Source organism: Linepithema humile, chromosome 6 (assembly GCF_040581485.1).
Source record: "Linepithema humile isolate Giens D197 chromosome 6, Lhum_UNIL_v1.0, whole genome shotgun sequence".
Taxonomy (NCBI): Eukaryota; Metazoa; Arthropoda; class Insecta; order Hymenoptera; family Formicidae; genus Linepithema; species Linepithema humile.
Window position 1 is genome coordinate 29,176,202 of NC_090133.1, and position 56,914 is coordinate 29,233,115.

Below are 56,914 nucleotides of genomic sequence, written 5' to 3' on the forward strand. Positions count from 1 at the left end.
TCGAATGAGATAATTGTTAATAATTATTTCTTGTAACATCTCATGTCTGCGCGGAATATTCTTAATTTTCTTTCAAATATTGAGAATTCTGAATGAAAAAGAAGAATCCTAAAAGTCAAAGAGATTTGCTTAAATAAAGGTAAATATTACGATATAATAGTAGCTATAGAATTTTTCATGAAAGAGCAATGGATATTCATAAGTTTCTTATTTTTTTCAATTTATTCAATCTGCAAAGCATATAATATAACGCAACGATCAACACAGACGATAGCGATGAGTTTCTGCATATTTTCCGACAGTCGCGTATTTCTTTTTTCGTTTCTCGCACGATATAAACTAGAGTTCGCGCTTTTCAGCGAAGGAAAAGAGGAATCTAGCCGATTACACGTACGAAAAAGGCCGGAAACCGCCCAACGAATCGCACGCTCACAGGATTGCACGGGATGCGCGGTGTGCCATGAGTTTTCTGCACGCGCAACGTCGGTTGGCAAGAGGGCCTGCGAGAGGGCAGTTTCATGCAGTTTGGCAGTTCAGTGAAGATGGCGGACTCGGTTGGCGTGCGAGGGGCGCTAGCTGAACAGCGGCGAGAACGCGGAAAAACGGCGATTCTGTGTTAAAGGGATACTGCCAGCATACGGGTGTGTACGGCGCGGATACCACGAGACGGCGGGAAGCCCATGCACGCAGCACAAGTGAGTACGACACGGATTTGCCATGCGGAACGACGAGATGCGGAAAGCCGCACGCTCGGCCGCCGACAAGCAGCCGTTCGCCGCGCCGCTGGCCGCGCCGCTGGCCGCGCCTACCTATCCGCTTGATTTACCTGTCTGTCGCTTCCTCGGCATCTTCCTCGAGGTCGTTTCCGCGTTACGAGGCAAAACTGCCGCGGCTGTTCTTTCCTCGCCGGTTCTCGCATTTGCGGACCCGTGGCGAACGCTTCGATCGCAACCCTTTTCCAATCGAGCCAGTCGGCCTGGCCAAGCAGCCTGTGCAGGCGACCGACAGTGCGTTTAGTACAGCGGGGTGGTCCGCTTTAAAGATCGACCGACGAAGCTGTGCGAGAGACGTCAGTCTGTTTCTTTCCCTCCCTCTCACTCGTACGAGATACGTTGCGGCGCGGCTAAGCTAACGAGCTTCCGATCATTTATCCGCCTGATTCGTTATATGCGCGGAAATGAGAGAGCGAAATGATAAATCTGTGCCGCCGACCGCGCCTGAGCCGGGCGGAGCAGCCTCCTCGTCGCGCGCGCCCGGTACCGCATCGCGGATTCGCCTCGCCCACGATGTCATTTTCCACGTTTTGCCGATCGTTCTTTCACACGAGTCGTCATCAATTATCCGATACGTCTCCCTCAATGTTCACTCGTGTAATAAATACGAATCTATGAAATTGCTCGTCATCATTACTTGCCGTCATTTTTTAAATTTCACACTTTTATCTCAAGTTAATTACTTATGCACAGAATTCTCCCTCTATCTTGTCATTTTATTTCGAGTGCAACGTGACTGGACACCGTACGAAGCACATCACTTCGATCCTTACGAGATGTCTCGTCGCTATATTAAGAAATATTAGAAAGATTAATTCAGCATTAATATCTTGGACAATAGTCTCTCTTGGCTGAAAAAAGCCACTATAGTTTTTACGCGATCCTGATGTGCCGCGAGCGTGAAGGATAATAAAAGTTCACAGAAGCGCGACACACACACTGTACGGCTTATTTATTTTCCCGAGCTGCAACCCCGGTGGTTTATCGCGCTCGATCGTCCGCACGATTTTGCGGCTAAAGAGTAGAGTCTTTTTTATCTCGCGCGCCGGCAGGTTCATGGAAAAACCTGATCGATACATTAGCGCGTCGTTTCTATGCCATCCTTGACCAGTCGATATTTTGATATTTAATCTAAATTACCATTTGTTTTGTATTTATATTAATGCATTTTTTCCCCCAAATTTATGGTAAGAACTTTTCCTGTTTGCCTTAACGTCGTATACGTCAATGGATTCGATACGAGGCGTCTCAAAGGATTTTTCTCAAAGGAGATAAAGCTTCTTGAGTTTATGTGATGATATTGAACATAATCTCGGTGCTAATGTAATTGGCACTTGGGTGCGAAGACGATATTACATAGAAAATGGATATTCTAGCCTATTTCGATATGTAGAATTCTATTCCTACGATAGTCCGTGTATTTTGCGTAATCATGTTTATCATTAACTACGTCGTGTTAGTTTTTCTTCTATACACTGATCTAAGAATCTAAGACTAGTTCGTCAGTATATAATATTTTGTCAAAGTCTTCAAGCTCTTAACTTTTCAAGTTTTCAAACTTTAAAAATTCAATGAGCAAACAATCAAACGGAAAGTATTCAACTTGTTTTTTCATCTTTTTTTTCAACGTCAATAGTATACGTCTTGTTCCACTTAAATGCCATTATTGAATATTTTGACAATATCAAACCAAATAATAAAATTAACATAAAATATTCTGGAGATTACGTCAGTGTATACGTATACGTTCCCATGATGTTTTGCAATCTAAACTTCAGTCGTAAATTTCGTCAAAACAAATAACTTCAACTTCCTTCGTGTGAAAAAACGCGAATGATAAGAACATAAAAATAATTAATGATTATTTAATGTCTCTTGTGCTAATTTTCTTTACGTAAATAAATGTTCTTGAAATAGAATTGCGTATTTTATAGACGCCTGTTCACGATGTTTTAGATAAAGCTTACAGTGTATTGTACGTTTTTGCGTAATAAATTGCATGCGAGCTAGAAAATTATTAGAAATGCCGCGTTCTACGTGGTGCATTTCTAATGATTTATTGGCTGGCCTGAAATTCAGCACGAAAGACTGCACCATAAGCCTACAATTTACTAGGGATAAACCATAAGTGCGCGATGCTTAATTAAAATAATAACATGTAATTATTTCAATCTATTTATAAAGTTTGTTTTTTATATATTTCACACTGCTAGATTTTTTTGAATCTTATGTCAAATTAAATTTTTTACGTCATTATTTATATTCGATGAATATTTGATGACTATTTAATCGAAGGCATATATTACAATTTATGAATTGGCAAATGGCATCATTGACTATTTATTTCCGCTGTAAACTAAAATTTTATGAAATATATTGATGCAGGTCAAAAGGAATTTTTTGTTATATTTTATTAATTTTTTTACCATTTAATGGCCCACAAAAAAATCAATTTTTTGAAATATAAATATAAACAAAAAGTAACGAATTGATAATTTATTAAAACTTTTATTAAGTGCTATATACTTCTAAAATTTGTTTTTATCGATACCTTGTATAATTTAAGACAAAGATATGATTTCACGCTTTTGGCATTATAATTCAATGCGATTGTCTGATTTGATGCTTTAATATTCTCGGTATAATGTATTCACGGGCGAAAGAACACAATACTTTTTCGTGACATTCGTCACAATGAATATTCATCATATATTTGCAGTTTACGCAGTGTCAGTGAATAACAGCGAACATGCAAAGTGCGAGCCGAAGTTAATTAATAATTAACGGCTATTTCGAAGCGGTGTTTTTCCTCGATCTTTCTTTTTTGCGATTAAATATGGTATAGTAAATAAACTTTTGACATTTTTCACTTTATTTAATTTTAAAAAATGTTCAAGTTTCAAGGAGAATAACTTGCAGGGTATAATTAGTGTCGGATTGTTGAAATTCCGACTCGGTTATGATAATGATGCATAAAAAAGAATAAATTACTATACTACATTACTGATAATCAAAAAATGAATACATTTTAAATCCGTGTAAAAGATGGAACGTTTAAAATATCTAAAGTTTTATACACATCTTATCTGCGTCTTAAAAAAATAAAAAAGATTGCAAAGCCTCTTTGTCTCTACATCTTCCTGCCAAATTACGTTTACTTTTGACGTAAATATAATATGTAAATGCCAAAATACCGGATTGTAAAAGGAAAATAATTTCTCGTAAATATCGTAGCTTACGAGATATTTAATTAAACAATTAAAAATCCACACGAAATGACAATAGTGCGAATGCAATCTTTCGAAGCGTCGGAGTAATATGCAAATTCGAAAGTTATTGTCAGCTGAATCGCGGCATGGTTCGAACAGTGATAGCGAATCAAATTATTTATTCCGTGGTCACGGTCCTTTGTTTTTTTCGTTTGTTTTTTTTCGGGACACTTTTTTTCGTTTTTTAATTAAAATGTTAAGATAGGAAATGAATATCTACCTGCCACGTGTGTGTAGGGGTAGGGTTGGGTGACACGCGGCAGGAGATGAGGAGGCGAGGAAGTGAGGCGGCGAGGCATGCCGGGGCGCGTGGTGGGAGGTTTCTATCAGGTGCAGCAAGGTATAAGGAACTTGAGTTTCAGATGTGCTCAGTGCATGTTTCGTTAACCGGCTCGCGGTGAGGAAAGCCGATCTATCATTTCGACTCACGCCCAAACAGCGAAAGAAGGAGACAGCGGTCTTTCCTCCGATATTGATATCGCTTTTTCGGCAAATCTCGAAGGAACGGCGATGCGGTCATCGGGTAAGCGAAAATTATCTCTTTTCTCCTTCTTACTCTTTCTCGCACGATAAACGGTAACAAGCGTGACGATACTTGGTCACGCGTGGCGCGAGGAAAATTCGGAATGCATCTCGAATTTTGGTTACTCGATTTCGATTTCGTAGCGCGTGTCGCACGAGTGAGAAGTTTAGATAAGATCGGCCCGAGTAGATAAGACATATCGGAACTCTGTGCACATTTGGCCGCCTATCATCGGTGCCACGGATGCATTGGCGATTCCCTCTTTCGCATCGCTTGATATATCGATTAATCGAGTAATTGATATTCCGCGGAAAGGAAATTTGATAATTTTCGGCATGCATCCTGCATGCCTTGTCGAGTGTGTACATGTATACACGTGTCGTGTACATGTCGGCGTTGAAAGATCGTCACGATATCATGTGCCTCGCAGCTTGAAATTAACTCTGATCTCTTACGGTGTAATTTGTCGTTCTAACCATTTATGTCGCACGTAGTGAAGAAACAGTACATTTGCTACTTTGTCGTACGTTTGTTATAAACTGCTATTCATTTTGAAAGTCAAAACTGAAAATACCGTAATGATACAATTAATAACTTGTTAAGCTATTTATCCTATCATTTATTCTCGTGTGTAAAATTTGAAGAAACGATTCGTTTGAAATTCATCGCAAATTAATGTATCCCGTTTTTGTGACGTTTTTATTAAAATATAAATTTGTCTCCGATCCGCAAGCGTAGATTACACAGCAGCACAAATTTGTCAGCAGAGTCCTCAAAGTGTTAAGTTACGCATAATTCTTTTCTAAAATTAATTTCTTTATTTATGCACCAAAGATTATGGTTGAATAACACGAAACGCGATTGAATTAGAAATTATTTTCATCCGTGCGTATGTATGTATAATTTCTAATTTTACGAAAACTAATTTAGATGATCGCATAATACATTCCTCTGTCTTGATAGCAAGTTTGATATATTAATAGTAATTGGTGTTAATGAAAAAAAAATATTAATATTTGCTTAATATCATTTGCAGCGATGAATGAGCTATATTTATAAAAAATATACATAATATTGAATTTTCTTAGCAAGTATAATTTACATTGCAAATACCTTTTACGACGAACGTACTATGATGCGGAAAGTAAACTTTTTTTATGTTTATAGTTTTAATGATGCGTAAGACACTTTTATATTAATAATTTATACACTGATGAAGGCTTTATATAGCCGGCAGAAACGTTTGTGATTACAAGCTTAAATTTCAAAATATATGTACGGACAACCAACATTGGCTCATTTGCTCTTTATTTCTTTATGTTATATTTATCGCAAGAGCCTTGATATTATAATTTTGTTTTAAACAAAAAAATATTTTAAGTAATTAAATTGAAATAATTTTACACAAATTATTTGCATTTGCGTCATAGTTATTTGAATAGAAATATACAATATGAAATGTATACAATGTCGTGAAATTATGCGTATAAAAAGAATTTATGATTAATATTTATTAATTAATACAGATTATCGGGTCTAATATGCACTTAATTGACTATGTTATGAGAGACGATTGAAAAATTTTATTTTGTTGATGCAGAAAACAAAAAAACGAAACTATTTGCATTCGTTTCGTTTGATCACGTAATTGTGAGATTGTCATCGTCGAATAGATAAAGGCAGACCGTCTCTTCCTACGACCGCGTCTTCGGCCACGCTTGGGCGCGTGGAATGTGTTTGGGAAGTCAATGTCCTCCTAACACACTTCTCGCGATGCACAACCGGATACAAGGCGTGCTATTGGCCGTTATTAAATACGAGCTGTCGCGTGCAACCACGTTGCACTATCGCGCGGTACGGATGCGTCTCGTGAAAAATAGCACACGCAATAAGGAATGCAACTCCGTGTTTAATCGTTCGACTATGAGTAGCAATATATCGCTCTTCGGCTTCTCAGTAATCAAAATAAGTTTTCCTGTTAGTTTTCCCGTTTCAATTTTTCAGTTTATAAATGAGCACAGTCGACGTCTAATTTTAGTCTTTAGCCTTTGTCTTTTTCTCTTTTTACATCTCTGATATCATCTTTTTGTGCGTGAAGGAAAATGTAACTGATTAATTAGTGCGATTAATTCGTGTAGAAAATCGTAACTGATTAATGGATTCGATATTTGTAAAATTCCACCCTACGATTAATCACGATAAATCGAATAATAATTGATGACTAATATTTAAACAGGTAATGACAGGTTTCTTATGGCACAGTTAAATTATTTTTATTTATTTTAATTAAAAACTTGATTTCTGCCTATATTAGGCCTACCTCAATGTCCTTACAAGTAAAATTCACAATAATAAACGGTATCACAAGTGTCGAAGCGTTTAGCAAACAAATAACGCCCTTTTCTCTCAAGATTATTTGTTAATCTATTAGCCTCGCCTTAATATTATTATTAATTTTTGTTATTTTGGATTTTTATAATTTTATCAATATATAAATTTAAGTCGCGGAGAATTTAACTCTATTTTATAGAAGGCCAATTAATATATTATGCGAAATTGCACAACTTGCTAAAGTTGCAATGCAAATGTTCTCTAGAATTGATAACGGTAGTAAATCCGTGATCAAGACGAGCGTAAGGTAAGCGAGTGAAGTAAATGTCAACGCGATAACTTTTTGAACGCTTCGTTAGTATGCCGGGACAATTTTTCGTCTCTTCAATCGACACGCACGAGACGCTGGCGAGGAATCTATAATGCATTTTCTCCGACGTCCGCGGAAGCCATAGTTTCTCGCCGCATTGTAACTGTCAATGATAATATCATGTCTCGATGTTAGAAAGTCTCGTTTACGCGTCGTCCCGCTTTGGCGTTTCGCAAACGTTCGTAAATTTCATAATCGGGGTCCGAGAAATTGTGCGTAACGCGATCGACGATAATTCGTCGCTATCAGAGCTATCAGGGCTGTCAGGGGAAGGACAAGAGAGAGAGAAAGAGAGTGATGGCCGAAAAAAAGGGAAATGAGGGGCGAGACAGACGGTCGATTGATTTCGCGGTCGCGGCTGTAATCGTGACCGTGGTCGTGATCGCACTTGCGCTCGTCGTACTTGCGCTCGTCGTACTTGCGCTCGTCGTACTTGCGCGCGTGTATACGCATAACGGGTTTTAATGTAACGGACAGTCCACCGATCTCTTTCTCTCCCGGTCGCTTCGCTTTGGCGTTAGGACAGTGACCTAGAATTCCGTCGCTCGTTCGCTTCCATCCTACGCGAGTACATCATCTCAGACGTACCGAGGGGATGGAATTAAAATGCTCTCCGAATAATCGTCACAACGTGCGTTTAAATATTTCATAAGAGATTCGGGAATGTGCAGAAATGATTGTTTATGCACTTGTTGCTCACGCTGTTTTTTTTTTTAATTATTAATATATTACTCTCAATTTGCACGCAGTTTGTCTTCAATCTCTTGTTTGTCTCTACTCTCTTTTGCTCAACGCGCTGTCGAAATTTATTGAAAATTGTAATAACGAATGTTCAATCCATGAAAAGATAAGATATCGAAACTTATTAGTTGGGCAATCCCCGGTATAAATTCTACCAAGCGTAATATCATAATTTAACTTGCGAAAACACTCTTCGGGTCTACAGCATCTAAGCGTCGAAACTTTACTATAAACATATTTGAATATTTTGAAAGTAAATCGAATAGATTTTTGCGTTTATGTCTGCTTTGAACTGTCTATAACTCACTTTCAGAGTCATCTAAGACATGTCTTTTTAAAAAATAATTCTGCAGAAACGAAAATGTCAAATCATAGATCGTAAACTAAAATTAATTGTTCGCTCTTATGCAATTTATATTCCTAAAGCAAGATTTTAATTTGCAAGGAATGCATTTTGCTGAATATTTATAACTGTAGATTTATTACATATACAGTTGTTCTTGTTGTTTTTTTATTATTTACATATCACTCTCAATTTGCATACGCGTTTATCCTTAATTTCTTGGTGTTCTTTGTATTCTTTTGCGCAACGCGCTGTCGAAATTTAAAATTGAAATGGCGAATGTGCAATCGAAGAAAAGATAAGAAAAAGTGAAATATGTACAATTTTTAGCGTGAAACTGAAATTGCACTAATTAACCGGATATTGCTCTAAAATTTTATGATTAGTGCACTTATCGTTGCAGCTAATAAAATTGATAGGACCACATATCGGAGTGTTATTAGTCAAGGCAGTTCACGCGACGGATGATTTTTTTCTTAACATAAGCAATTATGTCCACACGACACAGCAAAAAAGATTTTTTTTATTAGCTTTGGTTACATAAGAATCTTGTTTAATAATACAGATCGTTTTAATAATAGCATAACGATGTCAATGTACGTAATTCATCTTTCGGAATTGAATTCCGGACTGGTGATGGCATAAAATGCCGTTACAGAGAGAAACGTCGGGATTTCACTTTCTCGTCAAATTGACAGTCTGAAATCAAATTAATACAAAAAATTTACTTGGTAATAGTACACTTTTTTCATATGTGAGATGTTTTAAATTTAGCGAGCTACCTTTCACTTGTGAATTTTTTGACTATGAATAATTCGAAATCGATTTCTGTACGGTTGTAAAAATGTTACGTGATATCATCATTTAACAAGTACTTAGTCATATTTCTTCATATTCAAATATTTTTCTATCATAAGATGACTTGAGCATAAGCTCAAGTCATAGAGTTGTCAAAGAAGGTGTATTTGAAATTAAACAGTGAATAAGATTTTGCAACTCGATTTTGCATTTTTAAACTCAAATTCTGAAAAATCTTTCTATTTCAATCGTTCGTAATTTAGAGTCCTTCGAGACTAAATTAAAGAATTCACAGATAAAAAATAGTTCCAAGCAATAAAGCTGGACGACCTTTGAATATTTTTATTACAAACAAAACTCTATATTGAAAGATCCACAAAAAAGTAGTTCTAGATAACAGGAATATAAAGTTGATAAACAAAGTGCATCATAAATGTAAAAAATAATACGTTACGAAACACTCTTCTTCTTTAAAGAAAAAGTAAAAAAAAATTATAAATTTATAAATAATATGGATTATATTTTAAATAGTTCGAATCACACTGTTCGTTAAATATTACTCTTTTTATAAGCAATAAAAACACAAAATAAACACTGAAATTAAGAAATTAAATTTAAAAAAAATTTATTCATTTTAATTCACTTAATGAATAATTCAATCGAGGATAATGTGTAGTTTTGCACGTGCATTAGTCATGTAAATGTATGGATTCATTAATAAAATCAGTTTTGTTAGTGAAACTTTTTTTTAGATCTCTTTCTTGAAATCACGGTTACCTTTACGGTGTTACAACAGCATTTGAACTCCTACGGTTACGTAAATGTCGCATTGTGAACCCGCACACCGGTAACACGCTAGCAAATCGCCGGTAATTATCCGCACGTAGCAACGACGTCGACTGCGAAGAAAATCAAGGATTAAAAGTGCATCATTTTTTTTTCCATTATAATCCTTCGGAATTGTTCCACCGTGATCGTTAATGCGGCGACTGTTTCTGCAGTTTTCGCGAAAATCCCAAAACGAATTTTACACCCTTCTCTCTTTCTCTCTTGACATGTTATGCGTGTCACGCGGAAAGGAGAGACAACACGGTTGGATACGATATCAACCGATACGCTTAGCAACGCTACACCATAAGATAAGATCGCGTTACCTCAACATTACGCGCGGGACGAGATAATGAATATCGTAGCAATGAATCTTTCGTCACGAGCGACAAATACACGTCGTCCCGTCGGAGCTTCTCTCAAAGTCGATCCGCGATCCCGTCCACGTGAGCCTCCTTCCGTTCCTGTACTTCGACCAACAAAGCCGAATACCCTCGTAACTCCCTTACGATACGCTAGACCGCACCGCTCCCGTAAATCGGTCGGCAAGGCGCGCTTACGCCCTTTCGTGACGAACGATATCGATCTCCTATCTGTTCTCTCTCCTGTTACAACCGCTTGTACAGCCGACTGTATCCAGACAGACAAAAATTTACGTTCGTATAATTCAAGTTACTTTCTTTCGTGATTTATCATATAAACAGCGTCGGATTTTGATGTTTAACCGATTCTCTTTGCGCATTGTGCAAACAATGGAAGACGCAGTCCAGTCGGATGGAAATCTTGCAAATCTAGCGCGGCAGCAAATGTGTCGATTGACGAAATTTTAATGAAATCTTTCGTGTATTTGTCTTGCAGAGATAAGTCTATAAAGGACGCGAAATGAATGACGGAGCGACGGATGTTGGACGCAAGCCGCACGAAAGATCACAATACGACGTAAACACATGTCAAAAGAGAATATCGTGCCGTTCGCAGATGCCGTATTCTCGCCTTTGAAAAAATCCACCACTCCGCTATCTCCCGTTGAAGCCGGATATTGGAGTAACCAACGAAAGAAAACTGGGCGCAGGACAAGTAGAACAGGTAATGATGCAATGTTTGCTTAACGAGCGTAGATTAAAAATTTGTTGGTATTTAAGATACGCGTCGTACATGCGTCGGTATATTTCATAATTTTGGGTATGCAATGCAGGAACGGAAACAGAAACGCAAAAGATTCCGATCCTGAAATTTATCGAGGAACTTGGCAAAATAATATAGGTAAGATACTCGCCTGAATGATCAATAAGCAGACAGAGAAAACACGATGTAACATCTAATAATAACATCTAGTAATTAATACCTTTTGTAGGACGTGTCCATAAATAGATCGTTGATATGGCCACGATGGCTGGTGGTGAGTACACATCCGTGAGGGATTTCTACAAAGACAGATCGATTTTTATAACCGGAGGCACGGGTTTCATGGGTAAAGTGCTCGTTGAGAAGCTGCTGAGATCGTGTCCGGATATCAAGAATATCTACCTCTTGATGAGACCTAAAAAGAGCCAGGATGTGCAACAAAGGTTGCAGGAACTGTTGAACGCGCCGGTAATGATCTCTCCTTCTCTTTGCATCGCTTAAAAATTGCACTAGAAATTAAATATTGTAAAGAAATTGCGAAACTTTCGAAAAAGGAAAGTGAAATTCTATCACTTTTGACAGCTGTTCGAGAAGTTGCGGCGAGATTCTCCTGCCGAGCTCTCCAAGATCATACCGGTGGCTGGCGACATCACGGAACCGGAACTGGGCATCTCGGCGGCCGACCAAGATATGTTAATACGATCCGTGTCGGTCGTGTTCCATTCGGCAGCGACGGTAAAATTCGACGAAGCCCTGAAGCTGTCGGTCACCATAAATATGTTGGGCACCAAGAGATTGATTCAATTGTGCCACCGTATGCGCAACGTAGAGGTAAGGAAGAAACATTTCGCTCTTCCGCGCTTCAATCGAGCTTATTACTTAATCGCCGTGCCGAGCGGTAGATCGGTGGTTTGCCGAGATCGCTGCAAATCGAAATTCACTAATTACAGACATGCGTTGTCCGTATGATTTTTTACGTATATACTCTACTTACGAAAGATTACAGCGTCTTTTTTCCACGAAAGGTTACAACCCTACTCCGTTGAAAAACACGCCGTCCAGGCGTAAATTCTTTCGAACTTCGCTTCGTTTAATTATTCAACAGCTAAGTCTGTTCAACTTTCTGCTTAATAGAGAAAATACATTTCGATTCGTGTCTACAAATTTCAAAAGGTAAATAAAGCCGACTTATGTATCCGAATGTGTTTGTACTTTGCACTTTTTTTTATTACATCGCGCGATACCGCTACTCACCAAGTGTCTGTTCGACAATCCTATTTTTTTTTTTTTTTTACACACTATTAACTTTTATAAATAAATCACAGATTAGTGCGAATGAAAAACGATTAACACGTAATACACGACGCAACTTCAAAAACGTACTTCAAAAACAAGGCAAATAACCATTTTATTCTTAATTTAGTGTATTTAATGTATACATATGTTAAAATAAAGCTGAAAAATTTGCGTCTAACTTTGTAAATCTTGGTCTTTAAATTTTTTTTTATTTTTTATTTTTTTTTATTTTATGTAGTGAATAAAATCTATTGAACTTAACATTGACAGCGTTGCACGTCGTTGATCATCAGGAAATGATATTAATTTGATAAATTCCGTCAGTCAGTTTTGTACACACAATTGAACGTAATATATTTATATAAAATATTTTCTCCTTTTTCTATTCAACTTAAAGAATTATATTTATGAATTATAAATACACTAAAAAGTAAACTTTATTTTGAAATGTGTATTCGTTAAATAAGAACAAAATTGTAATTTCTCATCTCGTGTCTACACGCATCTTTACACATAATTGTTGTTAAAAGCACATATTGGATGGACACACGGAGATGAAACTCGGACATTTGCAACAGCAATTCGTACTTTTTGCAATTTTAGTAAATGCAAGTTTTCGATCGCAGGCACTCATCCACGTCTCTACTGCGTACTGCAATTGTGATCGGAACGACGTGGCCGAGGAGATCTATCCAGTAAGCAAGGAACCCGAGCAGGTGATCGCTTTGACAAAATGGATGGACGACAAGATGGTCGAGGAATTAACGCCAAGTTTTATCGCCGGTCGACCAAATACATACACGTTTACCAAAGCATTGGCCGAACGAATGCTCCAGCGAGAGAGAGGCGCTTTACCGGTGGCGATTGTCAGGCCATCAATCGTATTGTCATCGTACAGAGAACCGGTGGCCGGTTGGCTAGATAATTGCAACGGGCCTACCGGAATTATTGCCGCCGCCGGGAAAGGCTTCTTCAGGTACGATAATGTTATAATTATAACACCCCCCGCGCGTGTTTAGAATTTCGAAATATGTGAATTCGATTATTAAAATGTCAATTTTAAAATTAATTCAATTACAAATCTAAAAATTTTTGGTATCTACTAAATATCCGTATAGAGTTGTCGCAATGATCGAAGTAGAATTAAAAAGAAATCCGGTCCGGTTATTGCATATTTTTAGTCATAATCTCTCTGCGTGTATAAATCGGCGTCTAAAAGTTGCCGCAATCTTTGCATGCAGGACTATGTTGTGTCACGAGAATAAGGTGGCGGACTTGGTTCCCGTCGACATAGTTATCAATCTAATGATTTGCGCGGCATGGAAGACCGCCACGCAGCGCACCGACACCATTTCGATTTACAACTGTTGCACCGGCCAGCAGAATCCCATCACCTGGAAGCAGTTCGTCGAGTTGTCATTCAAATACTCTCGGGTACATCCGGCGAACGACACGCTCTGGTATCCGGACGGGAATATACACAGCTCCGTCATGCTGAACAATTTGTGCGTGATGTTGCAGCATACGCTACCCGCGTATATTCTGGACATCATCGCTCGGCTCAAGGGCTCGCGGCCTATAATGGTCCGCGTGCAGGCCAAACTCTCCAAAGCTAGCAAGTGCTTGGAATATTTCAGCACGAAACAGTGGAATTTCAGAGACGACAACGTACGACGACTGGGTGAGCAACTCAGTCCGGAGGATCGGGAAACATTTATGTTCGATGTTAGGCAAATCGACTGGCCGTCATACTTGGAGCATTACATTCTGGGAATACGACAGTTCATCTTGAAGGAGAGTCCGGATACACTGCCAGCTGCTCGTTCACACATTACAAAGTAAGACGCATCCCTTCTTATTTCAGCAATGCTTCGATTGTGGCGCAATGTGTTTGTAGAATTCTCTTTCTCTCTCTTACAGTGTGTACCTGAAATTTGAATAAATGTTAGAAAAAGGTTTTTCAATTGCAAACAATTATTTTAAACGATTGTGTTAACTTACCTTTAAATTACTTTGCTATAAATGCATTTGCTTTGTAGAAACTTAAAATATAAGTTAAAATTAAAAATGATAAAGCTCGACGAATAATAAAATTATATAAGGATAGGAGCAGAGCCAACCGCGAGAGTTTAGTGCGAATGAACTTTTGTATTCTGTTATAAAAACATTCATATAAATAGATCTGTCATCAGGCTATCTTCAGTGTCGAATAAATAAAATACATGTGAGAACGCACGCTGATAAATTAAAATATCGTTTCATGCTAATTTATAAATGTTTTTATAATAGAAATAGCTCTTTCTGTGTGTGTGCTTCTATCCTTATATAATTTTAAAATATCTATTCATCAGTCTACATCTTTTAGAAAAAAAAATTATATTATTTTTCAGAATCTAATTTAGTTTTATTTCCTTGTTTTTACAGATTATATTGGCTTCACAAGGCCGTGCAATTCGGAATGCTGATAATAATATTACGAGTCCTGCTGTTACGCAATCCCGCAATGCGAGGAGCCTTTTTCTCGCTGTTGTCTACCGTACTTCGTATATGCCGCTTGATTGTTTGACGGCTCAGAACAGGCCCGGTCGATGATCGCGATCAGCGTAACACGAAGCGGCCGCTATCCACGGAGCGTTATTTAAAGGTGCGATTTGTTCTGCGACCTCGTTGCTCAGCCTCCTCGACGATAAAGCGCTACTTTAACACCCATCGATTGGCCTTTTCGATGTTGCTAATTGTTGACGAGTAATAGCGCCGTTTACAAATGTCTGAAAAGAGTGTTGGTTGTCGATTCGGTATTGGACAAGAATCCCGCAAAGGTACGCTCTAAACTTTGCATATATTACAATGATGACTATTATTGCATTATTGATGTTATCCCTTGTTGTCCCGTGTGTGAACCGTGTTGACCGCCGTGATAACGATCGCCGTCGAGTCAGAGTTCTATGGTGATGTGGTCGTCATTTTGTTGCGTGTTCCATTATGCTAGAATAAAAAGTAAACGCCACGATTATTTCGTTAGGCATCAAGGTGCTTTCCGACAAAGAACACAAGTCAACACAAATGGAATTCTGGGACGGTTTGCGCAGATCTTATTAAAATTTATTAAGGTGCTGAATCAATTCTTAATCGTGCAATTAGCAGTTTTTTAAATCTGATAATTATAAATATACATACCGCTTTAGAATCGATAAAGTTATTGAAGATCATTTCAAATACAAGATCGGACTATGAAAACCATTTCGGAAGTCGACTTGAATTTTTTGCTGAAAAGCAATCATTGTACATCGATACTTTGCATACTGATCGTTGTTGAAGCAAGCTCGGTCATCATCGTTCATTAGTCAGCATGGCAAAAACACTTGCCTAAGCAGCTACTATTCTCGCGATATGATGCATCGAGAATCCGTCGTGCCCTTATATTGTCGGTATCTGACATTCTTTTTCCTTTTACTCTGTGATGTAAGATACCTAGATAGATATTTTGCTATAAAACCGCACGAATATTCGTCAGATTGTGCGTACAGAGGTGAAAAAATTCGATTTAGAAACAACGCGTGCAAGAAACTCGATCATGTAGAAACCGTGATAGGAGACGTTCACTAGAACAAGTGTGACACACAAGAACATGGCGTTTTTCTCGAGAACTGCCACTGATACGCCAAAATCTGAGCGATAAACGTGTCTTGTCCGGAACAACGAGAGCTCAACACGTGCAAACTCGTTTTGAAAAGAAGCTGCGCTACATTAGTCTTAATAAAATATCTCTATGTATCTTACATGTATTATCGTCACAGAATCGATGTGCGATGAATTTTGAAGGCATTGGCAACTTATTACGCTATCTTATCCGATCGATCGGAGATAAGAATGCAAAAATCAAAATCCAAATTAGAATTATTACAAAAATTTCCTATACAAATATATATAAACATATAAATCTATTGTAATTGATCGAAATATATTTTAATTCACTCATGTCAGTTTCACGCGCGTTTTATCCCAACATATCTTAAAAGTTGTACATTATATATTTCGAAAGCGCGCTTTTATTATATCTCTGCTGGTAAATCACTAACAAGCGAGTACACGCTCATGCTTGATAATTGCACTTTTCAGCTAATGTTCCATTCGTTATCGTTGCCTGTGCCTTTGAGATGATGATGACGCATTACGCTTCGTACAATTCTATATTATTTATTCGACTTTTTCATATTTTTTCGCGTGAAAATAATTTATTGTTCAAATCGGAGCGGTCTTCCCCTTTACGTAAAATCGTAACGAAATATTGTCAGGCTTTGGGAATGAGAGATAACATTCGAAATAGATAAGCGTAAATGTAAACACAGAAATAGTTGCGTTAACTAACAGCATAAGGAAACGACAAATAATTCTAATTTTGCGCTAAGAATAAAAAAAAGAGGGGTAGTGCTACGAAGGTCACCATCTGCTAGTCTCGTCTGTATTGTTGCTCGGTTCGCAGTGCATACAAAAAAAAAAACAATATTTAATATATAATTAATTTAATTAATATTATACTATGCTATTATACAGATTACATTAAAAATGATGAATAATTACAAACGATCGTCTCACTACTTTCCTCCTGTGATGTCCTACCTACATTTCCAGACGAAGTTTTATCGATATTGGCACACAGACGGATTCTTGTTTCGAGCCATCATGTTTTGTCAATGCGCATCGAAGTCGACGTAAAAAGGGCTGGTAAAATCGATAGAATTTATTTGCGCCACTATTTATTGAAGACCATGAGCGATGCGTTGTGGAGGAGTCTCTTTTTATTCCAAAAATAAATCGCATAACACGTTGATTTGCAGCAACTTGTGTCTGAACACGGGTCGACTTTTGAGACGGTTTTTTTTATAAATTCGGTCTCTTCCGAAGATTATTCTCAGCATTGCTACGCACATTTATAATTGCCGAATGAAAGAAAATCTCTGCTCTTTGATTCGCGGCTGCGAATTTATGCGGCATGTTAAAAGAATTTTGAATATATAAGATCGGAGAGTGGAAAAACCGCCCCAGAAGTCGACTCGTGTTCCGTTGGAAGGCACCCTCGATCGATCGGAATTGGCGCGTGTCCGCGGCGACGGTGGTCGCCGAGTCGATATCGTCAGGTCGGTTAGTAATCTCATGGTTCTCGGACACAACGAGCGCAAAAGGGGAAGGAGAAAACAGCTGGACGCACGCGCGCGATAGCGACGCGACGCGATGCGACGCAACGACGGCCGTCGGCCGTCGCACGGACGACGGATAATAGATGCGTCGACGACCGGCGACGCCGTCGCACATGCGCGCCCTGACGCGCCCCTTCGTTCGTTCACCGATTTCGATTTTAGTCACTCCCGGGTTCGGCTTCGGAGAAAATCGTCCCGGTCCCATCGCGTAACGCGCGTACAGCCCGGCGCACGGGCCACCACCCAGATCTTGTCGTTCAATGAAACGACGGCGTTCATTAACGATCTCGGCTTAGCGACTCGCGATTCCGTCATTCTGGAGAATTAAGAGAGAGAGATAGGAGAAGGGTGGCCTCTCGGCGACGATCCTCGGTCTTGTGATTGTCACCCAGATATAACGTACGAGAGAGAAACACGCCGTGAGAAGAGGGAGAGGGTAGAGGCGCGTCCGCGAGAAGAGATACGTATCGGAACGATATCGCGAGCTTCCCATCCGCCGTCGCCGTGGAATCGCGGGAAACCGAACCGATCGTGCGTCGTGCGTCACGATTATCTCGGCGAGTAAACGGGAGATATTCGAGAGGTAAGAGACACGCGCCGCGCGACGTGACGCCGTTTTTCCTGCGACGGGAGTAAGAGCGAGAGAGAGAGAGAGAGAGACAGAGAAAGAAAGAGAGGAAATCGATTGGCGGCAAGTAGTGCGCCGTGTAACCCGATATCGAGGATCGCTTCCGTCCGCGATTTCGAAAGGTCGGTAAAACGCGTCGCGCTTCTCACAGGAATCGCGACAATTCGCGTGTCTGTGAATCGGATAGAACCGCTTCCGCAGCTGGCGTCGCTCAGTGTGTCGCGCGCGTCCGTCACCACCGCCGTTTTATAGCTTCGAAGGCGGCCGTCGTTGCATCCTCTTGTTGCGAACGGCAAAACACCGTGGGTGACGCAGGGATGGAGGAACCGGTGCGCGGAGAGGCGCGCGCGGAGAGAGGGAATCGGCGAACGGGTGAAGGGCAAGGACGAGGAACGAGGCGAGGGTCCGCACGGGGCAGAAATTGCCAACGTAATTCATGAGCAACGTGCGAATGAGAAATCGTATCCGGCGCACCTGCCAAATCGTCCACCACGCAAACACGGGAATAAGAAAGAGATAGATTGCGTTGCGGAGAGAGAGCGAGCGAGAGAGATTGCGCGTGCGATCGAGTAAACCAGTGATGTAGCACGCGAACCTTGTACAGTTTATTTTTTTACAATTTAAAATTTTCTTATTTTTATGTAATTTGCTATTTTAATTCTCAAGTCACTGTCTTGGCGTTTCGTCGTTGAAAAGAATATGATTCTTTATTTTATGTTTGACGAATTTAGATAAATATTGCAGATTTACAGATATTATGCCTCCTCCCGGAGAGGAGAGTTCTTTACATATATTCACGCTTCTAAAAGTAGCAGAGCAATATCGCTTCAATTTTCGGGCACATGCAATTTTTAAAGAAATTTCATTAGCGATGAAAATAATATATAATGGCTCGCTTAGCGCTACGCGAAGCAGAAAAGCGCGTTCCTATAAAAAGCGCGGCGACAATAATCGCTGTTCAAGCGATAAAGTATAGGTTGCAAAGTAGTAATCACGTAACGGCTGATAAAAATGCGACGTTTTCCAGCTGCGAAAGCGCAAAAAGTATACAAGAAATATTCAGCAATCCGCTTAATTGCTAAAAACAAATCAATAATGAATACAGCGATTAATGAAATGTGATTTTGGATCACGCATTTTAGAGCGACATTCTCTTTCCGCAGAAAGGCGAGACACGCATCCAGCTATACCGATCATCGGCTCGCGTCGCGGGGAAAGGCGAGGTAAAATCGTGACGACGGCGACGACCTCCACGGACGGCATTAGGAGAGAAAACCTCGCGATGAAGCAGGAGCCGGAAGACGAGGAAGATTGCTATCTCGACGAGTCGGGCACGGCGTCGTCGTCGCCGCCGCTGCCATCGCTGCTGCCATCGTCCTTACCGTCGGCTTCATCATCGTCGTCCGGCCGGCACTCTAATGTCACGCACCGGGTGCGCTCGCACGCGCGCAGCCTGCGCGCCATGGCAAACCCGAGCGCGGTCTGGGCGCACTTCGACCTGTGCGTTAACGATCCGCTTCGCGCTCAGTGCCGTATTTGCGGCGCGGTCGTTGTCAGGGGTGGTGCAAACCCGCGCCAATGCGGCACGACAAACTTGCATCGGCATCTCCGAGTGCATCACGGCGGCCGGCTGGTCGGCAGACGATATCACGGTAAAAATCCCGACTGCGAATTTACTAATTCCTTCGGCATTTCTAAGATTATTTATAACACTTGTTTTTTTTTCCGTTAGTTTTACAGTCGACATCTCAAAATAACGCAAGTGCAAAAACTATAAGAATAGCCACGCAGTCCTTAGTGAGGCCGCACATTCGTAACATTGCATCGGCGCCCTTGTCTCAACAACAGCAGCAGCAACAACAGCAGCAACCACGACAGCCAAAAACTCTCGTGTTAAAGACCATTCCGTTGAAGGTGAAGCAAGTTGCGCCTACAACTATCAAAATGCCGCCGCGACAAGCTAATCAGGGAGTACCGCGCAATGTAGCGCAACAGCAACCTACAGAAGTACGTAAATTGCGCGCAAATTTTGTTCCTCTGAAGAAAAAGAAATGCAGTGTATACTTTTATCCTTTCAGGTTTGCCTGAGGTGGAACAGTTACCATAGTAATATGCAAAATAGCTTCCCGTCGTTGCTGGACACGGAACAGTTCGTCGATGTGACTCTGGCATGCGAGGGACGATCGCTCAAGTGTCACAAGATGATCCTGTCTTCCTGCAGCGACTACTTGGCGGATCTGTTACGGGAGAATCCGTGTCAGCATCCCATCATCCTAATGAAGGATCTCAAATTCTGGGAAGTGGAGGCGTTGGTGAAATTCATGTACCGCGGAGAAGTCAATGTCGCCCATGACAAACTGCCGCAACTGCTGAACGCCGCCGAGGCGTTGCAAGTGAAGGGACTGGCGGGTCCAAGTCCCTCGTCCCAGGTAAGCCCCCTGCGACCCCTGCAAAGCAAGATTTCTTATTAAAAATGTTGAATATTTTCAAAAACAAGCTCTCCAAATTGACACTTTGCCGACAGAACGCGAGGCCGACGCCACTGCTTATACCTCAGTCCAAGTCATTAGCATCTCAACTAGTAGTTCCTAGAAGTCTTCTGGAATCCAAAGAGAACAATGCATCATCCGCGAGAATGTCGACACCTTCTAGTCCTAAACGCGCCCAAAAGCGACAGCAGTCCGAACCCATAGAACCGAGGCCCTTCACCAAGATACGTCTACAACGACCCGCCACACCAACGTCGCCGTGCGCAACTGTGAAGATGGAACCCCTAGATATACCTCTTAGCCCGACGGAAATATTCTCGGAGAATAACGAAGACGTTACGCCTACCTCGGATTTCGAGAAGCTGATGAATCTACACGAGGAGGACGACCCGGGCGGCGAGGAAGTCAACGACGCCGACGAGAGACTACATTTTTGCGAACTGCCAGCCCCGCCGGATTTAAATGATAACGAAGACCAAATGGAATTTGTACCTACCGACTTTTTAGAGCAGCAACAGGAGATCGTCGAGGAACCGGAATCAAGTTGTAATAAAGATAGCACTAAGAAAGAATCTCCCGACTACACTTCCGTCGACGTCGGGGAAGACGACGAGTCGGGAGCCGCGCAAAGCGAAATACAGTCCTCGAAGGAGAAGAAGGCGACATAGTAATAAGATGTAAGAATATCTTTACGTAACGAATTGGCTCACGTTATAAAGTTTTCGATGGAAACTAGTGTAAGGATATCCGCGATTTTCATTTCTCTCGAGCAAAGAGGCGCGTTCTTGTGGCGACAAAAAGAGAAAACGGGTGTACTAGAATATAACATACCGAGAAAAACATTTAATTGTCGAAACATAAGAGATTGTTATTTTTGGAATCTATCTATTAAGAATACTTGGGAAGGCTTGCTCTTTTATTTAGTCCCGTCGCCCCGATCAAATTTTTAATGAAAGATCAATGTTTCAGCATTTAAAGAAAGAAACTTTCGCAGGAAGGCACAATACGTAAAGGATATTTCCGCTAGTCCAGTATATATTTTTATGTTACAGCATATATATATATTTATTTAAATATGTTTTATATATTTTAACTTCTTCTCTAGACGAGACCGTCTCCGACGTCTAAACACGAAGCATTTAAGAGTTAATGATACTGTTTGGTGTTATATTTCGAAGTGCGTATTCAGTTGTCATGTGAGTGGATGTGAAGAATCTTACGTTATACAAAAATTTCGAATTTTAGATTTAGAGTTGTGCTGTAACTTATTTCGTTTAGAAAAAAAAAATCGAGCGCGTCGTACCGTTTTATTGCAGATTATGCATTAAGTGATAATTATTTATATATTAAACATGTATCACGAACGAGTCGCCGGACGGTAAATCTCGTTGTAAAACCATACGTGATTGGATTATAGGTGTAAATTGTAATGTGTGAAGATACGTCTCGCAAATAAACAATTATTACAACCAACAATTGTGAAATGTACGAAAAGATCCATCGCGTGTCGACGATGTAGCTTTACGCCTCTTCACGAAATACGATTGTCTGCGAGTCTCTTACACGAGTTAAAATCTAAGTTCAAGCATAAGCTTTCGCTATTTATTAATGCATTGATAAGTGTGAATGTGATGTCTTTGATAATCGAGCTGTAAAATAAAATAATGAAGAGAATACAGCGTCGAATCTTGAATTTGACGACTAAATTGTTTCATTATTGTTATACATTCTTCTCAGCATCTTCGAGCATCTCGTAGACAGACAGGAGTGTTGAAAAAGGATTCAAGACTCGAGGAAAAAAACTTTTCTTTCTTGCTAAATTGTGATTACGAGGTCAAGATGTAAAAAAGCATTGAGAGAAATTCTTTCATACTAACAGGATTTGAGAAATGCAGGTCATTTTAAAAAGGATTTATGATTTTCTCTCGTACATACCTCTTTTATAACGTAAAAGTACGTGGTTCAGCTACGAGGAACAGCGGTGAATTCGGTTCACAGATGACACGTTAGACGGCGCCACCCGGGCGCCCCTCTCCTCGTTGAGCTGTCAAATCGACGAGCGTTGTTTGTATACTGAAACTCATCTCCGGGGGGGAGGGTTTAGCGTCGCTCGCCCGTACCCAAGAAACCCGATCGACAGGCAGCCTTTAGTGTTCAGGTTCGTAAGAACGTAAGGTCGTTTTCGCCGTGCGATTCTCCCGCTTGCGGGAGTCGACAACCGGTGTTGTGTGGCCTCCGCGTCGCCGATGATCGTCGTTCTGTTGATTCACGGGGGTCAGTGCAACTCTCACGGTCCTCGGATTTGTCCGGTGCTGCAGGGGCCGGGTGCGCGACTCTTAGCCGCATCCCAGATCGTGTTCGCTCACTTCTTTTCTCCAGACTTTTTCCCTTCTTTGTCTCGGGAAGACGTCACACACGACCTCGCGCAAGGGCCGCGAACTTAGAGACCTGCTGCCCTCTTGTTTCCCTTAACCTATATACCGAAGGATCAATGACTGAACGTTGTCGTCGTGTGTACGTACGCGTAGAGAACGTCTCTCGAGCTGTTACGACGAGACGCGCGTGCTTCTGAGTCTTCGGAGTGTCTCGTGACGATAGTCGTGCTCGCGCGATCGGTCTTATGAAAACACTGAGCGCGGCATCGGCGACTCGGAGGGGCTTCTCGATTCTCGCTGAATTTCCTAGCGTTTCCGAGGATTAACCAGGTTCGACGCGTTGCAGGATGAGTCGTACGAGGGATGAGAAGGAGGAATTGGTGAAGAAGGCCTTATTTAGTTTCGTTAGGAAGCAGGTGCCCACTGCTCAATTGAGGTATCTCCCAAGAACTTTTGGATTATTTAGATTTTTATTTGGGAAAAATTAACAAATTAATAGAGATGCTTTTGATGATTTTTCATATCCAGACGATCTTGTTTCAGCTTAATAGACGACATTGTGCTCAGTTATGTAGTGAGTATGGTGGAAGAGAGTGCATTGGAGGAGGACTTGGACGTGGATGGACTGTGCGAGATGGTATCTGCCTGCCTTCCCGAGTTCTCCACCATCGAGAAAGAAGCTGTGTCGAAATGGCTACTGGACGTGGAGAGTAAATTGAAGCAGGAAAGTAAAGAAAATGAGAATTGCCAGGCGCACAGTGATCCGTTGAACCAAATCAGCTTGACCGCTCTGCTGCCAGCTGGTGCACAGAGAATGCGGGTTCATCATCTCTCGGAAACGAGCGATGCCGGCAGCGATTCCAGCGGGGAATACTTTTCGGAAGTAAGAGATGCAGGCACAAGGCACTTGGAGTGCTTTCGGATATCTACAATTCTTTTTCCTCGTGTCATTCCAGGAATCCTCCTGGCATCAGGTGGCTCTGTTGCAAGAAATGTTCCCGGCGGCGAGCCCCGCTGAAGCTAGGCACTGCTTAGCAGTAGCTGGGGGTGACATAGGGAAAGCCGCGCAACTCGCGTTACATCGCCAAGAAGCAGGTCAGAGTATCGTGAGCAACCTCACGTTCCTAACGGTAAGAAGTTTCACAGTTCATTTCTCATCTGACTTTGTTCTTAATACAATAGCATTCAATTATTCCTGCAACGTAAAAATGAAATAGTATTAGCAAAGAAAAGTTCTTTCTCGGAAGAAGTACTGTAAAAGTAGCTTTTTTCACTCGAATGCTCAGCAATAATGCTTGACGATTTTTTACCTCATTGGTGTATCGAGTATCAGTACGGTTACGCTGTCCTGATCGTTTCCAGCCCAACGGTCGTACCAAAGCAAGGCTGAACGACGAAGAGTTGAAGTCTCGTATCATAGCGCGATACAGTTACGTCGACAGGGACGACGATTGCCGCGAGCATCGTCCAGTCGCGCCGAAGACTGAGCCGAAGAAGCTGGTACGTTATCTCGACAATAAGATCGTGAGTGTGAAGGGTGAACGATATACGGAGGTGCGAAGGGGCGGCGAGGACGAGGACGGTAACGAAGGTGGTAGAAAGAGAGGCCATTGCCGTCCGTAACCAGCCCCTTTGCCTCCACCCCCCGATCCACCCCCTGGAGGCATCTGATTTTCGATTGAATCTTTAACTTAGATCTTTTCCATCTTACTTGTATAGGAATATAGACAAAATATCGAATTTAAACAGGCGTTGCATCTTTCGGCGTTTAATTTCCATCTAATGCAGCCTGCACAACTTTTCGAATCTCTTTCACGTACTTTTAATTTCCCATTATTCATTCATTACGCGACTACAGCAAGTTTTATGTTATTTGTTCAAGTTGATTCACGACTGATCCTTTAACGAAATACCCAGTTATTTTCGAGTTATATACTTTTCCGATCGAGCGTGCAATGGCCGTTAAGTAGAGAAAAGTATTTGTAGCTGAAATATACGAAATCGCAAACGCATTAGTGCTGACGGTATCGAGAAACGTTAGAATCAAAGATTTGCGATGGGCAACTTATGATCTAGTTTATAATATTATAATTAGTCATTAATATTTGCGATCTTAAAGCACTTCTGGGCTTTCGCGGTTGAATATATTTTTTTTTAGGTATTTATCCGATTCGCGTTATTTTAATTTTACATCGTTAAGAACGATTATAAAACAGACACATACTTGATTTAGATGACGATAATTTTTGAATATTGTTGTGTAAAAAGTGTTTGACTTCTATATGTTTTATTATTTAACTAAGCCGGCTATTGTAAACTCGGCATTTGACTTAATAGCCATTCCTTTTACTCTGATAATAATCATGTTATTATATTTTCAAGTTTATTTATTTTATATACTTGTAAGAATAGTCTTCATGATACGGGATGATCCACTGCAAACACATCTAAATGTTTCTAGATTTGTGAATATACAGAAAAAGGAACAAACCATTTTTAAAGCAATTTTTTTTTTCAACTGAAACAATATTTTTCTCTTTTATTTTTTTCACTGGTATTCTATTATATGTAAAGTTACTTTGTAATAAAAAAGGTTTTGATAAAAATCTTTTACATTGTATTCTATAAAAAAAAATCTTTAACGCTTTAGTATTATTTAAAATGTGCTCTACTAGTTTCTGCCGTCTGCAAATTTAGAAAACTTATTCAGGTGTTCTGTTTTTAGTAGATCACTCTGTACATATAGTGCTGAATAGAGTTATTTAATTGCATTATTACTTTGTAAAAATATGTGTGAGAAAAGTGCTTTCAATCTCTCGCTTGTATACTTTCCATTGCTTTGTATTCTGTGAATTTTGCGAAGACCATTTGTCCCTTGTTTTTATGCCTGCGTCAATAGGGAGTGATTAGTGAGTGGAAAGTGATTTCTGAAAATATACCTGAAATGTATTTAGTCACAAATAGCAGCATTGTCCTGTAGTAAACGAATCCTTTTTCAATTGCACTATATATAGTAAAATGTACTATATATATATTAGATGATATATATATATAAAAAAAATAAGGAATTTTTATCCGCACATTTATTCAGGAATCCAGAAATAATTATTCTACAATTAGTAAGTCAATATATTATTCTAGTAATGTAAGGAGAATCATTGCCGCGAACAAAAGTGTACGAATAGTAATCGTTTATCGAATATAATCAAAAAAAAAAAAATCGGAAAGGTATAAAAAATTGTAAAAATTATCCAACACGTGCAACTATAGCACCATTACATCTCGAATACATGTCAAAGTGCATCGATATATTGCAAGATACAATTATGAAAAATTGTAGATTTCGAATATAATATATTGTAGTATACGTACTTAGAAAATGCGAAAATATTCATTAGAAGATATTCACTCTTTAGGCGGGATAAAGTCTGCTTAAAAGTGCGCCATAACAATTCACCAGTATTATTACTCTTACTGACGCTGTTGCAGACTCCAAAGTATAAACGCAATCATTGAAACATTAGAAGGTCCTGTATAGAATGATGTAAACCCGACTCTTATTTCGGAATCCATATCCCGATGATATTTGCCTAGAAAAATAAAATTGTGATTATTGAATTATCACTTCCGAGTGCTATTTACACGTCTGGTGAAGTGCGGATTAAAATGTTTGTTCGTTTTACATGAAATTTTTGCTTTAAGATTTATAAATAATAAATTGCGCTTTACAAAATGCGATTTATAAACCTTTATTGTTTAACAATTATTCTCAAATAAGTATACAATAAGGACGGAAAAGTAATTTGCTTTACGCGACTATTATTCTGAACTTTTAATTATTTAAAAAAATTTTGAGATTGCTATTGACCCCTTATCGCGATAAGTTGAATTCACTTGGTAAATGAACGTAACACGATACATTGTATGTCTCTTGGTAGGCCAATCCTTGCCATAGTTGATTATAGATTACATACGAATCATGCTATTATTGATAATTGTGTACTCGTCGTGAATGTATATTTGCTGAAAACTAAATGTATTCCATTGCTAATTAATCTGAGTTACGCCAATACATAGATTTTAACTCGATAAAATTGTTAAAAAGATATAGCGAGAAAAAAAAGATAAACGAGAGAAAAACAAGACAAGGTGGATTACTTTAGTTTTAAGCGAATTTTCCGCATGCCCTTCTGCATAGCAATATAAATAAGCATTTTTGGCTATTAATTTTTAACTCGTTAAATGTGAACTCTCGAAGTCGTGTAAAAGTAAGATGTAACGGTTGTAATTATAATTGTACTTGCCTTTTAATATACTTCAATCATCATGCCTAGATGACAATTAACAACATTGACAACATGGATTCTTTCTCTCCGCTAATCGATTATCAGCGATTATGATGCAACGTATTGGAAAATCACGTAAAACTTTCGGCAGTGTGTTTTCGTTCTTTGTGGCTTTTTGGATCGAACGAAAGGTGGAGCAAATTGTGAAGAATTATATAAAGCGTGTAATTAGGATGTTATATCCTGCGGCGGTGTAGAACTTTGAGGCCTTAAGGACGGTTCAAAAAAAAAAGTCGATATCATAATGCTTCATTTTTAATGTGTACATTTCCATAATGTACGTCATATTTTTCGACCTGTATTTGCATTGTGTGAAAGAGAGAGAAATTTTATATCTAGTCAGTTCTTCGTATTTGATCCATTATTTTTCCGCATAACGAAAACGAAGATATAAATGTTTCAGTCCAAACTTTACACTCTCATCGTTTTCTTTTTATTTATCAATAAATAAAAATGAATTTTTTTTGTAGTACACATTCGTCGCAATACATTCGTGCATTTACAGTCAAGTGTGTCGGAGCATCATGCTTATTGCTGAGCTTTTGTATAATAAGTACGATATATTCTCAACAGCTGACCGATATTTTATGTATATAACTCAAACCTAGAGATATTGTATTTCCTTCCGAGCAGTTGTGAACGAGTGAACTGAAAAATTGAAATGATTAATAAATATCTCGTGAGAAGTATCAGTGGCACGTGGCAATCGGAATGAAATATCCCTTTCATCCGTAAGATTCATTTATTGTGTTGAAAGTTTCAAACTCTCTGTATCTTTCCGCAAAACATATTCTTGTCTGTCTTGTGTGTATACGCGCGTACGTATGTAAAACTTAGATATAAAATTGCTTAAATGTATACTCATATCTCTTTCGAAGTGCTATTCGACGTGTTATGAATTCAGGAGCTGCAATTTTTAAGGGTAGTAGAAATAGAAGTTTTTTTTTCATTATTGAAAATAAATTACTAAAAATTTTAATGTGATTATATATTAGAAAAATCTCAAAGTTTTATATGCACTTCGCAACCAATGTTAAACAATTCTGGATAAATTACTCCATAATTCGAAATGATTTAGCACATATGGACCACATAAAATTTCGTTATACATAGTTATATCAAGTTCATGAGAAATTAATAAGAATCATACGAATCAATATCCTAATTCGCCCAATTGTATATATGCTTAGAGGAAAATGTATACTATTTACTTCTACAGATTTGTGTTTCGACAGCTTGTGTAGGAATGCGGAAACACTTGAGCGCTGCCACAAAAGCGTCCATTTCATCACCCATTTTGTTTTACAATATCGTGCTTTGCACCTATTATTTGTACCTTGATTCGACACGTTAGTGGGCAAATTAAGGCATCGATAAAGAGCGTTACGATATTATAAAAATAAACTTTTATTACCTATTATGAAAATAAACGAGCGATGAAATGGAAATGTTGTGATCTGTGGCAGCGCTAATGTATTTCCAAGATTGCGCACAAGCTATCGGAACAGCCGAAATAGTAGGGTCATGGGGGGTATGTATGCAAAATCGCTGTGAAAAACGAGTGAATTTATAAATGTAAAAACCGCACTGCGAATAATTGTGATCCGTACCTCAGTCCTGTATATCGCGATGAAAAGTCTGCGAGACAAGTTCCAACAGTTCGGAGCTCGCTAAATACACGTTTACTTCTTCTTTTTCCGCGGTTTGTCTTGAGGCGCCGGCAGATTCTCCTGCTTCCGTTTTGAGGCCGGTTTCGTTCCTATACTGCCCTTCTTCCTCCTCTCCTGTCTCTCGCGTTCCTCCAGCTCCTGGTTCTCGCGTTCGATCAGGGTGATGAGGGTGTTGCAGCGACGCTGCAGCTCGAGCGCGGTGCGCGATTTGACGAACCAATCGAAGCGGAACTGCGGCGCCGATCTCACGGTGGCCCGCAGCTCCTCGTACACGTTCTCCTTGTCGAATCCGAGCTTGTGGAGCATGCAAACGAGAAATCGGTCCTCCTCCTCGGTGTAGTTCTTACCTTTGTTCGTGCCATACGCTATCCTGAGCTGGTGGAAGGGCGCGCGGTATCTCGCCATCTTTGCATCCAGTGCCTTCTTGATGCCGGCGCGCCTCTGTATTTTAGCCTCGCCGCGCTCTATCTGCGCCATCACGCGATCGATGTCTTGCAGCTCGTGGCAACGTTCCCAGAATACAGCCGAATACTCCACGACCTCTTCCGGCGTTTTACCTTCCACCTCCTTCGCGATATTCTCGATGTCATCGCGACCGTACTTCTCGTTCGCCTTGATAAACTGATTAAAGTCCCGTTTGGTCCAGTTGGTGAAGCCCTGCAGCAGCAGTCGCTCCTTCTCGACGACCTCCTCGTCGGTGAGCGGCTGTGCGTCGTCGATCTTGCGTTGCTCCTCTTTCTGAATTCGCGCCGCGTCCGAACCGAGCTCGGGATTCTTCGGCACCTTGTAGCCGACGGTCTGTCGGAAGTAGTAAATTTCTTGATCCAGCAGCTCGAACAACCGCGGCGGAAAGAATTGAAAGTCTTGCACTATCGGCTGTTTCGGTGGTCTCGGTGCTTTCGGGGCTTTCGGCTCGGATACTCTCAACGCTTCTCGGAAGTACGCGTCCACTGCGTAATTGGCCTTACGCTCGCGCTTCGGCGGCTCTATCCAATTGCCGATCCCAAGGATCTTTTGCTTCTCGCGGTAATCCTCACCCTCGAACTGATATACCGAGTCCGTCGGCGCGTCGACGGTGAAATTGCGCAACGACGACTCCCCCAGGCTCTCGAGTTTCTGTTTCATCTCCTCCGTTTTCGCCTCGCCCTTTTCCAATATGGTGTCTATGTCTTCGTCGGTGATCGCGCTGTCCTTGGACGCGAATACCTCGTTCGCGCCGTGCCTGATCATATTGAGCATCTCGTCTTTGTTCAACGCCGTCTGCTTGGCGTCGACCAGCCGTCCCTGTTGAATGACGAGCTTGTCCAGCCGCAACTTCACTTCCGCTCGCTCGACGATCTTCTCCTCCACCGTGTTCTCCGTGATAAACCTGAAGACCCGCACTTGTTTCTGCTGGCCTATACGATGCGCGCGGTCCATCGCCTGCAGATCCATTTGTGGATTCCAATCGGAATCGTAAATGATGACCACGTCGGCGGTCGCCAGATTGATACCGAGACCGCCCGCGCGGGTTGACAGCATGAAGATGAACTTCTCGCTGCCGGGCGCGTTATATTCGTTGATCTGCCGTTGCCGATCCTCGTGCGCTGTGTTACCGTCCAGCCGGCAATACTGGAAGCACCGCCAGTGACAGTAATCTTCCAAGATGTCTAGCATTCTTGTCATCTGACTGAAGATCAGCACACGGGACTCCTGCTGCTGCAGCTTCGGCAATAATTTGTCGAGTATCACCATCTTGCCGCAGTTGTAGACAAGATGCTCGTCGGTGGTGTACGGCGGTCCGGGCTCGGCGCCGTCGAATAAATACGGATGGTTGCAGCACTTGCGCAACTGCATGAGGATGTTTTGCAATCTCATCTTCTCTATCTTGCCCGCGCCGTTCACGATATCTATATCCTTCATTAGTACTTTGGTATACCATTCTCGTTGCATTTTACTCAAGCCAATGTATACTTTGATCTCCTTCTTAGGTTTCAGCCCTTTTTCCACCTCAGACTTCAAGCGCCTCAATAAAAACGGTCTCAGGACTGCGTGTAACCTCTCGACCAGAGAATTGTCGCCTAAAAAGCTATTCGTGTTAAACCACGAGTCGAAATCGTCGGAACTGTTGAATACATCCGGTAGGAGAAAATTCAGCAGGGACCACAGCTCGTGAAGATTATTTTGCAGTGGCGTGCCTGTCAACAAGAGCCGATTAGTGGTCTTGAATTCCCTGAGTATCTCCGACAGCTTGGACTTTTCGTTCTTTATTCTGTGCGCCTCGTCTATCACCATGTAGCGCCAGTTGAACTTCTTGAACACCGATTTCTCTTTGATAACCATCTCGTAAGACGTCACGCATACGTCCCACTCGCCAGGCATCATTACATCTCTGATGAAGGTGTTTCTGGTCTCTGCGTCACCAATGAGACAGACAGCTCTCAAGCTGGGACACCATTTCTTAAACTCGTTCATCCAATTGGCTAGCGTGGATTTTGGCACAATGACGATATGCGGACCAGGAATGTTGCGAAAATGTTTCATGTAGCCAAGCAAAGAGATGGTCTGCAGTGTCTTGCCGAGACCCATCTCGTCTGCTAGAATGCCGTTTATACCATGCTCGTACAGCGATATCATCCAATTCAAACCGCGTATCTGGTAATCGCGCAACTCTCCAGACTTGATGTAATGCGGCGATGATTCAAAACGTGTAGTGGGCGCTACGCTAGCGTTGCTCTCGGCTAACAGTTCCTCATCTTCCTCCTGCTCGGTCTTACGATGTCTGTGATCGCCAGAGTCTAATTTGGGAATCTCCGGGGGCTGCTTCCTGGGTCGACCAGGTCTGATTTTCAGTGGACTGCCGGCTTTGTCTTTCTGATTATTTGTCATAAAATGCGAGAATATCTCGGTCTGCTTTAGTAAATAGTCGAACCGCTTGCTTCGATCCGTTTCGAGTTTCGTTTCGAAGTCGCCTCCTCGTGACGACGTGGTCTCCGCCGAGGAAGCGTTCGAGTTATCCCCGGTGTCGCCGGTGTCGGCATTCTCATCCGGCTTCGACATCTTGCACCTGTCCCTGATATGTGTCGTGCAACGTTTCCTTTCCGAGTCAAAACTTTACCGACCGTTACTTTGCAGCGGCGTGCCTGTCAACAGAAGCGAATTAATGAACTTGAATTCGGAGAATTTCCAAGCGGAACATATGTATCACTTACAAATATGCACTAATGACCACTCGCTGGCCTGTCACGGTCGTCGGCGCAGCATCGAAGATGATCGAACGTATCGCAACCACTGTGTCCGACCGCATCAAACACCGCTGCACACCGCCATATTCCGCTATGCGCGACGATCCCTCCAAAATCTTTAAAATAACTAGAATTACAACGCTTACACACAGCAGCAAACCGGCGCGATACAGCCAATCGTGTACAACTGTCCATTTATCATTTCCGGAAAATAGAAGAATTGATTACCCTATAAGACACGCGTTGTTATCTTCTTACGTTGTAAATATTATATTCTGATATTTAATTTAATTCAGTTAATCTGCCAAAGGACCTGAAACCGCAACGTTCAAGTCTGCGCTTCGTTCTGCTCAATGCAGCCAATAACTAAACCATCGAAAACTCCAACTAATACTCTAGTTACATTTGAAATAAGGGTATATCCATATGAGTATGCATAAAGAAAATGAGCCAATTATTAATCTAATATAAAGAATGTAATTTATGTGGACATACTTTAAAAGTAATTTGCAATTGACAAATAAAATTGATTGGTAAGCCTGAAAATGTACACCAATAAGATTGCTTAGGGACATAAACTTTTTTTTTATTGTCTGGTTGGAGCTAGAACACATTGTTGTGGCTGCTTTCGAGTATTCGAACAACTTCTTTGATTCCGAGAAATTAGTCGATTTCATATTAAAATGGCAAAACATATAGATTCTTTACAGCCTGGAATTAAAATTGAGTATGTGAAATAATTAATTAATTTACAATGAACTTAGATGACTGTGCAAAGGTATATTATTATCGTATTTATTTCAGTGATCTGATGCACGAGGATGGAATTACCTTTGAAATTGGAGGACAGTATCAGGATGATGACGATGAAGAATTCGCATATTCCCCAACTGTACAGTTCAGCAATGATGAGATGTTGGATATGTTAAATATGAATGATTTCGAGGATGAAGAGGATGGAGATAATGAAAAGGAGACTGTAACCATTTATGGTATAAGTTTTGAAAAGCTAAAAACAAAAATGAAAGCCATAACTGCAGATAAAAAAGTAAATAGAATTTTATATCTCACATAACTTAATAAATTGAAAAAATTTAATATACGTAAAAAGCATAAATATAATTTTAATGAATATAAAACTATACCCTCAGGTTATGAAGTATATCAAGCAGAAAGGTGTTGGAGAAGTTGTACCGCACAATGCTCAAGTTACTATTCATTATATTGGATATTTTGAACATAGAGATGAGCCCTTTGATTCTACTTATATTTCTGGGAGACCAAAGATAATGCGTGTAGGCCAAAATTGTCTCATACCTGGTTTAGAGCTTGGTATACTTAGTATGAAGAAGCATGAAATAGCAATGTTTTTGATACATCCTGATCTTGCTTATAAAGCTCTTGGTTGTCCGCCACGTATCCCACCTAATGAGGAAGTAGTATTTATTGTGCATTTGATTGACATTCTCGATGATGGTTCTGCAGACACATATGAGAATCTTAGTATAGAGGAAAAACAGTCTTTTGAATATGTAGTACAGTCTGTAAAACATATGCTTGTAGCTGCTAAAGATTACTTTTCCAAACTTAATATGAAACGAGCAATACGTGAGTAAGTAATAAACTATTATTAGAATTAGAATTATTAGAGTAATAGAGTAATAGAGATTCTACAGTTGTATGACTATATTTTTATAATGTATTTTTCTTTGTAGATATAAAAAAGCTATTGATTCTCTGGAAAGAGTAAAATTGAAAGATATTGAGGAAGAAACAGAAATGAATTCACTACTCTCACAAGCCTATACTAATCTTGCAATTTGTTATAACAAATTAGACATGCCGCATAATACTTGCATGGCTTGCGTTCGAGCGCCGGCACCAACTGTTAAAACTCATTATCAGTAAGCAATATTATTAGCTAATACTTGGTTCCTACAATTATATATGAATTACATTAATGTAATGTAACAAAATTTTTTTTTTCATGTATCTAGTCATGGAAAGGCTTTGACGACTCTTGGAGAATATGAAAAAGCAAAGACCGAATTGATTATAGCTCATTCAATGCAGCCTAACAATGAAAGTGTTAGAAGAGCAATTCAAGAAGTGAGTTAAACATGTTTTAAAAAAAATTATTTTTTTAATGATAAAATATTTTTTTTTTTTTCTATATGTACAGACAAATGCGAAAGAACGACAGTACCTGGAAATTCAGAAACGCTTGTGGTCAAATTGTTTCAAGTACCAAGACAGAGAAACAAAAGTTACTGGATTCCGACAAGCTTTGCGTGAATTATGCGAATCGATTATTAATAATAGTGGCATAACGAGACAAGTTATTCCTGAAGGCTTCACGGACAAAGAGATGGAAATCGTACGTGAAGAAGCCGCTCTATTTGGATTAGATATTGTTACGTGTAAAAGATATAGCAAGAACCAAGTTTATCTTCAAAAACGCAATTTTTAATTGGACTTCTCTTCATTGAACTTGCAACGTCAGAAAAAAATCTTTAATATACGTCTGGTGCTATAAGTTTATAATATAAAAATTCTTTTTCAGTCAATTTTTTTGGTCTTTTAAGTTTATTTCTTAATTTGTATCGAGCGTGTTCACTGTGACTAAGAAACTGTAACAAAAAAATAGTGAACATGTTACAAAGTTGTGTTGTTTTTGTTCCTAAAATTATTAGGAATAGGATGATTATTAGAGTTGATACGGACAATAGCAGAGTGTATTATATTTTTCTTGAACAATTCTAATGTAGTTCAATGAAAAGTATATCTCAAAGAATACGAGTGTAGAGCAATAACGAATCTAGCCAATAAGGTAGCATTGCGATGTAATACTTTGATGATAATACATTTTTTTATATTTTAATTTTTAAAGCTATTGTTTTTTCTATATTTTACCGATCTTAAAAGAGGATGGAATAAAAAGATATATAGAACTAAGTTAATTTCTATGAGATGTACAATGTTTAAATGCATTTAAATTAAATAAATCTCAGAAATAAATTTGTCATGTATAGAGAAAATAAGGTCTATTGAAGGGAAAATAATTTGATTTAAATAAATAATGTACAATTTATGTTGATTATATCTTTTTACGTTATAGTTATTTCTGAAACAGTTTTTGGCAAAAGCGCTTTCAGGAATAGATGAATAAATGCTTGTTCATTAAAAGAAAACAAGCTTTGCTGTAGCTTCGAATATTTCGCGCAGTCTCTCACACGAAGCTATCATTAGCGTTTCCCGGACGACGAGAACGTCACTAAAGCATAACAATAAAAGTGTTGGAACAACGTGTGAGAATGTCTGTCGAGCAGCCGCTGTTCGGTCGAGAGATCGTGGTGCCGGCCAATCTGCCGATGATCCTGAAGCAATTCTGCAAAGCCGCGATCCGTACGCAGCCCTACGATCTGCTCAAATGGTCCAGTTCGTACTTCCGCGCGTTAGCCGACGGCGAGGAGCCGCCGGCCAAGTTGCGACTCGAATATCCGCCACCGAGCACGGCGTCCGGTTTAACTTTGGGCTTTCTCCGAGTACTACTTCGACAATTTGGAAGTGCGATTGCGAAGTTGCAAAAAATCCATCTCGACGATTTTTCATCCGTACAGTCATAATTTTTTTCCCCTTTTTAGATTACAACAAGACACTACCCATTGAAACAATTCTGCATCGCTGGGATTGTCTCTGCTTGGATCGCAAGGATTTTGACACAATTGTAACGGTCGGTGGATTTCGTCGCAGCTGTCAGGTGAAGAGATTCCTTGCTGTAGCGGTAGGTCTTCTAGGCGCTAATCTCACTGAGACGATGATCATGATTTGCCAATTGTTCACGCACGAGCCGGACGGAGGATCCGCGATGATCCCGCTTACTTTGTTTATGGAGATATACGAGTAAGTTCGACGTAAATTTTTCATAGAGCCAGTTATTAATCGCAATCTACGAAACAAATAGATATTTAGCGGCACTCACGTGCGACGGTAGCGAGAACAATGCGCATTATCAGGATACAACCGAACGTACGGTCTGTAAAGATAGTTCCGTCGATCGCACTTGCTCCATAACTAGTCAGGATACCGACGTGGACGTTAATTTGGATTCCGAATTAATCTCCAAGGATGAAATTGATTTGTCGAAGAGTACGTTTTGCATTATTACCAGCTACGTTTTTGTTAAATTCAATTCGTACTTTAATTTATACTCATTTTCCTTCTTTTACAGTTGATTTATCGATGGAAGTGACAGTGAGCAGTTCCTACGAAAAAGAAATCATTAGTCGAGAAGAGGAAAAGGAAAATAAAGAATGCACGAATAAAGATTGTACAATCGGTGAGAAATTTTGCGGAGTGAAAGACGCCAATAGCGACGGAAGTGCATTCGCCGAAGTGGAAAAAGATACGAAAACTGTGTGCTGTCGGAATGTGCCAGGTAACCAGATGTTTTTATATCTCATTTATCGTTAATCATCTCTTGTCGAAATCTGATTGAAACCGGAAACTAAAATGCAGGTATTGGACCTCGTTTGCCAGCCGAGCGAATTACGAATGTAATCGCATGGATGCTCGAATGCGCGAAGCTTCAAGAAGGCATGGTTGGACCGCGCAACATCCGACACACGAATTGTCCGTCTTTGCACAGACGATCATCGACGTCAGAGTTGTGATAACATTTGACCAGAATTGATTCGCAATAATACGAAAAATGTACTCGCGACTAGAAACATTGTATATAACTCGCACGACTGCGTCTTCGATTTTCAGATACAACGTATTTATCACACAGCTCTAATATTTCGATATATAATTAAACCTTTTATTAAAATGCGATTATAAAAAGTGCTCGTTTCATATCACAGAGATGTCGTTATCATCAGTTTAGAAAATATCGAGATGGAAGTTTCGATCAAACAGATCTACCTACGCTCATTTAATCAATATATAATAGTAATATAATATTATATACATAATGCTAATTTATAGAATTCATAAATTAGCATTATATGATTAATGCTGTTAATTATAACATAGTTATATTTGCTGCATTAATTAATTATTCACGCAAGAAACGTAGGTAACTCTCGAATTCTACATAGCCTACGCACATGATGATAAAACATGTGATAAAATGTAAGAATCAGAAGTAAAGCTACAAGACATAACAACAAATTCCTAGCTTTTGAGCGATTCGCTCTCCATTCGAAAAGTTCATGTCTATGAGAGAAACGGTTTCGATACTGCGTCGGCAATTCGAAAGTACTTCGTAATGGATACAACGAACGATAAAAATCGTTCAACAGAGCACGAACAACTTCGTTCTCGGGACGACGAATTGGATCCATGTCGTCGTTCAAACAAATAAACTTTCTGAAAGTAGTACACAGTTAGTCATTTCAATGTATTAAAAATGAAAATAAAAAATATGTATAATAAAATATAAATACTTGGGATCTTTCCGAATTTCGTCGAGCAATTGCACCGTTAAGGAAACGTTGCTGGTCAACATCTCGAAAATTTCATTTTTACCGGCCTTTATTATTTCATGCGGATACCGGCTGCTCTCGCCGAATTTCGATTGCATCCTTCTAGAAACTGATTCACAGTTCAATATCAATTCTTTAGACACCAGCGGCTGTAAAGAATTAACATTGTGATTTTACTCGTTTAGTATTGCAATTATTGTATAAAATGTTTCACACTTACAAGAGCGGAATCCAAATATCTTTCTCCGAGTGGAACGTCGACAATTTCCGGTAGATTTGCGCGATGAGAACAGTTTGTTATCGCGCTTTCAAACTCCATGACTAGATTATAATCGAGCGGCAATGGGTACAGTCTGGTTAAAAGCGTCCTTATTTCTCTGTCCGACCAAGTTCTGAAAACATCAATGAATTTGTTAATACGGTAATCACAACTTTGCTCATCGCAGATGGTATGTTGTTTCTTACCGTGAATTATCCGTATCGAACATATCGAATATTTCGCCAATGGTTACTTTCCGTTTTTCACTGGTTAAAAAGTAGAAATAAGAGAATGCAAACTGCATATCCTCGGGATCTCTTACTTTATGACTAGACGTTTTCTTAAACTCGGACTTGAATTTCTGCTGCATACTATTCATGACCCATTTGTCTATTAAATGCGGCATATGCGCCGGTACTCTCCTTCGTTCAAGGCCATAAGCAACGTTATATATCTTATTAACATATAATAGAGATTCCGCATAAGTGTCAAGCCCTCGTGTGTTATGTTTCCAATGATTGGAATACGCAAATTTACCTAACTTAACAGAATTACTGGGTTGTGCCAAATTATTATTATGGCTGCGTTTTAATTGTTCAGTACCATTCGCAGTTCTGCTCAAGGGATTTTTACGCAAAAACCTGGAATATGCAGGCTCGAGAATATCCTTCACAGATTTGTAATTCTCTCTGTTGTCAAACTTTACGTACGTCTTATTTCGCACATGTAACCTCATAAAACTACTGTTCTTACGATCGTTCGTCATTCGAAGTGTGTTGATTGGCTTGAACGTGCTGAGATTGTATATATTTAACGTTTGAAGCGTGGATGTTGGTGCATTATGCCATGGTGGATGAGTGTCATTTTTCACGCGTAAGATATTTAACAGTTCCATCCTATTATTATTATTATTTTCATGAGAATCTTGCAGATACTTGTATGGATAATCACCTTCCTCTTCTATTACTTCGCTATCAATAGGGGAAACAGTCGTTTGGCAATCTCCACCTATGTAATCATTGAAACAATACTTTATTAGATGATGCATAAATAATGCAATTATAGTATCGTTGCAAAAAGAATATTTATTTACCATCAAACTCGCATAACGTCGTATTGCAAGCGTGATCGCACGATCCGTCGCCAACCCATGCCCATGGACAAACTTCGGAACAATCGGGAACCCACCACGCCTGATATACTTTTTGTCCACCCGCTTGAGTTATGAAATCTTCCGGCCATATCTCGGCACCCAACATGACGTCGTCGTTAAAATACAAAAACTTATCAGAGATTCCGGGTATTCTGGAAGAATAGAAAAGTATTGAAACATGTCTGTGTACATTATAATTACACGTGATGTGTATTCATATGTATTTCCAAGCACCTATGAATATGACTTTCAATAGCAGGACTAGAAAAAGTTGGTAAATCACTTTTATTCAGAAAGATATCTTCGTGAGTGACTAGAGTCACCCGAGGATTATCCATATCGAGCCAACTCGGTATTTGGCCATTGGTAACGATGTAAACATGCCTCACCCAGGGTGCATACATTTCCAATGATCGCAACGAATAGCGCAACTCGTCCTTATCACTGAATCTGGAAGCTGTGGCACCAAGATCCATGACAGAGACGTGTTTTTGAAGGCTTTCTAAAAATACTGGATCGGATCCATTTACCCAGGTATAAACTACATCTATAGGAACGTGTTGGCACAATTTCTTTTGAAAAGATTTTCCTAAAATATTGTCGTTGAAGGAGTGAAAGACTGCTTCGTATTTTTCTTTGCTCCATGTCAACCATACCTGTGTGAAATCAATAAAAATGAATCAAATATCTAAATATAGAAAGTATTAATGAAATACAATAGCATATATTTAAAAAATAATAAAATTATATAATAAAAGACCTAAACATTTTTAAATATCAAACTTTTACAATAGTTTTATTTTATAATCTTAAAGTTATAAAGTAAGAAGAAATACATATATAATCCTTATACTAACCTCTCCAAAATGTACTATGCCAATAAATATGCAAGTGAATGCTACCAATATCACTAGCAATGAATACTTATGCGAAAGCACGTCATAACACCGTCGCTGTATTAATTTCCATGTGCTCATTATATTCACATAGACGTTAAAAACGATTAACATCGCTGCATCATCTGACAGGTGAAACCATGCACCCAGTGATTCAATGTATGCATTCAGATATCGTGCACATTTATTTAGTGTGTTAAGGGTCGACAAGAGTGATGGCCCGACTCGGATCGCTCGAGTCCGAACTGATTTTGATGACCTCATGCGAGGAAACTATGAAACTCCGGACAAGCTATCGTTCATTGATTGTTAATTAGTTACACTCTGTTTAACGAACGTATTTATTAATATAAACAATTTAAGTAAAGAAACTCAACAATTTTTTAACTTTACTACAAAACTTTGCAAACAAAATGCAATCAATTACAAAAAAAATTTTTTATTTTATAATACATGTCGGCTAGTTACATGGTTCACAATTAAACAAAAATTAATTATGAAGAAACAAACGAAAATAATTGCACAACGATAATCGGACTATTGTATTCCGTCTCAATTCAGTCTCAATTCCGGAGTGCCTCTCCTAGAAGTGTCGCAATAAATATACTAAGTCGCTATATTCACCCTTTGGTCCCAGCAAACACAGAACATAGCAGCAACATTGCAGCAATATTATTGCAATATTGTAACATCTATTAGATGTCTATTAGACGTTTCTTCGACCTGGTGTTCTCCCTGGGTTGGGCGCAAAAAGATGGGTGACCTTGTGGGCAGTATTGCGGTCTTCGGCTGTGTAAAATTTGATTAAACTTTTGTTAAATTTTGCGTGTTACCGCTATTTCAAGTAGCTATTAGCCTTTAGATTTATTTATTTTTTCAAAACTCAATTTTGTTCATTATTTTTCAATTTTGTCCTTTATATTTACAAAATTACAATATTAATTTTTTTTACTTAGCGTTTTAATGTCTAATATCGTACTAGCGTGAGAACTTCTGATAGTCACAAACAGTTATCGGTTTTTTTTTTCTTTTGCTCGCCGATCTCCAGGCAAGTTTCAATTTTGAATATGGAGGTGGTAACTTTGCTCGCAAACTGATTTGGAAACACGTTGAAAAAAAAACCCTAAAATTTTCAGGTTTGTCCTTTATTTTCTTTCAGAAAATATGGTCACCGTATGTATGACTCGTATCAGTGATATGGTATCACAAGCCCCGCCGCCTCACCGACGATTTCAATTTATTAATAGAATTGCTAACATGAATGAAATATGGTCATCAAAAAAGAAAGATTAAAATTTTTTGTCACCTTTAATGAAGATATTTTATTCTTCATGTTGGCAATTCTGTTAACAAATTGAAATCGTCGGTTAACGTTAACCGACGTTGGAAAAAGTGGCCCTAACAAAGTGGTGTAAGATTAGAATTTTTATGTAAAAAATTGAATATATAATATCAATTGTAAAATATTGTGAGTGAGTTTGTGTGATTACATGTGAGTACTCAAACAGAGGGAGTGTTGAGAATATTTATCTTGCTCAGCATGTATTGCTTGTATTATTATATTCAATTATGTACATTATTACAACTCTTACGCGATTATAGGTACACATATTGTTTATGAAATATTTATATGGCGTTCCGATAGTCATCGCTATAATCGACCATGTGACAAAGCATGCCGTGTCTGCATGGTAACGTAGATAACAAGAAGTTCGATTGTTCTATCCCGACCGCCATCCAATGTAGACCGATTTATTCTGTATTTATTCTCGAAAGTTCCTCTTAATAAATTGTGTTAAATAGTTCTATCTAATCACGAGTTTACTAATTTATTAAAGCATATCTAATCGCAACCTTTCAACAATTTTATTAGTTTGTCCAAATGTACAATATTCACTATACATTATATTATGCGCGAAATAACAGTTTGTCTATACTCTTACCTTCAGGAATACGCTTGATATGCGTTAAGCATTGAGTTATGATAATGAAAATCGCAATATTATCATTTTTCCTTGACATACGATGTCATACTTAATAAATATTTAAATTGATAACATTTTTTTTTAATTTCATCCAACTTTTGAATTTGTCTGGTAATCTAGTACACTGTATTATTTATATTATATACGAAATCAAAGCTCTTAAAAGAGTGGCATAGATAGAAAACTACGTATTAGGAAAGCTTAACCCTTTCTAAATTAGCCTGTATAAAATATCCCACGATATTAGAATTAAAATGCGAATATACACAAAAAATATATCTTTACTACTTTATTCTTCGTATTAACTTGTTAGGTATACCGGAATAAATTTATTACTCCCGTAGATAAAAATGAAATAATAAAATTTATTTGTCCAATTGCGAGATTATTATAAAAGTATATTAATTGGCAAAAATAATTCTGTTATAATATTGTTAATGATTAATAAGGCAATAAAGTATAGGTCCTCAGTTAGTCATTCATCATTTAAAGAATATTCCATTAAAGTCAGTCTTTACAAGTATAATATCATGTATTAAAAAACTTTGATTATTTATATTGTACTATGTAAAGTTTAGTTGTTTCACGTATATCATAACACGAATGGACCCCGATATAATTAGTCTAAATACTTGAAAGTGATTTTACCTTAATAAATTTATTTTAATATCAAAAAGCTCGAAGCGGAAGGATTGAATCACAATAATACGAAACATAACTTTAATGAAGAATTTGTAGCTTAATTTTCTTAATATACCATTAATTTTGCATCTACAATTATCTAAAACAATATACTTTGTCAGTGCAATTTTCATTTCCGATATCGACGAGTTTTGAATATGTCGAGTACTTGCTTACTTAAAGTAAGATAATATGTATCAATTATAAATTAAGGATTGAAACAATCTTATAAATTCAATAATTATTAGCAAAAACGTGAAATATATGAAAAATATCTTGATATATTGTTTAAAATTGTCACATTTTTTTCTCAAAACTTTTCCTTCCCTCTCATTAATATTGGATTTAATTACTATATTAGTACTTAAAATTACTATATTAGTACAGAAAATAATCTTCCAGATAAAATTGAAAGAGTTATATCCTCTTTCAAGAGTATTTCTTTTCACAATATTTCTGACATCACCGACCGGCGTATTTGATCATTCCAAATAAAACTAATAAACTGAATATTTTGCTTAATTTGTGCATCCAATATAATCTGCAATACATTAATAATCAATTTATTCTCACAAATTATTATAGACATAATAGTCATGAAATTAAGAGACTTACCTCGATAAGCGATTTCGAGCATTGTTTAATGTATCTGGATTGTCTTTCAAAATGTACTTTCTGATTCCTAACATGTACTGATGCAAGTATGTGTTCCAATCCAAATTTCTGATATCTAAGTCAAAATTCTTACAATCCCCCGATATCTCTACAAATTTTACTAGCTTCGTCATATTATCCACGTAAAATTTCCACTCATTTGTCGCGAAAAACTCGCCGGTTTTCGCGGCGCTCTCGAATCGCTTAGTGATTTTCATCATTCTAGAAAGAAACGACGGGTCAGTGCAATTATAAAAAATAATCATGTGGTTAAAAAAATACTCACATAGGCTTGTCGCCTCGCATTCTCAATATAAGATCTACGATGAACGCAGGTAAAAAATGCAACGTAGCTACTATGATAGTATGAATAAATTTGTTTGTCCTAAACGTGAAATCTGGATACCACATCATATATTTGGACGGTGATTCTATAGCATGCTTTGTCACAAGATTTCCGAATTCACGCCATCTGAAAGAATCACATTTCTTTTAATTGTTTTATCACGGCGTCTATTGCAATTTGCTTGTTTCTCACGAATACTCACGTGATAGGGTGTATCGTACTACTGGTACAATTGTAAATGTTGATTGTATCGGTGCGTTGCACAACGTTATGCCAAGACGCGCATATTAGCGTATCGACAACATAGTCAACAGGTACAACGTCTACTATTAAATTTGCGTTACACACGAGGCTTCTAACAGTGCCCCGACTTATTTCCGTCATTATACCTATTAAATAATAATAAAGATATGACACCTATACCTATTAAATAATGAAGTATCACACTTGTACGTAGATATATCTACGTACATACATTGAAGTGAATTATTCATTTAGTAACGCGACTGATCGACACTATGCCATTTTTATAAAATTTAAAACTCTTTCTTCAGAAATACTCATGTTCCATTGTAATAATGCATTATACTTAGTAATATTCTTTAACCTTTGACAAAGTTCAGTATCTGTTACAACAGTTGTGTTATAAGCAGACTTATATGTGTATCTCTATATATTTATAATTTTTCTTAAAAAAGCGAAACTCGTGTTTTATTTAATAAACTTAATTTCTTAATTGTAATGTCGTTTCTCTAAATTGCAAATAAACTCGAGCTCTGTTAACTACAATCGTACCTGTAATGCCGCAAGTATTGTCTATCCAACCTGGAAATGGTTCTCGATATGCAGCGCAGATTATACTCGGTCGTACGATCGCGATCGGTAAACCATGTCCTTTGGACAATACAATTTGCTCCGCCAAACCTTTAGTCAACGTGTAAGTATTCGGATGCTTGCCGACAAGTCTTTTCTCAATTATTTCTATCGTTTCGTCGTCCAGATTTTCACATATGTCAATCACCGTGTACGGCTTCACTTCTGTGCTGTAATATGAGTGATATGCGATTGAGAACATTTTTAGAGCCGCCAAGTTTTCTTTAAATTTTTCGTCAAACATTGAATTCAATTTTGTAGAATAAAGAAAAATAAGTACGTGTAAAAAAAGATACTCGGCAACTTAAATATCATGGTAGAAATATCACGATGAGCGGAAAATAGACATTATTGAATGCTTATAGCCAACACGTTTTCTCTTTTGCCGTCGGGTATCTAACATTACACTTCTAAGGCAAAGCGCTCATATCTATGACCCGTATAATTTCCATATACAAAGTGTCTCAGACCAACCGTATCACCCGATAAAAGTAGATTCCTGAGATTATTTAAAGATGAAAATCTTTATACCAAAATGTCGAGGCTACAGTAATTTTTAAATGTAAAGTGCTTAAAATTGACATTTTGGTATAAAAATTTTTGTTTTGAAATGATCTGAAAAATTTGCTACCGAATGATACCCGGTTGGATCGGGACATTTTGTATAACAACAAATATATCTTGTCGATTTCAACACGATATTTTGAAAAATCAATAATAACAAAATCGTGAAATAGATTATTTTCGCAAAGAATTAATCGATTATTTTCCAAGGTTTGTCCGTATATTGTTTAAAATTATGTATAATCAGAGGCTTACGTGTATATCGATTCTTCAATTTCTCGTCGATCGGCATTACTGTAGGCCGTGCTAATGTGTATGATGCTGATAAGATTTGCCATGCGTCTGCACAAATCCAGCATACGATCCGTGCCCCTTGTGTTCAGATTGACGGCTATTTTCAGAGATTCGTTAAAACGCACAGTGGCCGCGCCGTGAAAAACAATGTTAACTCTCTGTATTAACATATCCTTATCTTGCGGCTCGAGTCCCAGCTCCGGCATACCGACATCACCCTTCACAGGATAAACCTTGTTTAAAGCGCCGGGGAATTCCGATCGAATTCTGTCGAAAATCTGCGATAGAGAAAGCATCGTTTGACTCGTGAAAAAAATTAATGAGTAGCAATCGTGCAGAGAAATGTCGAGTAACTTCTCGACTCACAGCATTCGCAGACAGCATAATCATAAGAACGATAATAATCGCGACATTCTGCTGTACATTTTGATGACTTTGTTTGACACTTTACGTATAAGCGTATTGCAGATGAAATATTTAAAGCGTCCTACAGAGAGTAATACCGCCCGAATCGATATTACATTAATTTAATACATACGTATACTATTACGTCTATAAGAAATGTCAATCTGCGCACAAATGCGATAAAATTAAATTTGTAGAAAAGTAGAAGGTTTTCTTACTGGATTCTCTAGGAGCTCCTTGTAGCGTTCCTCGATGGTTTGACCTCTTTTTGGACGGATCAAGATGAAAATCGTTGCAACACGTGGACACGCGCGCAGTAGCTTCTCCAAGAGGGCTTTTCCTAGGAAACCAGTAGCGCCGGTTAGAAGGATCACTGTCTCGGCGAAGAATGCGTCGAGCGAAATTCCTGTCGAGTGAACCTCGTCGGGTGTGTGTTCCGAATTGGTCTGTGTGCTTGTCGTCCCCATTTTGATATGTTTCAAACTTTATACAGTGCCTATATATAAAAATATATCAACATTAGAAAAAAAATCGGCGCATTTCTGTCACTTTATAACATAATAAAACACGATAATTATTTTTTGAAAATGTAAAAATCTTTTTTTATTTAGTGCTTAATTAAACAATGAGTGCTATGCTTTCTTTGCATAAATAAAAAAGTACAAACAAAAATGTACCGCATAAAAGTGGAACAGAATTAATTTTTTGACAAAAAGCTTTACTTCAGTTTTATTCGGGTCAGCAACTTATCAGAGAGGGATTTCCAAAATGACGGAATGAGTAAAATTGTATAAAATTCGCACACAATGCTCTTGCACGATTTGGCCCTTGCATGCTTCCACGTGCAGGCAAGATTTATACAGTGATTACAATTGTATCCTTGACCCGGAGCTTCGTAACTTCTGCCGCGTGTATTCTCAAAATCAATACAGCCGTGGTGACGGTCATCAACCGACGTCGGAAAAAGCGCTTATTAATTTTTCACGCGCGAATACGGTTTCGATGTATAGTTTCGAGCGGAATGTTATGTGTGTCGCCTGCGAGCCTACTTTGCTTCACGTTCTTTACACAGTGAGGACGGTGTTAAATAATGCGACTGATGTTATCTAAAAAACTATTATGAATATGGTAATATAGTAAAGAGAAAATCTTATTTTATTTAAAATAGACATTTTTCCAGTATTGATACGATAAATATGGATTAAAAGGTAAATTGATAAATCGAAAAATAAAGCAAAATCCTTGAAGAGACATTTTCGACCAAAATTCCTCGAAGTTCCGATAAAATTCTTTGAAATCTGCTGATTTTTTTAGAAAAAATTCTCTGAAATTTTCAGGTTTTCCAGATAATGTGGATGTAGCTTGCACAGAGCTTGTTAGAGCCTTTATAGATTACTGATATCGTCAAAAAGTCTTATTGTTTTAGCAGCATTAATTATAAAAGATAATTAGCAAAATTTCAAATTAGGAAATTACAGTATCTGTTATTTAAATAATCTACAACATAAATCGATTTAAAGGATCACATTAATTTATGTAAATATTCGTCCAAATAATTAAACAGTCGTTAAACAGAAGATACAATATAGGCTCTTCTATTATTCAATAATAATTAAAAAAAAAACAAAGCTATGAAAGCCAGAGCTGATTATTAATGCTCAATTTTTTTATTTTAGTATTTTACCTATCTATACGTTTCAGCCATCGTTGTTGTCTGTTTGTTGAATTAATATCGTAGTGATGCACTTTGATGATGTTCTTCTACGATATTAATTCAACAGACAGACAATATTACTGCAAAAAATATTACTGAGGAATCAGAAAACGTTATCTTTTATTTACGAAAATGAATAAAAAAATCATAATAAGCGTGTATAATTAATTTTTTGAATATTATGCGTTAAATTAAATTGTATACAAAAATTATAAGATATTTATATTAATTTACATTATACTGAAGAAGACCGAAGGAAGGCCGAAACGTATAGATAGGTAAAATACTAAAATAAAAAAATTGAGCATTAATATCCAACTCTGGCTTTCATAGCTTTTGTTATTATTCAATTATTATTGAATAATCATTAAACATTCATCCAACGATCGATTTCCGGAACATTACTGTAGTACAATTAACAAATAATTATTCTATCAAGGCCAAGTTTACGTTAGACACTTATCGCTTTGATTATTTCTTTGCTTGATGCAAAAAGATAATTTATTTTATAGTTACGCTTTTATAAGCGATATTATTATAAGCAGCGGTTCGCGATGAACTCTTATCACCAGTTATCGGAAACGGTGCACTGACCTAATCCATACTGGATAGGAAACGAATTAAGACGTAGAGGAAATTAAAAGACGTAACGAATTATGCCATTAGCACGGATACTACAAACTCCCATATGTAACCTGACGCAAAGACGCGTGAAAAATAGTTCTAGTTTAAAATAAATAATGATAATAAAAAATTTATATTAAAATAGTAATAAAAACATTATTAAGACTTTCGTATTGCAACTATGTTGAGTTCTAATGTCACAAGCAAAAAATAATTTAAAAATTTTCTTGAATCTTACATAAAAATAATTTAGTTTTTTTCACATGTTACTATTTGCATCAAATGCAAATTTCAGTATAATAATTAATAATGTTTTTATTATTGTTTTAACATCAACTTTTTATTACGTAAAATTATATTGAAAATTCTTTCTAATTCATTAAATGTCCGTTACTGAATGTATAAATCTATACAAGTGTTCTCTCTATGTTTTCAATAACAATAGATCTTATAATTGTCAATTAAAATTTGCAGATGTTAACTCACGAAAAAGAAAATTTCCATATATTAACAATCTATACTATCGAGGGTGAGTGCTGCTATGTAAAAATTAAGTTATTTTGGTTAACAATTAACGTCGACCTCGTTTAATATAAAAACCATAACAAGCTCTACGACTGTCACGGATTTTTACATAAATTATTTTTATTGTCAAGAATACTTAAAATGTCGATGACAAACTGAAACTTTATTAAGCAATATTTTTTAGCTGTTTTCTAGCCATGACGCTGATTGTGTTATAATTAAAATTTATAATCTGAAAAAACACTGAAAAATCTGAAAAAACTGATTTTTTGGTGCCAGTGATTTAACAAACAAATTTACATTTATCTTTGCGTTTTCATTAAATCTTTTTGCATCACTGTGCGTTGTCATATGTGGTACAATTGAGAAAGCGGTCGATTGACTTATGCGCTCCAGATATCGATCGGTCAGTCGTACGAGAAGTTACACTTTTTACGTATGCGTGCGTGCGTAAATGCCAATATAGATATACGGATTTACGTATGCAAAGTGAAATTTTATCCTTTTAAGGCATTCTCATACTGAACGATACAAAAGTTGTTTACTAGCACGCAAAAAAAAAGAAAAAAAAAGAAAGCAAAGTTTTTTTTTTTTTTTTTTTTTTTTAATGTAAGTCAAAAAGATAATATTCACTGATATAATTACGTGCCTTTATTATTGTGCCTTTATTATCATTTCTGTTAAATAAATTTCGTAAATTGACAGCTTATTTTTGTTGAAATTAAACGCGTGTAACATGCAATTACATTTTGTCGATGAAGAATATATTAATTTCAAATCGTGGAATAATATAATTTTTTATTTGACGCGTCGTAAAGCGTACGAGAATTCTCGTCACACAATTTCGTTGCGATTTTATCTTATCGCGGTTATACGCGTTGTAATAGTTTAACGAGATTCATGAATCGTAGTGCGATACGAGGACATGATGAGAGAGTGCGAGTATTTCGAGGATATAAAAATGCGTAAAGTCGCCATATAATCGCATTTTTTTCGATATATATCGTTAATATATTAAAACATCGTTTTTGAAATCAAAATGACGTGCGCCTCAATATTTTCTTTCTTTCCATCTCTCTTTTTTCTCTGTTTTTTTTTTAATCCTATTGCATTAAGTTTATAAATGTATTTTTTTTACCTACGTAAAAGTATCGCAAATTTCTAGCGACCTGAGTAAAACATGTCCTCGCGCATCATTACCACTTTGGCGAGTCTAATTTTCGGTGCCGGTAAACGCGCGTCGCGAACATCTCGCTCTCAATCGTGCTGGCCGACGAAAAATCGCACTGCCGGCACTGATTCGCCGGAACAAAGTCGATTTCCGAAAATCGCTCGTACATACTTTAACTTGTTGCATGCAAGAGTAAGAAAGTACCCGCCTGCATTCTCTTCACACCGAGTTTCGCCGCGTCGTGTTTCACATATGATGTTGGGCCTCGATCGACCACCTCACCTCCCTGCTGGAGCGAACTGACTTGACAAAAGGAACGAGACGTACTGGCTTGAATTCAGCACGACGAACGTCGCTATCGTTCAGCCATAACCCATGAACGCGCGTTATATGCTACACATTGCTATTGCTCGTATACCTGTGCACAGCAGATGACAGAAATTGCATATGTGTAGAAGCCAGTAACGCATGCGTAAAAGTTGTCGGAGGATCGAGGGTGAGAATTCGCGGCTCGACTGAGGCCAGAAAATCGATCCGATTGCGGTCCAAACTATTTCGTCGTTGTTCACACAGATTACGTTGCTCGCGCATTGTCTGGCAAATATCGCCGCAAAACTGGAGATTGTCAAAAGAGTAGATTTTTAATCCAAGACTTGGAAATTATTCATCTTTTCCCTTTTATTTTTGAAATTTCAAAAATAAATTCCTAAGAAATTTTTTCGAGATATAAAAAAATAACGAAGCTGCAGGCTGCATTGTATTTGAATTCGAGACTTTAAAACAAAAAATATTAAACTAATCAATTTTTTTCTATACAAAATATACAACTATTTAGGCATCAGTGATGGTCGTTGTATTACATTTATCGCAAGTACGTTACCTGCAAAAATAGCTTTTTTTTTAATTGTTTTTTAAATCGGAAGAATAATCTTGTGTGCTTAATAATAGTTAAAAGCCACTCTAAAGCTAAGTTTCTTCATTGTTGAGTTTTCTGTTGTGTACAGTCTAACAATATAAATGTTGAATTATGCGACAGTATTTCAAGCAACAAGTTTCTATGTGTAATACATATACACGGAAAAAAAGAATTTTACTATCGCAACAAAATCGTCGTTGCTATTGCATATTAGATGTGATAGCGACAAAGCTTTGCTACCACGCCGTGCCAGTAAATTTTTTTTCCGTGCAACATTGTTATATAACGTCCGTAAAGAAATTATAATATTTATCTCTTTAATAAAAAAAAAAAAAAAAATCACAAAACTGCTCTCGTGAGTTGCCTTCATTTTTGTTAAATAAACGTGTTACAATTACTGTGCGGTCCGTTACACAACAATATTTGTACATAATCAGACGTATTACGTGAACAAACTTTTTGCTCGAAATACTATCGGTAATTTTCATGTTGTTGAGCACTAAAACTAGTAGAAAATCCAACAGTGCAGAAATTTAGCTTCAATCTGTTAATATATGTTAGTGATATTGAAAAAAAGCCGTAGGAATAAACTGATGAAGCTGTTGGTGCCGGGTAAAAATAACAGCATTTCGGACGAAACGCGTGACAAAGTTGCTTCGAAGATACAATCCGCTTAACAATTTAGATACGAATCGTCGGCGTGTATTTAATAGAACCTGTAATTAAATCTTTTGCAGGCAGCTGTTGCCTTAAACTCGATTGTAACTCGAATCTTCGTTTTATACGCTCGACGAACTTATTTGCCGACAACATCCGCTTGTTTCCATCATGAGAAAACGATTTTACCGTGCCGACTGCATTGAACATTCACGCCTATCTACACACCGATAACAATGCTCTACGACAGTGAATCCAAAGAATTCCGAAAGTCGCTTATCGCGTTTTAGCTCGTTTCATACAAGAATAAAAAATTGTACACCGGACACGTCTGCATTCCTGCGACTGCAGCGGAGATGAGAAAGCGCGAAAAAGAGGGAGACAGACAGAGAGAAAGAGACACACTTTCCATCTGCAACAAGAAGATTGTGAAACAAGCCGCTCCCGGAGAAAAGAAGTGTGCAAGAGCATACACGAACAAACACGGAAGAACTTTCTTCGGCTGCATTCATGCAACGCGCAATGCTCACCTGCGTCGGATTGCCGCATAAACGTTATGAACCGGCTTCGGTAACTCGACATGTGCGTTGCCACCACCGTAACTTCCGCAACTGAAACGCGAACCTCATATACCCACCTTATAAAATCTTGTTTGCTTGCCAAAGCCATCCCTACCACCACTATAATTTGTTATTCATCAGGCCCCGCAAAAACCTGTTATGTATGTTTTACAATATTTGAAAATATTCAATTATTTGCAGTTTTTAGCTCCATTTATAATCTACTTGCGATGTAACAAACAATACTTAATCGCCAAAATCTTGTTAACTGTAATGTACTTTATTTAAAAATACTTTATTTGGAAAACAAAAACTTTTCTAACACGTCGCACATCATAGTCTCAAAATTGTGACGTATAGACAGTGCCGGATCTACACATAAGCTAGATAAGCTACAGCTTAGGGCCTCACATTATAAAGGGGCCTCCTTAGTATAGAAAAGATTTAAAAAAATGTATTTTTTGTTAATAAGATGGGGGCCTCCTTGAAGGTCATAGCTTAGGAGCCATAAAATCGTACACCGACCCTGCGTACAGACAATTTTTAAAACCGGTATTGGATTTAGCATAAAAAAATCTATGAAAGAAGATACTTACTTTGCATTCTTGTGTCAGAAAAAAAGCTGTTTTTATAAAACTGCATTAAAAGAAGATATTAATCTTGCATTCTTGTGTCAAAAAAAAAAGCTATTTTTGTAGAACTGTAAATCACTAATTATTTGATTGATTAAACACTGCTTAATCTTATAGTCTATAACTTGTTATGAAAATCTTTTATTATGTAACTTATAAAAAAATTTTGTTGCGATGATTTTGGGTATACGTATTCACTTAGCAGAATACTAAAAAAGTAGTTGGGTATACATAATAACAGAATATTAACAAAAAGAAAACTGAATCATCTCAGAATTTATTGAAATAAAGGATTCTACCAACAAAGATTATAGGTGAAGGATTATATCAAATAAAACTTGGTAAAAAATATTGAAACACTCAATGTGTTTGTACAATTAAAAAAATAGGTTAAACTTATTGACTAATAGGTACAATATCGAATTTAATGACGAATTTTTACTAATCATTACAAATGAAAATTTTAATAACAATGTTTAAATATAAAACAAACTTATAAATCATGTGTGTTTTATGTTGAAGCGTTTATTAGTATAATTAGCAAGTACCACGTGTTACGAATTTACAACGTAATTGATAAAGAGATAAGAAAGATATAAAGAAACTTTATACACAATAATGTGTTATACACAATTAGTATGCTCCATTTTTAAACATAATCTCAAAAAAATTTTTTGCAATTATTTTTTAATTGAAATCTATTTGTATTTTTACTCGATAACAAAATGCGTTAGTCATTTCAATAGCAGCCTACTGCGTTATTATCTGATTTATCAATAAAAATCTCCAAAAGAGTCAGCGTGATTATTCAAATCTATGCTCTGGATATCGTTCCGATAATATGGAGGGATCATTAGACCATCTGTCCGAATTTGATAACTATTACGGTATATGTATAACTTTGTAGATAAGTGCGAACAATATTGTTTCTCTTTTTCTAATTTCCTTTATTTGCAAAGGTTGCTTGAATCACTTGCTTATTAGCGATCACAATTTCTGTAGCAAACTTTCATTCATTAAATGAGCCGCTCAAAAAGCCAAACTGACTAACTCCATCAAACAAAAAGTAGAAAGAAAATTGATAAACTTATAAACACTGTTTTTTCACATTTCGTTTGAAATATATACACAAACAAATATTGTAGAATATATTATTAAACATGAAGCTTTTATATTACAATGTAGAAAATATATAAAAATAAATATATCTCTCGAGAATAATTGTTCATGTATTTACCAATTTTGCTTGAACTTGGGAAGTTAATCGACTTGGCAACTAAAAATCTGAAAATTACAGCAAAAATGAATACCATTGAATTTAACTATTAAAAACTATCATAATATTATTTATTATAAGAAAACCAATTATAGCATTATTTATTACAAAACTTTAAATAAAAAATCAATATAGCCGTTCTATTCTTACTATTATTGTCATTAGATTCTATTATTAGCGCTGTGATGAAGGGGATATCGAGCCAATGCCAGTTGTAATAAGTTAAAATTGCTTTGTATAATCTTCTATATTTAATCTTTGTATAATCTATATTTAATCTTTTAACCTGCTAACAGGTTAAAAGATTAAATAACCTGTTTGACTATTCGCAGTCATTTGCTGTCTTGCTAACCATTAATATCTAGTTATAATAATTACAATCTCAGAGTATTGACCTCAACTACATTCTTTTGTATTAGACGAAAATTACTTTATATTTCATTTTTCACTGAAGATGGTCAGATGCTGACAAAAACGTTTGTTAATGGTTAAAAGATTAAATATAGAAGATTATACAAAGCAATTACAATCAGCATTGGCTCGATATTCCCTTCATCACAGCATTGATATTTTATTGAAATTTATCACGTCTTTTCTCTTTTCTTTTGTCACAATTCTACTATTAGGATATAACAAAAGCTGGTCTATATTTTTTAGAACTAACATTTCTATTTGTTGCAATATTTTTATTTGTTATAATATTTTCATTCCTGGTAAAAATAAATATGTATATCAAAAATGATCAAAAGTTGACACAAATGGAAAGATATAAATAAATCATTTTAAAATATATAATAAATTTCGACAAATTATCAGGGATTGTTTGAATCAGACGACGAATCTGAAGAAATATGAAATTTCCATGAACCAATATTTCTAACATTTATTATAAATTAAAGATTTATCTGTTTAATCAGATGAAGAATTACTATCTAATTTATCATTTTGCATATCAAAAGTATTATTTATCATTTTACAAATTAGAAAGTTAATTGAGAAAAAAATTATTGTTAATGGAACTAATCTCACAGTGCCTTCTGAAGTAGATTATATATTATTCATTAGCAATAAAATATTTTTTTTCAAAATAGAATCATCAAGATAATTTATTTTATTTATTAGACCAGTCTATCCAGTTCTATTCCAATTAGTTCAATGGTATTTCTAAAACGACAATTCTATCATAATGACTTTTACATATTCAAAGAGATAGGATGACACTCATTACACTAATTTGACTAAAATGACTAAACAAAAATGATTATTAACAAACACTACAATATTGCATTGAGATCGACGTCTAAGATCTAGACAAAGGAATTTATAATTATCAACTATTATTGGAAGGAATAGAGAAATGCTTAATTTTTTAAAACTTTGGACTAAGAATTCCTAACAAAAAAGAATGACGTGGATCACTAAAAAACAGCGTATGTAATCAGTTTCGATTAAAAACACGAATTGTGGAAGTTAGAAAAAATACAGATGCAGTTATAATTTGGCATAATTAATTACATTGTAAATTAACATACTAAAGATAGCTATTATTTGAATGGCCGAAACATCTGTGGAGTTATTGTAAACAATAAAAAAATGTGAAATAAAAACGGAACAAGGTTAACTGGTTCTGGCTCCTGTAACTTCAACACATTTTTTTAAATTATTGGATAATAAAAGAACCACGAATATTATTGAATTATTGATAATTTGTTTTATTTATGGAAAGTTAAGCATCAATAATGTATTTTAGTATTAAAATTGAAAAAAATTGTAAAAAGTGGAGTTAGTCACTTATTGTGTTCGATTTGCGATGAGAACCTCATTGACTAAAAGAAAAATTTGCGCAATGAATGGAATGTAAAGTTTACTGTCCTTATATATGAATGTCATCCTCAGAAGAAAAGAAAATAATAGTGTCTATTTGAGACAAATACGATCGAGAATCACTTCTAAAAGTACTTTTAGATAGATATGGCATTGAAAAGAATTACAAAGAGTTATTCTCTTGATAGTTCTATTCTCTTATTCTCCTACTGAAAGTTATACGTAAATGGAGAATAAAGAAAGTAAAAGTAGGTAAGCGATATTAACTCCCTGTAGCACTCTCTAATGGTACGTCAATTTTTAAGTATGATTTCGGAAATGATCCTCGACAAGTTTTTATAAGTAAACAATAATCATAATTTACACACAAACAGAATTATGTTTTCCTATTTTACTAGCCAGTTAAATTTTTACTGATAATTCTCATCCCGTATATACCTCTCGTCCACGATTTTGCAGTGGGTGGATGATTTTTGACGGCAAATAGTTGAAATTGCGCGAGTAAAGCAAGATAAGATAGAGGTATCACGAGTACAATTACAAATGTGCCAGTTTCGAAATTATCATGTCACGTCGTCATATTCAAAAGCCCATGCCGCAGTGTTACTCGTAATAATAACGTTCGATAACAGTGCTCGACATTATTGAGAAATCAATATTAAAGCCAAAACGCAGAAATGACTCATACATCAATAGCGCGATACGCCAATGAATACAAAATCGCGCGCGTACGTTATCGCCAGGAAATCTGAAATATTTTTCATTTTCCATATAAAATATTTTCAATAAAGATCTGGAATGTCGGCGTGGAGATATTATTTATTTCATCGTCAATCAAAGCTCTTCGGAAGAAAAGAGAAGCCCGAGTCCTTTATACTTCGCGTTACGTCTATTATTATATTCAGTATTATATTCGGCTGCATCCTGGCGAAAGGAAAGAGAGAAAACGTGCTTATTTTTTAAAGAATTTTAAATCGAGAATATTTCTTTATTCATTATAAAATATTTCGTATTTATTCGTGGAAAAATGTCTACAAAGGATTCTGCACTATGACGAGAGATACGACGCATCGGACACCTAAGCATTTT

At 37.5% G+C, this 56,914-nt stretch overlaps 8 protein-coding genes and 1 long non-coding RNA gene across 17 annotated transcripts; 5 read left to right on the forward strand and 4 right to left on the reverse strand.

Moving 5' to 3' along the window:
- The first annotated feature begins 491 nt into the window (after positions 1–491).
- On the forward strand, positions 492–16,981 carry LOC105671253 (putative fatty acyl-CoA reductase CG5065). 2 transcript variants are annotated; one of them, XM_067357744.1, is made up of 9 exons: positions 492–695; positions 4,405–4,565; positions 10,835–11,062; positions 11,172–11,239; positions 11,331–11,569; positions 11,684–11,932; positions 13,024–13,373; positions 13,639–14,235; positions 14,822–16,981. In XM_067357744.1, exons 5-9 carry the CDS (start codon positions 11,357–11,359, stop codon positions 14,961–14,963), a joined length of 1,551 nt encoding a protein of 516 aa, XP_067213845.1. In that variant the 5' UTR covers positions 492–695; positions 4,405–4,565; positions 10,835–11,062; positions 11,172–11,239; positions 11,331–11,356; the 3' UTR covers positions 14,964–16,981. The 2 variants fall into 2 exon arrangements, with proteins under 2 accessions (XP_067213845.1, XP_012220654.1); XM_012365231.2 differs by lacking the exon at positions 4,405–4,565.
- LOC137000606 (uncharacterized) lies at positions 8,853–11,423 on the reverse strand. 2 transcript variants are annotated; one of them, XR_010890881.1, is made up of 3 exons: positions 11,322–11,423; positions 9,926–10,047; positions 8,853–9,049 (listed from the first exon to the last, which is right to left on the reverse strand). It is a non-coding gene; the product is annotated as an uncharacterized lncRNA (long non-coding RNA). The 2 variants fall into 2 exon arrangements; XR_010890880.1 differs by lacking the exon at positions 11,322–11,423 and adding an exon at positions 10,303–10,838.
- Positions 14,772–32,690, reverse strand: Iswi (Imitation SWI). Of its 4 annotated transcripts, XR_010890868.1 has the most exons (7): positions 32,556–32,690; positions 32,295–32,443; positions 29,044–32,225; positions 24,398–26,677; positions 22,648–24,282; positions 19,606–20,670; positions 14,772–15,382 (listed from the first exon to the last, which is right to left on the reverse strand). XR_010890868.1 is itself a non-coding variant. In XM_012365219.2 (3 exons), the coding sequence occupies exon 3, from the start codon at positions 32,140–32,142 to the stop codon at positions 29,116–29,118; it is 3,027 nt and encodes a 1,008-aa protein (XP_012220642.1). In that variant the 5' UTR covers positions 32,143–32,225; positions 32,295–32,443; positions 32,556–32,690; the 3' UTR covers positions 27,844–29,115. The 4 variants fall into 4 exon arrangements, 1 of the variants encoding a protein (XP_012220642.1); XM_012365219.2 differs by lacking the exons at positions 14,772–15,382; positions 19,606–20,670; positions 22,648–24,282; positions 24,398–26,677 and having other exon boundaries at positions 27,844–32,225; XR_010890870.1 differs by lacking the exons at positions 19,606–20,670; positions 22,648–24,282; positions 24,398–26,677; ... (1 more) ...; positions 32,295–32,443; positions 32,556–32,690 and adding an exon at positions 17,022–17,496.
- On the forward strand, positions 18,517–22,410 carry LOC105671251 (uncharacterized). Its single transcript, XM_012365225.2, has 5 exons — positions 18,517–18,652; positions 19,387–19,875; positions 19,956–20,230; positions 20,302–20,652; positions 20,748–22,410. Exons 1-5 carry the CDS (start codon positions 18,541–18,543, stop codon positions 21,378–21,380), a joined length of 1,860 nt encoding a protein of 619 aa, XP_012220648.1. The 5' UTR covers positions 18,517–18,540; the 3' UTR covers positions 21,381–22,410.
- Positions 22,735–28,122, forward strand: LOC105671256 (CUE domain-containing protein 2). The gene is made up of 5 exons (XM_012365235.2): positions 22,735–22,870; positions 23,434–23,523; positions 23,631–23,970; positions 24,044–24,217; positions 24,450–28,122. Exons 2-5 carry the CDS (start codon positions 23,435–23,437, stop codon positions 24,708–24,710), a joined length of 864 nt encoding a protein of 287 aa, XP_012220658.1. The 5' UTR covers positions 22,735–22,870; position 23,434; the 3' UTR covers positions 24,711–28,122.
- A 206-nt stretch (positions 32,691–32,896) lies between the features above and the next one.
- Positions 32,897–35,208, forward strand: LOC105671436 (inactive peptidyl-prolyl cis-trans isomerase FKBP6). Its single transcript, XM_012365616.2, has 6 exons — positions 32,897–33,054; positions 33,132–33,375; positions 33,479–33,939; positions 34,043–34,231; positions 34,325–34,436; positions 34,510–35,208. The coding sequence occupies exons 1-6, from the start codon at positions 33,011–33,013 to the stop codon at positions 34,795–34,797; spliced, it is 1,338 nt and encodes a 445-aa protein (XP_012221039.1). The 5' UTR covers positions 32,897–33,010; the 3' UTR covers positions 34,798–35,208.
- Positions 35,209–35,641: 433 nt separating this feature from the next.
- On the forward strand, positions 35,642–37,191 carry LOC105671437 (ropporin-1-like). The gene is made up of 5 exons (XM_012365618.2): positions 35,642–35,894; positions 35,972–36,230; positions 36,292–36,476; positions 36,559–36,765; positions 36,846–37,191. The coding sequence occupies exons 1-5, from the start codon at positions 35,642–35,644 to the stop codon at positions 36,998–37,000; spliced, it is 1,059 nt and encodes a 352-aa protein (XP_012221041.1). The 3' UTR covers positions 37,001–37,191.
- On the reverse strand, positions 37,128–40,398 carry Gnptab (N-acetylglucosamine-1-phosphate transferase subunits alpha and beta). Its single transcript, XM_012365610.2, has 7 exons — positions 40,086–40,398; positions 39,463–39,884; positions 39,169–39,380; positions 38,282–39,083; positions 38,037–38,208; positions 37,778–37,965; positions 37,128–37,700 (listed from the first exon to the last, which is right to left on the reverse strand). The coding sequence occupies exons 1-7, from the start codon at positions 40,386–40,388 to the stop codon at positions 37,391–37,393; spliced, it is 2,409 nt and encodes an 802-aa protein (XP_012221033.2). The 5' UTR covers positions 40,389–40,398; the 3' UTR covers positions 37,128–37,390.
- Positions 40,399–42,456: 2,058 nt separating this feature from the next.
- LOC105671434 (putative fatty acyl-CoA reductase CG5065) lies at positions 42,457–51,068 on the reverse strand. Of its 4 annotated transcripts, none has more exons than XM_012365614.2 (8): positions 50,132–51,068; positions 46,145–46,422; positions 45,483–45,799; positions 44,586–44,833; positions 43,993–44,179; positions 43,731–43,916; positions 43,406–43,666; positions 42,457–43,331 (listed from the first exon to the last, which is right to left on the reverse strand). In XM_012365614.2, exons 2-8 carry the CDS (start codon positions 46,391–46,393, stop codon positions 43,253–43,255), a joined length of 1,527 nt encoding a protein of 508 aa, XP_012221037.2. In that variant the 5' UTR covers positions 46,394–46,422; positions 50,132–51,068; the 3' UTR covers positions 42,457–43,252. The 4 variants fall into 4 exon arrangements, with proteins under 4 accessions (XP_012221037.2, XP_012221036.2, XP_012221035.2 ...); XM_012365613.2 differs by having other exon boundaries at positions 49,932–51,068; XM_012365612.2 differs by having other exon boundaries at positions 49,928–51,068.
- Positions 51,069–56,914: the final 5,846 nt, after the last annotated feature.

What these genes read in the sequence shown, in the direction of transcription:
- LOC105671253 (XM_067357744.1), top strand. Translation starts at nt 11,357, where the DNA reads ATGGCCACGATGGCTGGTGGTGAGTACACATCCGTGAGGGATTTCTAC. An exon ending in GCCGGGAAAGGCTTCTTCAG is followed by an intron (nt 13,374 to 13,638) that starts GTACGATAATGT and finishes CTTTGCATGCAG; the next exon opens with GACTATGTTGTGTCACGAGA. An exon ending in GCTCGTTCACACATTACAAA is followed by an intron (nt 14,236 to 14,821) that starts GTAAGACGCATC and finishes TTGTTTTTACAG; the next exon opens with ATTATATTGGCTTCACAAGG.
- LOC105671251 (XM_012365225.2), top strand. Translation starts at nt 18,541, where the DNA reads ATGGAGGAACCGGTGCGCGGAGAGGCGCGCGCGGAGAGAGGGAATCGG. An exon ending in ACGGGGCAGAAATTGCCAAC is followed by an intron (nt 18,653 to 19,386) that starts GTAATTCATGAG and finishes CTCTTTCCGCAG; the next exon opens with AAAGGCGAGACACGCATCCA. An exon ending in CGCAACAGCAACCTACAGAA is followed by an intron (nt 20,231 to 20,301) that starts GTACGTAAATTG and finishes TTATCCTTTCAG; the next exon opens with GTTTGCCTGAGGTGGAACAG.
- LOC105671256 (XM_012365235.2), top strand. Translation starts at nt 23,435, where the DNA reads ATGAGTCGTACGAGGGATGAGAAGGAGGAATTGGTGAAGAAGGCCTTA. An exon ending in GCGGGGAATACTTTTCGGAA is followed by an intron (nt 23,971 to 24,043) that starts GTAAGAGATGCA and finishes GTGTCATTCCAG; the next exon opens with GAATCCTCCTGGCATCAGGT. An exon ending in GCAACCTCACGTTCCTAACG is followed by an intron (nt 24,218 to 24,449) that starts GTAAGAAGTTTC and finishes GATCGTTTCCAG; the next exon opens with CCCAACGGTCGTACCAAAGC.
- Iswi (XM_012365219.2), bottom strand. Translation starts at nt 32,142, where the DNA reads ATGTCGAAGCCGGATGAGAATGCCGACACCGGCGACACCGGGGATAAC.
- LOC105671436 (XM_012365616.2), top strand. Translation starts at nt 33,011, where the DNA reads ATGGCAAAACATATAGATTCTTTACAGCCTGGAATTAAAATTGA. An exon ending in CAGCCTGGAATTAAAATTGA is followed by an intron (nt 33,055 to 33,131) that starts GTATGTGAAATA and finishes TATTTATTTCAG; the next exon opens with TGATCTGATGCACGAGGATG. An exon ending in CCATAACTGCAGATAAAAAA is followed by an intron (nt 33,376 to 33,478) that starts GTAAATAGAATT and finishes CTATACCCTCAG; the next exon opens with GTTATGAAGTATATCAAGCA.
- LOC105671437 (XM_012365618.2), top strand. Translation starts at nt 35,642, where the DNA reads ATGTCTGTCGAGCAGCCGCTGTTCGGTCGAGAGATCGTGGTGCCGGCC. An exon ending in TTGTTTATGGAGATATACGA is followed by an intron (nt 36,231 to 36,291) that starts GTAAGTTCGACG and finishes CGAAACAAATAG; the next exon opens with ATATTTAGCGGCACTCACGT. An exon ending in TGAAATTGATTTGTCGAAGA is followed by an intron (nt 36,477 to 36,558) that starts GTACGTTTTGCA and finishes CTTCTTTTACAG; the next exon opens with TTGATTTATCGATGGAAGTG.
- Gnptab (XM_012365610.2), bottom strand. Translation starts at nt 40,388, where the DNA reads ATGAGGTCATCAAAATCAGTTCGGACTCGAGCGATCCGAGTCGGGCCA. An exon ending in GCATAGTACATTTTGGAGAG is followed by an intron (nt 39,885 to 40,085) that starts GTTAGTATAAGG and finishes GATTTCACACAG; the next exon opens with GTATGGTTGACATGGAGCAA. An exon ending in TTCGATACGGATAATTCACG is followed by an intron (nt 38,209 to 38,281) that starts GTAAGAAACAAC and finishes TGATGTTTTCAG; the next exon opens with AACTTGGTCGGACAGAGAAA.
- LOC105671434 (XM_012365614.2), bottom strand. Translation starts at nt 46,393, where the DNA reads ATGGGGACGACAAGCACACAGACCAATTCGGAACACACACCCGACGAG. An exon ending in AGGAGCTCCTAGAGAATCCA is followed by an intron (nt 45,800 to 46,144) that starts GTAAGAAAACCT and finishes TCTCTATCGCAG; the next exon opens with ATTTTCGACAGAATTCGATC. An exon ending in GCTCGAAATCGCTTATCGAG is followed by an intron (nt 43,332 to 43,405) that starts GTAAGTCTCTTA and finishes AATGTATTGCAG; the next exon opens with ATTATATTGGATGCACAAAT.